Genomic DNA, 72089 nt, shown 5'->3' with positions numbered 1-72089 from the left:
CATGTAAACAGTGCGACACATGTTGATCAAGGGCCTAACAGGGATTATCCTAATCATTTCATCATTGACATGCAAATGGGAATTTTAAAGTTAAAAAATGAATAACAATTCACATTCAACATGTAAAGGTCTATTTATCAAACAGGCTTTATGTAGGTACTTAGACAAGCTGCTTTTCTCCTCAGACTACAAGAGAGAAGAAACAAAGCCCAACTCCTAGTGACCAAAGAATTGATAGGATACATCCAACTGAAAATACAAGGGATCTAGCACACAACTTCAACGATAGGATCAGTTTGTACTGTTTACAAATTAGTTTGGGGAGATGATCCCCCCCTTTCAACATGAATTGTGGTATCCAAACCGTTCCTCTTGATGTAACACCCATCAAGAAGCTCAAGAAAGCGGGATGCCGACTCTAACTCCCTATCAAAGAAATTCCTCCTGAAAACCGGTGACCAAACAAATACACTCCCCATAAGGGTAAGACATTCCCCCAAAAAAGCCTCTTTATCGGAAGCAACTCTATACAGATCTAGGAACAGATCCATTAGAGGCTTCTCAGCACACAACACATCATTCCAAAATTTTATCCTAACCTCCCGAATAGACCCTAAATCTAATGTTCAAGATTAAAGAATGAGCCATTTTCAAAATATCTAGCCACACTGTCAAACCTTGTTTCTTAAAGCAATCCTCTGATTCCCATAACCTCGGCAACCAACCATATTTACTCCCAATAACTCTAACCCACAATTGAGAGCGTTCATCGCCAAACCTTCATAACCATACACCCAACAGTGCATGATTAAATTCTTTAACTCTCCTAATGCCCAAACCACTATTTTTAATGGGAAGGCAAACTTTATTCCAACTCACTAACGGAATACCTTTTCTCTCATCATTTCCTCCATAAACCACTTTTATGTTACAATAAACTATTCAAAATCCATTTAAAACCAACTTCATACAAAGTCCTTACACTCCTAGAGAGTGAAAAATAAAAATATGTCGTGGTATCTTCTTCATTCTCTATGGCTCTGTTCACTTGTTTTCCCGGGAAAGGAAAAGAAAATGTTTCCAGGGAATCTGACGTGGCATTAGGAAAAGAAATCCAGGGAATCTGTGCAGGAAAAGGTTTCCCTGGACTGCTCCCTTGCGCAGGGAAAGGTTTCCAGGGAAACTGCTTGCCCTATTTTTTGCACTAGTTTTCCCGAGAACCGAAATCCGAGTGTTTTTGGTCGGCAATGAAATCCTGGGAGATAGGTGGGGAAAAAAAAGTCCTAGAAGTATCCTAGTAAAATAAAAATCCCATGTTTGGTTGACTGGATTATGGTGGGAAAAAAAAAACCTTTGTTTGGTTGCTTGAACTGTTGGGTAAAAAAAAATTCTTCTCAAGCTTATTTTTGGTTCCTGAGTTTATTTTTGTTCCTAGGGTTATTTTGGGATGGGATGAAAAGGCAATCATTACAAAAGTGGGATTAAAAAATTCACCACACAAGCAATCATTACAATAGTGGGATTAAAAAAAACCTAGTGCTAAAAGGCAACCAAACATGGGATGGGACCAAAATTTAACTAACTCTTCTTGGGACAAAAATTTAACTGGCAACCAAACGGAGCCAGGGGCGGGGGGTGGGGGGGGGATGGGCTTTTCCATGTCATTTTTTTACTTATTGTAGAAATTCCACATGTGTAATTCTATTTTCCCTGGAAAAAAAGTGAACACCAGAATTCTGCCTTGTCAAGAAAAAAGCATACAGTACATGAAAAAGGTACAAGGATTTAAAATGTAAATGTTAGATGCTTCTACAAGTACTCATCTCTACCACTACCACCCCCAACACGCACATACTACTACAAGTATGTGTCTTCGCAATTTTATCATTAACCCAAAAAAGAAAAAGAAAACTAAAACATACATGAATATGCACCTCAACCTTCACCCCCACCACACACACACAAGTACGAGTACAAGTCCCAACCTCCACCATCTTTTCACAAACCAAAATAAGAAAACAACCCACCCCGCCCCCCAGCATGCTACTATAAGCATGGTTTTAAATTTCAGTTTCGGTACCGGTTTAGGACCCCACAAAAATCAAAATTTCAACCGAAATTTTGAAATTTCGGCTGAAATCCTGCGAAACAAGCAAAATAATATTTTATTCAATACAAAATTTCGGTAAAATATTAAATTAAATAATAAAAAACGGGTTTTTGGGTGAAATTTCGGGAAAAAACGAAATTCCGACAAAAAATTCAAACGAAATAAAATACCATTTAGGGTTTATATGATTTCGGTGTCGGTCTCCACAGAAATTTCGGTCTGAAATTTCATATTTCGGTCAAAATTTAAAACCATGACTATAAGTCCCCACCTCCAATTTCACCCCAACATACACATACTACTACAATTATCCACTTCTGCCATCTTATCATTAACCAAAACAAGAAAACAAACACCAACACACACATGGACAGTGGAGGTTAAAAACACAGTGACCCCATGTTGTTTTGATGATCCAAAGCATTCATCTGATGGGCCCTGACATAGATAGGATGTGCCTAAAAAATCATCTCCATAGGATCATCCTAACCCTTTGATTTGTGGAGGTAAAAAATGGACAAGTTTAAAATCAACCTATGTAGCTGATTTTTTGGGCACACCCGATCTATGCCAGGGCCTGTCAAATGAATGTTTTGGATTATCCAAATAATGTGGGCACACTGTGTTTTTTGGTCGGCCGACTAGAGAAGTCGGCGGACTAGAGAAGCTTCTCTAGTTGGCCGACTAGAAAAACTTTCCTCTATATATATATATATATATATAATATATATATATATATATTATATATATATATATATATATATATATATATATATATATTATATATATATATATATATGGGCAAAGGTTTTCTGAGGTATCGCTCACCGTGAGCAGCCCTCTATAAAACACCACCTGCATGTTGTTTGACTCATCCTACCCATTCATTCTATAGGACCTCACATAGATAGGGTGTCCCTAAAAAACCACCTCCATACCATAATCCTAACCATTCGATTTAGAGGAGTTTAATTTGCAGCCATCCATTTTGAAACCTCCACTAATCATAACCATAACCATAACCCATAACCCTAACCATAACCCTAATCCTACCTATAACCTACAGAACCAATGGGTTGGATGAGTCAACCAACTATGGGGAATGGGGTATCTAGAGGGCTGCTCATGGTGAGCGATACCTCAGAAACCTTTTTCCCTATATATATATATATATATATATATATATATATATATATATATATATATATATATAGTTACTAAACCATTCTAAATGAACCAATAGACTCAAACTTATTTGGAACGTCTTAAAAGAGTGAATCAACTTAATTTGTTTCTCGCTCATCCTTTGAACAAGATTTGGATATAGGACTTCTTTGTACATCTTCTTTACATCTTATAACCCTCTTTGAAGGGATTTTGTTTTTCTTTCTTCAAAGATACAAAGATTTTATTGGGCGAGTGTAGGAGACTCGGAAAATCTTTGAATGATTAAGTTGGACCTGGACGAACCTAATTTCGTTTGAGACTGGTGGGTTTTCTGTAGACTCAGTCATGAGTTGGACCAAGACCTAGACGAACCTAATTAGCCCCGAATGGAAACCCTACACTCAAGATTTTATATACTTTGTTGACTCGGTCATTTTTGGACTCAACCTAGATAAAAGCTGGACCTGAACGAACCTAATTCCGCCCTCCAACTGGTAGTAGCACTCGGAAGCACAGCTTCAATACATTAGCTACAGAACAGGCTTGCTATCGTGATAGAGAGGTGAATGTACTAGCACAGTTGGCACCATTTTGTCGGATAGAAAACCAAACAGTCTGTCTACCTGCTTAGAAAAAGTCTCGCTAGAGGACTGAAAGGGCCTCATCACTTCAGAAATTTGGCGAGCTACCATTTATGACAACTCATGGGAATTCCTATCCATATGCTTCCTAAGGGTGGCTTCCACCTCCTGAAATGGCATAGGCGCGTCAGGGCTTCGTCCACATGAGAGAGACTCTCTGGTAGGCATAGCATTATTTAGATTTTCCTCTAGCAAAGGATTTTCCCAGTTAGAAGTCACTTTATCATGTGTATTAGCACTATTGGAAACATTAGAATCACTAGAATTCCGGGAAACACTGAGGCCCGTAGTTTTACGTCATGTATTGTGAGCCATTTAAATGCTATGCAATGCACCGTGTCCCACCGTCCGTGCCGAAAAGAGTGGTGGCGTTCGATCAGAATGGAGGGGCGCTCCTGCGCGGACGGTCAGTGTGACCATCTGATGTTGGTATGTGTGTGTGGAGCGTGTGAGAGTGTGTACTGGTTCCTCTGTACTTACATAGATGGAAAGGACTTTTTAGGTGTATTCGTGACGTCTAAACGTAGAGACTCTCAGGGTCAGCAGATCGTTGGACTCAAGCTAAACGACAAAAGGGACACAGACAGAACGCTAGTGTGAGGGATAGTTTAGTTAAAGAGATAGACTCACATAAGAAGATGAATTCATTGCTAACTTAATCTACTTGCTACAGTTACGAAAAGTAAAGGGTACAAGTGCTTAAAAGAAAAGATAAAATGCTAAAAACATGTTTGGATTTGGTTTCGGGACCTCTTCCATGGAGAAAACGTCTCCTTATATAGCTTTATTCTGGTAACCGTTCTTCATTACCCCACGTTCTCTTGGAGGGAACTTTTTTTGTAACTACCCATGATGGGTTCCTTATTCTCAGGTCCTCCATTTTCCAGGTGGTTGTCATCCACCTTCTCACCATTGGAAACTGTAATGCCACATCCTTGAATCAGTCAAACTGGATGTTCTCTTAGTAATTTGGTCCTGGCCATTTGACAGATTGGCTTTAAGTTTGAACACACACTAGAGGGGGTCTTCTAATAACAGTTCGTCTTTCTAGATTCCCATATAGGCACATTCCTCCACGCGCCCAATAAATGCCAACGTGGCATATACTTTGTTGACCCAACTACAAATGGTTAGTCAGGAAATTTTCTAAGCCCGTTTTTGTTTTGGATTTTGTGAATCGATTTTGAGTCCAAAACAGATCATTGGACTCAAAACTAAACGCAACTTGCATCAAATAATCAGTTCTGGAATCAAAATTGATTCTAAATATCTAAAACAAAGAGGGCCAAAAGCTTTGAGCGAGCCATGTTATTTAATCTAAAGACCTAATAAATAAACTGATGAAGTCAAGTCAATTGATGGCCTACACAATCCAAGTGACTAGTCCCAATCACCATACGTAAAGTGAGCAATGATTTTTCCTCCTCACAAAAGAAGTTGATGTAATGTGTAGTAATTAGGAGTCAAGAAATTAGGTGAGGCCACATTAGATAAAATGTAATTGGTAATCAATGCATCTTCATTTCTTTCCATATAAAGGCCAAGCGAGATAAAATGAAATTGGGAGACAAAAAAATTCGTCATCTTTGACTTTTTGTATGTTCTGGTCATTTTTGTATGCAAATCTCATCCTTTTCTTATATTTTAAGAACCACATCTTTTCTAAAAAATTAAAAGCTTTTTATTTTCAAAACCACTTTTATTTTTAAAACCTCGAACACCAATTACTACTTTTTGCCGTCGATGGGAGCCGATAAAGTTGCCCCCCTTCAACGATAAATTCGCCCCTTATGGGGCCTAACAAAATTATTTAGGTACGAATTTATCAGCCACCCCTAAAATCGATTTCCCTTTTAATATGATTCATTTCGCTTTCCATGTTCATTTGGATTATGAGAATCGATATAATCAGTTTTCGACTAAAAATCAATTCTAAAAACCCAAAACCAATAGGTCCTTAGCTAGTAAAACCAATGCTCTACAATCCGTGTGGACAGTCTGCTGATACGTATGCAAACTCTCGTTCACTAAAAATGGTTAGCAATGGAATATTCTAAACCCATTTTTGTTTTGGATTTTTAGAATTGATTTTTAGTCGAGACCAAGCCTTGGTGCAACGGTAAGGTTGCTCTATTTTGAACTGGTGGTCACAGGTTTGAGTGCCGGAAACATCCTCTTTTTCAAAGTAGGGCTGCGTTCATCTAGCACTCCCCAGGCCCTGCCCTTTTAGAATAGATTTTTAGTCCAAAACTGATAATAGGACTCAAAATAAAATGTAATTTCAGTCCAGTAATCGTTTTGAATGCAAAATTGATTCTAAATATCCAACAGCAACAGGGCTAAAAGCTCTGAGCTGTTATATAATCTATAGACCTGATAAATGAATGAATTGATGACGTCAAGTCAATTGATGACTCTGTCGCCCGTTCATGTGACAGGGCCAAACTTGCACCCCTAGTTATAACCCTCCAATTTGAAAGAATTGAGAAGTGTATATATTCAAGGCCACAAATTTGAGGGTTAGGATCATCCAGTAGGAGTGGTTTTTGATGCATGGCCTCAATTGTACTTCAGCCAATATTGAAATGCACATGTTAAAAGTTAAAACCCCTTTGATACAGCAGGGGTTTACTAACAAAAGAGGGTATGTATACCATTTCCTTTTTTAAAAGAAAATTGTTAGAAAGAGCGTGGTTCTTAGTCTTTAACCTAAAACCCACTTTTGAGCCCATATGCATCATGTGAATATGATTCGAACCATCTGTCCCATCCTCAACCACAGCCACATATACAGCCAAATGCCTCGACCAGAATAATAGTGAGGACCGGTGCTGAAAATATTGGATGGGAAAAGAATTTGATGACTTGAAATTTATCACTTCTTTGACCAACTGTAGTAATCTAAATGAGTTATTCATACAGAGAAATCATTTTGGTGGCCTATTTCCCAACTACATAACCAATGTCTCTACTCACCTTTATCCGTTGGCAATGGGAATCTCATCAACTTACATCATTTAAGTATATATTCAACCTTCATCGCAGGTTCGATTCCCGCTTCAATTGGGATGCTCCAGAACTTACAACAACTCTACTTGGGAAATAATAGTGTTGGAAAAGTAACTCAAATGTGAATTACCAAGTGGGGCCTACCCAAGTCCACCCAAAGCAAGAATATCTATTTTCTTTCTAAAGTAATCGAGTGAGAGTCCAGATTGTTTTGAGAGTTCTTTATTTGCTCTTATCCAAAGTTATAAAAGTTAGAGCTCAGTTAGCTTTAGGAAAATAAGAGTCATATAGAGTTACAATGGTAAAAGGAGACAGAAACTTGTGATATCCATGTACAATGGACTTCTATTTAAAAAATTGGTTCAGATAATGTGAAGTGTGAGAAATATAATGAAGTATTTTTTGTGTTCTCCTCTCCTCTTCTATACATGTGTATTTCTAGTTCATAAAAATTCAACATAGTGGTATCAGTGCAGAAGGTCTTGGGATTTTTTCAATCGAGTAGAGAGCAGAAAAGCCAGGGCAAATTCAAGAAAACACCAGTAAGGGTTCGGTAAGTTCGCAACATGGCAGGTAACACCAATTCTTCAAATTTTCAGCAAAGTGTTCCTTTATTTAAATGTGATAATTTCAATTTTGGTCAATTAAGATGAAGACATTATTTATGTCTTATGAATTACGGGAATTGGTGGAGAATGAGTATGAAAATTTTGCAGAACAGGAAAGATTGACCACGGCACAAAAGAACGAATTAAAGGAGAACAAAATAGAAAGATGCAAGGGCTCTTTTCCTCATCCAACAAGCCATCGATGAACCGATATTTCCAACGATTATGGCTGCAACTACATCAAAGGAAGAATGTGATTTGCTTAAAGAAGAATATCAAGGTACAACGAAGGTAATCTCTGTTAAGTTACAAACCCTTCGTCGTGATTTTGAAAATTTGATTATGAAAAATAATGAATTAATTCAATTGTTTTTCACAAAAGTTAGTTCTATTGTAAATTAAATAAAAACTTATGGAGAAAAATTAGATCATCAAAAAATTGTTAAAAAAGTGTTAAGGAGTCTTCCAAATAAATTTGATCATGTAGTTGCTGCCATAGAAGAGTCTAAGGATTTATCAAAATATTATATCAATGAATTAATGGGTCATTTGCAAGCACATGAGCAGAGATTGAATAGGACTGCAGAAAATCCACTAGAGCAAGCGTTTCAATCAAAAGTGGATTTCAAGAAAAGATCAGATGATTCAAATAAAGGTTTCCGAGGAGGTAGAGGCCGTGGGCATGGTGGATTCCATGGCAGATGAAGAGGTAGAGGCCAATTAAGTGATTATCAAAGAAATCAAAGTGGAGGTAACCATGAATCGACTTCATTATTTTGTTCCTTTTGCAAGAGATCAAATCATACTGATAAAGATTGTTGGTATAAGGATAGTGAAAATCAAAATAGAAATTTATCGCAATATTTTTATTGCAAAAAGTATGGCCATATTGAGAAAAAATTGTCATCAAAAAACTAGAGAACAAGCAAACTTTCATGAAGATAAAAGTAATGAAAAAGAAGATAACTTGTTTTTATCATGTCTTACTGCTAATGTTGAATTGAATGATAAAATATGGTAATTAGATAGTGGATGTAGTAACCACATGACCGGGAACAAGGATTATTTTCTCAAAATAGATGAAACTGTCAAACCACGAGTAAGGATGGGTGATAACAATCATGTTAATGCCCATGGAATTGGTTATATCGTAGTTTCTACAATGGTTGACAAGAAACAAATTCATGATGTTATGTACATTCCTAGGTTGGCTCAAAATATGCTTAGTTTGGACCAGTTGATAAAAAATGAGTACCGTGCTATCTTTGATGAAGGAGAATGTAAACTCTATAATAAGAAGAGAATGAAACTAGTGGTCTATATTAAGATGAAAGAAAACAAGATGTTTCCACTAGTGTTTTCAAAACTAATATTCAATGTTTTTAGTGCATGTGATGATGACTATGTTACGGCATAGGAGATATGGACATTTGAATTTTGGTGGATTATCTTTATTGCAAAAATTGAATATGACTATCGGTTTTCCTTCTTTGAAATATGATGAAAAAGTGTGTGAAGCTTGCATTTTGGGAAAACACCACCGTGAGCAATTTCCAAGTGGTAAGTCTTGGAGGGCATACAAGCTTTTAATGCTTGTACATGCCGATATATGTGGCCTTATGCAAACCTTATCCTTGAGCGGAAATAAATACTTTATTATATTTGTTGATGATTACACAAGGAAGACATGTGTTTATTTTCTGAAACAAAAAGATGAGGCGTTCTCTATCTTCAAATAGTTCAAGGCACTTGTTGAAAACCAAAATGGTCATTATATTATTACTCTTCTTACAGACTGTGGTTGGTGAATTTATTTTCAAAGAATTTTAGGATTTCTGCAATGATAGTGGAATAAAAAGACAGTTGACAGCGAGCTATACCCCACGGCAGAATTGAGTCATAGAGTGAAAAAATAGAACCTTTGTTGACTCGGCAAGGAGCATGCTAAAAGATAAGAGGTTGCCTAATGATTATTGGGCTGAAGTAGTGGCCACGGTGGTCTACCTATGCAATCACGCTCCTACAAAAGCAGTTTAAGGAAAAACTCTATATGAGGCTTGGCGTGGAAGAAAACCCAATTTGAGTCATTTTAAAAATTTTAGTTCTATAGCCTATGCTTTTGTTCCTTTTGAAAAAAAGACAAAAGTTAGATGATAAAAGTAGAAAGTGTATTTTTATTGGCTATAGTGTGGAGACAAAAAGGTACAGACTTTATGATCCTATTTCCAAAAAATTGATCATAAGTCATGATGTTATTTTTAAAATTGATCATAAGTCATGATGTTATTTTTAATGACAAAGATGTTTGGAATTGAAAAAATGGTGTAGAAGCCACCATGTGTTCTAAATAAAAACACATCAAGTGAGACACCTTCTCTTGAGATTTGCTTACCAAATCCTTTTGAGTCACCAAGTCCTTTTAGTGATTCCACTCCCATGAGAATGAGAACTCTTGCTTATATTTATGATTCATGTGAGTTTGCCTGTTTTGCAATTGAGCCTTTTAGTTTTGTTGATGCAGTGAAAAAGAAAGAATGGTGTGATGCAATGAAGGAAGAGATTGATGTAATTACGAACAACAATACTTGGACATTGGTGGATTTGCCTCCAAACAAAGAAGCAATTAGACTTAAGTGGATTTACAACTTCAAGTTTAATGCCGACGGTTCTCTCCAAAGACACGAAGCTTGGTTAGTTGCAAAGGGTTATGCCCAAAAGCCAGGTATTGATTTCTTTGATATATTTGTACATGTTGCTAGAATGGATACTATGAGCACTACTTTGGCTTAAGCTGCTCAAAAGAATTGGCAAGTTTTTCAGCTTGATGTCAAATCAACATTTCTAAATTGTGAACTTGAGGAAGAAGTGTATGTGGATCAACATCAAGGTTTTGAAATCAAAAGCATAGAGTATAAAGTGTACAAATTGAAGAAGGCACTCTATGGGCTTAAACAAGCGCCACGAGCATGGTATAGTAAAATTGACAGGTATTTTCTTGAAAGCTTATTTCAAAAGAGTGCTAGTGAACCAACACTTTATGTTAAAATTCATGGTGATGATATCCTAGTTGTTTGTTTATATGTGGATGATATGATATACACTGGGAGTTCTCTTGATATTATTAAGGAATTTAAAGAGAGCATGTTGAAAATTTTTGAAATGTCAGATTTTGGTCTATTGCATTATTTTCTTGGAATTGGAGTCAATCAAGGATCTAATGAGATTTTCATATGTAAGAAAAATATGCTTTAGATTTATTGAAAAAATTTGGAATGGCAAATTATGCACCTGCAAAAACACCTATGAATACTAATGAGAGACTTAATTTACAAGATGGAGTTGAAAAAGCAGATGAGAAGAATTTTAGAAGCATTGTTGGTGGTTCAATTTATCTAATTCATACAAGGCCAGATATTATGTTTGCAGTTAGAATTATTTCCAGGTTTATGCACAGTCCAAGCAAGTATCATTTTGGGGCAGCAAAGAGAATTATGAGATACATCCAAGGCAAAGTCAATTTTGGTATTGTGTACTCAAAAGTCACTAACAATAAACTGATTTGTTTTTCTGATAGGGATTGGGCAAGTTTCATTGATGATCGAAAAAGCACAACGAGCTACTGTTTTAGCCTTGGATCGGGTGTCATAGCATGGGCATCGAAGAAGCAACTCACTACGGCTCTCTCAAGCATGGAAGCCGAGTATATTGCTGCTACAACTACATCTTGTCAAGCAATTTGGCTACAAAGGATTTTGCGTGATTTGAAGGAGGAACAAACAGGGCCTACATGGATGTTTTGTGACAATAAATCCACAATTGCCTTGACAAAGAATCCAATTCACCAAGAGAGGACGAAGCACATTGAGATACGTCATCAATTCATTCGAGAAGTTACTACGAAAGAAGAAGTTGAACTAAAGCATTGCAACACTGAAGATCAAGTGGCGGATATTTTTACCAAAGCTTTGCCGGAAGATAAGTACAAGAAATTTCATCATATGATGGGAGTACAATGATTCACCTAGTTTGAATTAAGGGAGCGTGTTGGAAACGTAACTCAAACGGTGAATTACCGAGTGGGGCCTACCCAAGTCCACCTAAAGCAAGAATATCTATTTTCTTTCTAAATTAATCGAGTGAGAGTCCATATTGTTTTGAGAGTCCTTTATTTGTTTTTATCCAAAGTTATAAAAGTTAGAGCTCAATTAGCTTTAGGAAAATAAGAGTCATATAGAGTTAGAATGGTAAAAGGAAACAGAAACTTGTGATACCCACGTACAGTGGTCTTCTATTTAAAAAATTGGTTCGGATATTGTGAAGTGTGAGAAATATAATAAAGTATTTTTTGTTCTCCTCTCCTCTTCTATACATGTGTGAGAAATATAATAAAGTATTTTTTGTTTCCTCCTCTCCTATTCTATACATGTGTATTTCTAGTTCATAAAAATTCAACAAATAGTTTGTCAAGGAAAATCCCATACAATATTGGAAATATTATTCAATTGAGCGACCTCAATTTAGAATATAACAACCTGCAAGGAAGCATACCTCTGACTCTTGCAAATTGTACAAAACTTTTAAAATTGAGCCTTTTCCGAAATAACCTTAGTGGCACGATACCAAAACAAATTATTGGCCTTTCTTCGCTACCAATACGATTCGATTTGTCTCAAAAAAAATTTACTGGCTCCCTCCCATCAGAAGTGGGTAACTTGAAAATTCTAGAGCTATTGGATGTTTCTGGGAACAAATTGTCAGGTGATATTCCACGCACTCTTGCAAATTGTAAGAGCATGCGAGAACTTTATATGCGGGGTAACTCCTTCCAATGAGATGTTTTGTCAGTTTTTACTACATTAACATCCATTGAAGCCTTTGATCTTTCGTATAATAACTTCTCAGGGAAGATTCCAAAATATCTAGAGGGGTTTCAGTTTCTACAGTATCTAAACTTGCCTTTCAATAATTTTGAGGGTGAAGCACCAAAACGGGTCTTTGGAATGCCAGTGCAATTTCAGTCCTGGGAAATAATAATCTTTCTGGTGATATGGGAAAGTTTCTATTTACATTGGGAGTTATTTTTTATATATTTAGCTATTTCATTTCTAGGGAAGTGCGCCCTTGCGGAATAAAGTGCAAAGGGCGACCCCATTGGTCCACTTCAATTTGACACCACCGGAATTACAAGTTCTCCCAGTTACATTTTTTTCCCTTTAATAGGCATTAATTACGGGATTCTAATTGCGTTTTTCACAATACAATTAAAGCTAACATATCGCTTTAGCAACCTCCCATTAGTTACAGGTTCTAATTTAGCCATCTCGTCATCTCTCTCTGCAGATTTTGAGTAACTAGAAAAAAGACGAGCAATGTGGGTATGACTAGATAAAAAAGCAGTTCAAGTGCGTATGAAAAAAACTGAAAGTTACATGACTGGATTAGTATAAAGAAAAAGTAATCTAGTTAGAGTATCGGTAGCTTACCTTGTTTTTACTCTATACAAAGTTGCAACTACAGCATTGTTTTTCTTGGTTACTTATGCTAATAATTTGCTTAACTTGAGAGATCACTTTGGCCCCATTTTTGTTTTCGATTTTGAGAATTGATTTTGCGGTCAAAACTGATTATTAGGCGCAAATATCAACCACAAATGGTTGATCTACCTTTAATTGATCTGAACCTTTCATTTGATTGCCCTTGCTTTGGATCTCCTATGACCCAAAATCATGCATTTATAATGTCCAATAATGTGAACTGTTGTTGAATGTGAAACGGCTGCTATTATGTAGTTTTGACCGTTCATTCAATGGCCATAAGAGAACAAGTGAGAGAGAGAGAGAGATGGCTAAATTAATGGGAGATTGGTAAAACGATATGTATTGTGAAAAAAAGCAATTAGAATCCCGTAATTAATGCCTATTAAAGGGCAAAAAAAGTAACTGGTAGAACTTGTAATCCCGGTGGTGTCAAATTGAGGTGGACCAATGGGATCGCCCTGTGCACTTTATTCCGCAAGGGCGCCTGTGAGTAGGGCTGCAACTCGAGCCGGGTTTTACCCGACCCGCATCGACCCGACCCGAAAATAGCCTGGGTCGGGTTCAGGTTTCATGGGTTTCGGGTCGAGCCGGGTTCAGCATTCAAAAGCCCGCATGAATCTCGGGTCGAGCCGGGTTTGAAGGTGCCCGACCCGACCCGACCCGAGTTACATAAGTTCTAGTATGTACATTTTTTTCTATTGTTAGTTAAAAGTTAAAGGGATAATTACATTTACACCCCCTCTAGTTTCTGACACATCCACTTCCACCCCTATAGTTTAAAACGTGACAAATACACCCTTGTAGTTTCAATTTGTTTAAGGTAGGCCCCCTCAGCTGAAGGTTCGTCCATAGATTGAAGGGTTAGGATGATCCAATGGAGCTGATTTTTTGGGCACACCCTATCTATGTCAGGACCCATCAAATGAACGCTTTGGATCATCCAAACAATGTGGGCCCACATTATTTGGATGATTTTTTGGTAGTGTTTGGATTCGGGTAGGGGCCTACATTATTTGGATGATCCAAAGCGTTCATTTGATGGGTCCTGACATAGATATGGTGTGTCCAAAAAATCAGCTCCATCGGATCATCCTAACCCTTCAATCTATGGACGAACCTTCAGCTGAGGGGGCAAACCTTAAACAAATTGAAACTACAGGGGTGTATTTGTCACGTTTTAAACTATAGGGGTGGAAGTGGATGTGTCAGAAACTAGAGGGAGTGTAAATGTAATTATCCCAAAGTTAAAAGTGAAAACCCACGCACCCACTGTTACTGTATGTGAGTGTAATTTCTGCTTCTATGAGTTGAGTTGATTCAAGTGTTTGATTCAGCATTGTTTGATTGTAATTACAACATTGTTTGATTACAGCATTGTTTGATTCAAGTGTGATGTGAGTGTAATTACATCATTGTTTGATTCAAGTGTAATGTGAGTGTAATTTCTGCTTCTATGAGTTGAGTTGCCTTGCCAAACAAGAATTTTCCTTAAAAATTTGCGTCAACGTGAAAAAACCCGACCCGACCCGACCCGAGATTTATCATGGGTAGGGCCGGGTTTGGGAATCGTCGGTTTGCCGAAAAAAAACCCGACCCGACCCGACCCGAGATATTTCTCGAGTAGGGTTGGGTTCTCCAAAACCCGACCCGCCCGACCCGAGTTGCAGCCCTACCTGTGAGTCTAGACTTCCTCTTCTTTTCTTTTCCAATTTTGTATCTAGCTTTAGTTGTTTGGATAGCTAGCCATTCCTATTTGGTAGCTATCTCTTAGGGGCCGTTTGGATACACGGAGTTTAGAATCCAGGTTTTTAGTTTGAAAACAATGTAAAAGAGGGTTCATGATAAGGCTGCTGCATGCTATCTTGGCAGCATTTCTTGGATTTTAAGTGAGAAATTCGGGTTTAAGTATGAACTGTTTTAGGAGTTTACAGTGTGTGTGCCATGAGTTTACAAAATAAGTAGATCTTGATAATAATTCCTGATAATTTTGTTTTTGAAAATCTTATTTTATAAATACTTTGATATGGGGCACATTCCATCAAAATAATTAGGTCTATCTATTTGTTTTGGGTATGAGTAGAATTTGATTTAAAATTATTTCAAGGCCAAGCGAGAGATTGTTAGTTGTGTGACGTTTAAAATCTCTTCATTCCTATTTGCTGTTGTGGTTTGATATTATCTTTAATTTCTTATCATTTTATCTTATCCCACTAGATAAGAACAAACAACAAATACAGAAATTTTGTTCCTATCTTCATTTTACATGTCTAATGAGAGAGATTTAGAGTGAACCTAAATTATAAACGGAGGATCACCCTTGGCATTGTCACTGTGATTTCTTACTATCTCCCATTGGATTTTCCATTTTGGCCAAGGTGTATGACCTTCCTCAAGGTGAGTTTTAATTTTATTTATTTATTTATCTTTTATATTATTTTAAATTCAATATGTTTATTATATTCGCATGGAGAGAGAGAGAGAGAGAGAGAGAGAGAGAGATTAGGCCCTTTTTGGATTGCAAAAAAAAAAAAAAAAAAAACTTTCAAAGGAAATTTTTTTCTCAGGCAATTTTTTTCTTCAGGAAATATTTTGGAGAGGAATTATGAGTCAAGAAATTTATTTGTAGGTGTGGCTTTTGTGGACCCCCTCAAGGGGGACAAAAACCAAATCGTAGACATGGAAAATAGGAGGCCAAATTCCACATAACAGGACAAAGACGATGCCCTACAAGAATCGCCATACAGTTCACTTGGACGAAATTTTTTGAAATGGAATTAGGAGTTCACAAATTTATTTGTAAGGTGTGGCTTTCGTGGACCCCTTCGAAGGGGAAAAAACCAAATTGTAGACTTCGTAGTTTTGGAGTGGAATTATGATTACAAAAGTTTCTTTGTAAGGTGAGTCTTTTGTGAACCACTTCAAAGCGGAAACAAAAATCAAATGGTAGGTAGACATGGAAATTAGGAGTAAAAAAGATAAAATGAAATTGGCAGTAAATGCACCATCATTTCTTTCTATATAAAGGTGTAGTGAGATGAAATAAAATTGGGAGACAAGAAGAAATCTTGTATTTGTTCAGCATCAGAAGAGCTTCAATGAGGATGGAGCTACCAGGTATGAGTCTTAGTGTGCTTTGGTCATTTATCTTCTCTGTAAATCTCTTCTTTGCCATGAATGTAGTACATTCGAATTCTGTAACCACCACCACCTTACTTGGAAACGAAACCGATCGAATGGCTCTGCTATCTTTTAAGGATTGTATAAGGAATGATTCTCTTGGAGCCTTATCATCATGGAACCATACTCTCCATTTCTGCCAGTGGAATGGAATCACGTGCGGTCGGAGGCATCAAAGGGTCACTGTATTGGACCTTAGAGGGCAGAACTTGGTGGGTACTCTATCTCCTGCCATATTTAACCTCACCTTCATTAGGGAAATCCACCTCCAAGAAAACAGCTTCAATGGCCAAATATCCCAAGATATTGGCCGTCTATTTAGACTGCAACATCTTATTATGGAGCATAATTCCTTGGGAGGGGAAATTCCATCCAATCTCACCCACTGTAGGGACCTCAGAGTCATCCATTTGGGTTACAATGAGTTAACAGGGAAAATTCCCATCCAACTTAGCACTCTACCGAAGCTATTCTTGTTGTTTCTTTATGGTAATAATCTTACAGGGAGCATTCCACCTCAACTAGGGAACGTTTCATCTCTCAACCATCTCTCTTTATTTCAAAATAGTTTGGTGGGACACATCCCAGATGACCTGGCCCGAATTAATAGCTTGAAACGGATCATCCTTTCTTCAAATTTATTATATGGTACGGTTCCTTCCTCTTTTTACAATAATCTCTCGTTTCTTGTGACCATTGCCGTGACAAATAACCAGTTACACGGAACCCTTCCACCCAATATAGGATTCTCTCTTCCTAAACTCCAATATCTACTTTTATCAAGCAATCAATTTACCGGACACATTCCAAATTCTTTATCCAATGTTTCAAGTCTTGTATGGCTTGAAATGAGTGATAACCAGTTTAGCGGACCAGTGCCTGGAAATATTGGATGGGGAAAGAATCTACTCATCATACTTAGCTTCAGCTATAATTACCTAGGCCTTGGTAGAGCTGATGACTTGAAATTTATCACTTCTTTGACTAACTGTAGTAATCTAAATTGGTTGGACATACAGAGAAATCATTTTGTTGGCCTATTTCCCAACTCCATAGCCAATCTCTCAATTCACCTTTCTTCGTTGTCAATAGGACAAAACCAAATTTCTGGTAACATCCCTAGTCAGATCGGGAATCTCATCAACTTACAAAGTTTGGCTATACATTCAACCTTCATCACGGGTTCTATTCCCACTTCAATTGGGATGCTCCAGAACTTACAAGAACTCTACTTGGGAAATAATAGTTTGTCCGGGAAAATCCCATACAATATTGGAAATATTACTCAATTGACCGACCTCGATTTAGGAAATAACAACCTGCAAGGAAGCATACCTCTATCTCTTGCAAACTGTACAAAACTTTTACGTTTGCGCCTTTCTCGAAATAACCTTACAGGTACGATACCAAAACAAATTATTGGCCTTTCTTCGCTATCAATGGAACTCTCTTTGTCTCAAAATTTTTTTACTGGCTCCCTCCCATCAGAAGTGGGTACCTTGAAAATTCTAGAGGGATTGGATGTTTCTCAGAACAAATTGTCAGGTGAAATCCCAAGCACTCTTGCAAATTGTAAGAGCATGCGAGAACTTTATATGCAGGGTAACTCCTTCCAAGGAGATGTTTCGTCAGTTTTTACTACATTAACATCCATTGAAGTCCTTGATCTTTCATACAATAACTTCTCAGGGAAGATTCCAAAATATCTAGAGGGGTTTCAGTTTCTACAATATCTAAACTTGTCTTTCAATAATTTTGAGGGTGAAGTTCCAAAACAAGGTGTCTTTGGAAATGCCAGTGCAATTTCAGTCGTGGGAAACGATAATCTTTGTGGTGGTATCCCAGAATTAAAGTTGCAAACATGCCCAGTGCTAGCTAATGACAGACGAGGAAAAGCCCATGTTTCTAGAGTAATCATCCTAGTAGTAAGTGCGGTTGTATGTTTGATTTTGTTATTGTGTGTCCCTACTTCGCTTTACTGGATAAGAAAGTCAAGGAAGAAACCATCTTCCCTATCTTCTCTGGAGGGCCGGCATTTAAAGGTTTCTTATGCAGAGCTCTTTAAAGCAACAGATGGGTTCTCTTCAGTCAATTTGATAGGCACGGGAAGTTATGGATCAGTATATAAGGGAATCCTCAGTCGCATTGAAAATGTTGTTGCTGTCAAAGTACTCAACCTTTACTTAAGGGGAGCTTCAAAGAGTTTCATAGCTGAATGCAACGCATTGAGAAACATTCGTCATCGAAATCTTGTGAAGATCTTAACTTCTTGTTCAAGCATCGATTTTGGAGGTAATGATTTCAAAGCTCTCGTGCTTGAGTTCATGCCAAATGGGAGTCTAGAGAAGTGGTTGCATTCAAAATTAGATGGGCAACAACAATTAGGAAGTTTAAACTTCATTAAGAGATTAAACATATCAATTGACATAGCTTCTGCGCTGGATTATCTTCACCATCATTGCCATACACCGATTGTTCATTGTGATCTAAAGCCAGGCAACATTTTGTTGGATGAAGACATGAATGCTCATGTGGGTGATTTTGGGTTAGCCAAGTTTTATCCAAGAATCGTTCAGAGCTCATCTGAAGATCAAAGCAGCACAACTGGATTAAAGGGAACTATTGGGTACATTGCTCCAGGTAATAATTTTATCAATTTTCGTCATCCAGTCTATTCTCAGTGAGTTTTATAAAATATTTCTCAATTATTAGGTATATAATGTAGCGCAACAAAGGCTAAATTAGCATCTTGAACGAAAAAAATTACTTGATACCATTTCTATATTTATTGATAGAGTATATAGGAATGTTATTTTACATCAAGTGGTCTCGTACATGTCACCCGAATAATACCCGGCCTTTTTAGTACCTATGACCATGAGTTCTTTCTGCAAAATAGTTGTGTAGAAAATGCTAATCATGTAAATGGTTAAAAAGTTATAATTTGGGAAAAATTCGGAGAAGCAATTATTCAATTATTCAATAAAATCTCTAATATTATTAGAAAATAATGAGAAAATTTGTAAATAAATTTCCAAAAAAACCCATGACTAATGTTTCTCAACAAAAAATAACCCTAAGATTTGGGTAATTACTAATATCACTAATTATCTAAAATACTTTTTAACATATCGTACCCTTTGTAAAGCATAGCCTATTCTTTTAGATGAGCATGTATTAGAACGTGGCATCTCCATAGAGTTACATTTAGTATGAACTAATATGTGTTACATAAAATAATAGCATATTCATATTATAAAATGATTGATTATAAGTTTAATTTTTATTGCCTTCTATTTTTTGGGTCTTTAGTGTGGCTAATGAAAAAGCTTATGTTGATACCTCATTTTGTGTGTCATACGACCTACTGCGACCTAACACTCCAATGATGAATCAAATCTTGCTTCTTAGATGAGCTAGAGCAGTAAAACATCCCGAAGACCCATGAGAGAAAATATAGTCCAATGAAAGAAGCAAAAGTACCATGAAAAGTGCCTTTTTTTCAAAATTATCCAACTTTTCAAATAGGACCAAAATGCCCTGGAGTTGACCAATCTAACGAGCCCCTGTTCGATTGGATCCCACTACCGCTAGTCATCATTGCCACAGCCTGACACCATGTGTGCAACCCCTTTGCCATTTCAAAGATTGGGTGAACCATTTGCCAAGATTTTCTAGAGCTAGACGATCGGCAACCACACTTGAACAGACGTATAACACTCTGAGGAGTGTGACAATGCCGAACGTTTAGCAACCACTCATCCACGAATGTATAGCACCCTTTCTCCTCTTGCATCTATAGATTTTGTGGTTACTGCATTTGTAAATTTTGTGGTTACTGCATTAATTGTGGAGATTTTGGACTTAATAAGATTATTGGAGACAAGGATTGAGCATCATAGGAGGTCGGCTAATAAGGCGACAGTTATTCTAGCAAAGGAAGGAGTCCTTAGGGAGTCCATGTTAGTCGTGTCACCGGTTATCTCACCTATCTAACAGGCTTGGTAATGGCCCTGTGGACCACTTTTATGTATCATGTGTGGGACATCTTGTCCCCACCCAATACTTTTGACTATTAATGCAATGTCAAATTTCAAAAAAAAACATAGAGTTAGGTAGTTTTTTTCATTCCACTGTTCGGGACGAAGCGTGGGGGTCAAGTAGCCATTTTCTGGCATAGCCACTTTCTAGCATCGGCCTCACAAGGATTTCCAGATTAATGACTGCCTCCAAAGATCCCATTGCGCATCACAAGTTCACTCCACGCCATCTGCTAAAGGTGCACACACTTCCCTATAGATGTCAGTGGATGATGGTTCCCACACTCAAAACCCTTGCTTTCTTTCTAATAAATAGTTGTTTCTATTAATCCCTAGTCAAACATGTCAACTTTTGGTGATTTTTTTCAAAGAAAAGTGGTATGAAAGAAAGATGATTTAGGTTCTCCAAAAGAGCTTGAGCACATGACAAGCGACACTTTCCTAGTCTGCGTGGATGGTTCTATACAGAGTCATGTCCTGGACTTAGGGCCCATAATTCCTCTTTGGTGATCCTAGGGTAATAAGTGGTACATTACCTCATTCCTTCTAGGATCGTAAGAATCCGGTGTGTGTGTGTGTGTGTGTGTGTGTGTGTGTGTGTGTGTGTGTGTGTGTGTGTGTGTGTCTAATCCAAGGAATGAATTTTTGACAATCCTCGATTGGAAAAGAAAAGAGGTATGGCAAATCTAGAACCAGGAATGCGGAGGCTAGGGCAAGGCAAGACTAGCATGTGGGCAAATCCGAGGAATGATTATTGTTTAACCAGCTATCAAAGGTTGTTACAATTCCAAACAAAACTCTAAGTAGCAAATTAAAAAGTGTAAAACAATGTGAGTCTTCCTCATAATGAAAACATGGTCATGAGAATAATTGAAGCCTTTTGGTAATTATCCTAAATTCCTTTTGCCAATTATCCTAAATTTAAGGTGTATGATAAATGTCAAGGAGGTTTCTAATAATTCCTAATAATAAATACGAGACTTTTGGATTAATGTTGTGACTGAAATAGTGTTTCCCTTGGAAAGGAAGGTAAAATGATGCCATTTCCCTTTTCGAGACACGTTTGGTTGGCGTGCACTATTCATCCTAATTCCTTGTGTTTAATGGATTTTTCAACAATTGCCTTTTAAGTTGCCTCTCCCAAGCAAGGTTTTAAATTTTGACCGAAATCCAAAATTTTGGGTTTCGGCCGAGAATGAAATCGAAATTGGTTGAAATCGAAACGTTACAGAATTTCGATCGAAATTTCATTTTCCCTGAAATTTCGAGCCAAAATTTAAGGGATATCTCCAAAAATTCCTTTTTTATTTATTATTTAATATTATCCCAAAATTTCAGCCAAAATTACCTAAATTTCAGCGGACATTTCGATAATTTTGATGAAATTTTCTATGGGATAAAATATTACCTAAATGGATTTCGATAGATTTAGAACAAAATTTCGGCTGAAATTTTGGTTTCGGTGAGGACCAAAACGAATTCCGAAACCGAAATTTAAAACCTTGCTCCCAAGTCAACATGAAAGTGAAATTAAAGATTTGACATTTACAACTATTTTGTTTGTACTTAGAAAATGACATCATTTTAATTTCCTTCTACTTCTACTTATTTTTTACCTTATAAGTTTAATTTGATCCACTTTTGTAGTGCTTTTGATTGTGCAATCATTGATACTTTGTTGGTTTCAGACTTTCAGATGAAGAAATCATGTTGAGAAATTATCATGGTCCAAAATTGACTAGCGGTTTTCAGTAATACATAGTGGAATGCTATTCATAACTTACATGACTTGATTGGCCAAAACCCATGTTGTACCCGTCTGGGACACGTACTTTTCAAATTACAGGAATCTTTACGACAGTTCTATATCTCTTTTATCTCTTTTCTGTTTTTTTGGATGCTACTGCCACAATTTATAATTATCACACATTTTGAATTTTACCCATCTTATTAGTAATTTTCTTAAAAAAGAAATAAAACATTATATCTGCTTAACTTATTAAAATTTAAATATTTTACGGGTTAAAATAATATTATTATGTAAAAAATTAAAATTTGATAATTAATTAAAATATTTTGGCGAATCTACAAAGCATTCTTTTGAGGTTTACTGAATTCGACACTATATCTCCATGCCAGATTCTGACACTCGTACCTATACTTGTGCAATGTAGGACATAACTTCTATATTTTCTTTCATCATGCTAAATCGTTTCTTATGTGTTTCTCTAAAAATTCTAGACTCTTTCCATGCAACTTAGGTTTCTAAATGTGAAGAGATCATTCAATTATCTATCATCTCTTTGATAAAATTTCCACCTTTTTTTTCAAAATCAAACCTTATATTTATTTTTAGTTTCTAACTGGTATCTTATATCCTTTATTACATCAAAAATTGTAAAAGATGTGTGGAATTGCAGAATATGGCGCAGGTGGTCATGTGTCCACAGCCGGAGATGTGTATAGCTATGGGATTCTTTTATTGGAGATATTCACTGGAAAGCACCCCACAGATGACATGTTTAAGGATGGCCTGAGTCTTCACAAATTTGTCCAGTTGTCTTTGCCTGATCGAGTGATGGAGATTCTAGATCCATTAATTCTTTTAGAAGATGATGAAGAAAGAGCTAAAAATATTATTGAGAATTACAATGATAAGATACGTCGTTTGCAGGAGTGTTTGGTATCTTTAGTGAGGATTGGAGTGGTGTGTTCTGCAGAATCTCCGAGAGAACGAATGGAGATGGGAGATGTTGTAAAGGAAATGTGTTCTATTAGAAACATATATCTTGGTGCTGGGATCCACAGAGAATGATGAAATTCACTGCCACATCCGCTTTTGTTTCCCATTGGACAAAAGATTACTATCTTACATGCGGTTTCTTCTATGTGTTTGTAAGTTAATGTTATATTATATATGATTTGGTTAGTGGTGCCACATGCAGGTAGTGCTTTTTTCTCATATCTATATTTTATCCAACTATTAATACAAAATTATTATCAAATCTTGAGTGTGAAGGTTTCCATTACAATACATTGATCGTTCCATCATGAATTACAAATAACATCACAAAGGATCTTTTGATCATATGGGAGATTTATGGAAGATGATTACCAGGCCATTAATTAAATCAAGGTAGCTTTGAAGAACCATGTTGGAAATTAAAGATAAGTTTGTTGAAGAAGACTTTATTCTTCATTCTCCTTTTTTCTCCTTTCATTTGAATTTGTATGTGATGAATGTGTTTCTTCACATTCAGTCATGGAGAAACCCTCTCTCCAAGTTTGTGTGGAGTGAGATAGGCCTATTTTGATGAGAAACACTCTATCCATTATTTTCTCCTTTTTATTCTCCTCTGAATCTTTTAGGTTGTGTTTTCCTTTCTCTTTGATTTTTCCTTCCTTTAGGTGGCCCCCTGATTTTTTCTGTTATTGAAGTCATCATGCACAAACCAATTAATCCTGAGGAATAAAGGGGGTTTTATATTACTCGGCGATGAGTAATATAAAACTAGTTTTAGGAAGAATAAAGCCTAGAACTACTGTCCTAAAAGATCGGTGAAGAATACCTTGTTTTAGGAAGGGTGAATGATACGACACCACCTTCTAGTCTACTCTAATCACATGAAAATAAGAAGAAAAAAATTTCCAATCCAATCCATTGAGGGTGATTCATTGAGATTTGAGGTTGGTGGGTTCTCTGTCAAACAGTAAGAGAAGTAAAAACAAAAAGTAGGTAACAAAAGACAAAAGCCATTTATAGTTTTTTTTTGCCTCACTCTCCCACTTCCATTTCCATTTTCATGATAGTGTTTTGACAAAAACAAAAGCTCTTCAATTGGAGTTTGACACTATTTTTTTAGGTGTGTTTCTATATTCAAATCCTTATCAGGAATCCTAAGGAACTTACCTCCTTAAGCCAGAAAACACTTCCTTCCATGCCTTCCATTTCTTTGTGGTTGAGCTTTTTTAATTTATTTTTTAGTCCAATTTTTAGCTTTGGACTCAAAATCCAAAACATAAATGGGCTTAGAAAATTCCATGATTAACCATTTGTAGTGAACGAGAGTTTGCATACGTGTCAAAAAACAGGCCACACGGAGTCTGGCTATTGAGTTACTAGTTGAGTCTCTCTTCGTTTTGGATTTTGAGAATCAGTTTTTAGTAAAAGCAATTCTCAAAATCCAAAACGGACAGGAGCTGATGATGCCGAAACCTGACCCTTGATCCAAGGGTTAGTAGAGCTCCAATCTGTGATATCCAACGCTCACAGAAAAATTGTTGGAAGCCACTCTGACGCTCAAGTAAGAAATCGGTACCACAGTTAAAGCCAAATAACGGGACAACCCCCCCCCCCCCCCCCCCCCCACACACACACACACACAAAGAGAATGATAGATCAAAAAAAGTAGGGCACACCTTTGGCATTCCGGCCGCTGAGGTAAGATACTCACCCAAGTGCGCATGTACATCCTTGCCTATGCTCCGCCCAGTTCTCCTTTCTCTTGCTGCCTCAGTCTGGCTTCAGTGTTGAAGGGTCCCTCCGGAATTCTGACTCCGGGTGGCCCTTAACCTTTTGTCCATAGATGCAGGTCACAAGTCGAGCCAACCCACCGTGCAAAGCTCAACAAGAGGCAGGACCCCTTCGTCTGGATCGCTCACATCCGAATATTGATTCGAGCAGCATCACTCATTATTCGCAAACACCATATAATAATTTCACGGCAATGAGATTGAAAAGTGGGTCTCCCCTATAGTCCCACTTTCCACCTAGATCAAGCAGTAAAATTATTCACCCACTCCAAGATCTCATCTCCCTATTTGTATTGTTAACAGCACAAACCCTATAAGGAAGGCAATATAAAATCAACTTAAGTAGTTAATCCAGATATTATACTAGAAACTTGGTACGATTTATTTAGTTTTAAGGATTGAGTGTATAAGACCAAACTTCCATATAAAATATGGGGTTCCTATTTTTGTAGATTGAGGCTGGTTAGAAGGAGCTTTTGGAAAAGATAGATGAATCATTTGGCCATAGGATTTGCAATACCTTGGTAAATCTCAACATCGGGACTTTTAACATTGGATGAAAAAAGATGGCACCTCTTCATTTGTAACTTGTATTTGATGAAGTAATGGTTTAACGAATTATGGATAAGAAATAAATATTAACCCTCGTATAGATTGCAAGAAAAACATTTCTGACTGAAATTTTTTCTTCAGAATATTCTTTCTTTCTATGATTTAAAGGGGAAGTGATATGATTAACGTGTAGTTAAAATTTTAAAGGGAACTCATCTTTTCACGTGTCAAAAAAATTAGGAAGTTAAAAGAAATATTTTTCCTTTCCAAACATTTCCAAAAAATTCTTGCAAAATAAAAAGGGCCTTAGAGAGGCTGTGCCCTAAAGATCGGATGATCCTAACCCTCTAAATGGAAACCTCAACATACCAGAGGGCTAGGATCATCCTATGGAGAAGAAATTTAGGGGGTATGGTGCCTATTTATGGCAGCTACCCACAAATGAATGGTTTAGATCATCCAAGTACTGGGTCCCACTCTCATTTTTTATGCACTTGTGTACATACACATAGAACCCATACAATAACTCCCCTCTTCACTTCAGGTGCCTCTGGATGTACAGCCAAAATGCAATATTTTGGGCAGGGAAGAAAGCAGAGGACCCTTCAAGTTGCAGCAATTAGCTATTCATTTCTCTTGATGGTAATTTGGGGTCAAAATGGGCCCCTCTTACAAAACTATAAAGTCCACAGTAACATGGAAAGAGAAACTAAGCTCAAACCAGCTAAACCAAAAGTACATACAACTAAAAATGCATGGAGCTCAAAAAGCTACAGACCATTCTTGAGACATTTTACTCAACTGGGGAAGAATAATCAATATCTCTACATATATGTACAACCTCTAAACTGCGCCGGCAAGGGCACGACACCACCGGAGGGGGGTCTTACTTGGCCGGAGAACGTAACCAGAGACATCCTCTCTTTACAACAAAAGTCCCCCCTGAAAATTCTCCCAACATCTCAAGATTGAAACCAATGCCAATGATACAAAACATGTAAAACCTTGTTGAGACTTAGAGAGAGCCACTTTCACCTTAGCCAAATGGTAAGATGCAAAATCAGCTGTCATCATCCACATTCCCAATGTAAGTGAGATCTGCTTTTCTAACTCTCACTGCCCCTTTCAGGAAGTTAGAAGCCTTAAGATTGGAATGGTCACCTCCAACTCCCACACTGTTATTACCTGAAGCAGGCCCGGACCCTGTGCCATCTTCCAACAGCATGCATGGGTCAATTTCCATGTCGGCGTCATGCAGCACTAATGACTTGGATTTCCCAGGGATGGTGCTGGCGGATCGGGCAGAAGAAACTGAACTTCTTTGGGAAAGGTTTGAATTTCCCTGCTGGAATCCAGGAGCTGGGATGGTAGCTTGTAGAGAAGTAAGAGCTGTGGCAGGCACTGTTGGTGGCTGACAGGAGACAGAGAAGGGAAGGGAAGGGAAGGGGGAAGAATTGGCATTGCGGCTTGGAGACGCCGCCGGATTGCAGGGGGCAATTCCATCCGGTCCAGCTCGGTCTGCACAGGTAAAAGATATAAAGTTTTTTTTTTTCATCAAGTGTAGATGTACATTGATAATGTAATGCATATCATCTATGTTATGTGAATTCTTCTGAATGGGCGAAGAATCCGTGTACACATCTCGGATTCCAACACTTTAGGATTCACGGATCCTTCTAGCTCTCTTTTCAATGTTTTTTTTATCTCTGAATACTGCTACCACAACCTCACAACTACTGTATGTTATAAGTTTTATCCATCCTAATAGTAAGTTTTTTATATTTTTATATGGAAAAGAAAACATTATATTCACTCAAACTGCTTAAAATTTTAATACATTAGTTATTACAATATAAAATTTCATAATTAATTAAAGTTATTTTGGCGAATCCAATCTTTCTTTTTGAGGTTGGAATCCGACACTCCATACCTGTGTTGGATTCAGACACTCGCATAGCATCTGATAAATTGGACGATCATTGCATTGGTCATCGCTGCTATCTGATCATATGATCAAACAGTGGAGGAGGTATGAGCTTCAGCACCCACTTGTGGTGCGGAGAAATGCTTGGTGGGTCCTATAAATCCGTAGCAGATAATGATCAACTAAATGGGACACCAGAACCAAGAGCGGAAGGAGCATACTCAGCTCTCTTGGTTGGCACGGGGAAGAAACATCTATGGCTTACAAATTTAGTGTGAGAGCAATACTACGATTTCTTGGAAGGAGCACCCTCAGCACAGGGAATGGGAACATATATTATCGAGTCATTACTGGGATCCACTGCACCAACTAAGGGGCCGAAGACCCTCAGCGCATTCATTTTGTGGTGTTTGTGTGTGCTTGTCTGAGAGAGAGAGAGAGAGAGAGAGAGAGATGGGGGGAGCGATTACAGAAATATAACTGGAACTAACCTGCAAATTTTCTGCTGCCTCACGATCAAACACACAGAAATCCCGAGAAGATTTGCCGGTTGACTTGGAAGAAGACTTGTGCTTCAGCCAACTTGGCTTGCAACAACTTAACAAGAGTTAGTAGAGCTGATGATGCCGAAATCTGATCCCTTGATCCAAGAGTTAGTAGAGCTCCAATCTGTGATATCCGACTCTCATAGAAAAATTGTTAGGGTCCCAGAGCTTTCTCTCCAGGAAGCCACTCTGACGCTTAAGTCAGAAATCAGTACCTCAGTTAAAGCCAAATGACGGGACAACCCCCCCCCCCCCAACACACACACACACACACACACACACACACACACACACACAAAGAGAATGAGAGATCGAAAAAAATGGGGCACACCTTTGGCATTCTGACCGCTGAGGTAAGATACTCACCCAAGTGCGCATGTACATCCTTGCCTATGCTCCTCCCAGTTCTCCTTTCTCTTGGTGCTTCAGTCTGGCTTGAGTGTTGAAGGGTCCCTTTGGAATTCTGACTTCGGGTGGCTCTTAAACTTTTGTCTGTAGATGCAGGTCACAGGTCGAGCCAACCCACAGTGCAAAGCTCAACAAGAGGCAGGACCCCTTCGTGGATCGTTCACATCCGAGTACATATTCGAGCAGCATCGCTCTATTCGCAAACACCATATAATAATTTCGCGGCAATGAGATTGAAAAGTTGGTCTCCTATAGTCCCACTTTCCACCTAGATCAAGCAGTAAAATTATTCACCCACTCCAAGATCTCATCTCCCTATTTGTGCTGTTAACAGCACAAACCCTATAAGGAAGGTAATATAAAATCAACTTAAGTAGTTAATCCAGATATTATACTAGAAACTTGGTACGATTTGATTAGTTTTAAGGACTGAGTGTATAAAACCAAACTTCCATATAAAATATGGCCTTCCTTATTTTTGTAGATTGAGGCTGGTTAGAAGAAGCTTTTGGAAAACAATGATGAATCATCGTGTAGATATCTTACAACAAAGTAACTGATAATCAAAGCAAAGCACAAATTATTTGGCCATAGGATTTGCAATATCTTGGTAAATCTCAACATCGGAATTTTTAACATTGGATGAAAAAAGATGGCACCCCTTCACTTGTAGCTTGTATAGTTGCATTTGATGAAGTAATGGTTTAACGAATTATGGATCAGAAATAAATATTAAATTTGCACGGATTCTTCTGAATGAGTGAACTACCTATGTCAGACATGTGTCGGATTCCAATACTTCAAACTTCTAAATTTCTTTGATCATTTTCTCCTTAATACTACTACCACACCTTAGTTACTGCATGTTTTACGTTTTATGCATGTTAATAGTTATTTTTTTAAGTAGAAATAAATATTAAATTTGCTTAGCCTATTAAAATTTTCAATATATTACTATTTATAATCGTGTTATTTTGTAAAATAAATTAAATATTGAGAATTGATTAAAATATTTGGCATGAGTCTGAGAAAATCAAATGTGGCATTAGTCTGAATTTAACGAATTTTAACATATTACAATTTTTTAAACAAATAAAAAAAAAAACATATTACAATTGTCAGCAGATTTTGTCTTCATTCATGAGGTGGCTGTGCCGATCGGATGACCCTAACCCTTTAAATGGAAACCTCAACATATCGGAGGGCTAGGATCATCCTATGAAGAAGAAATTTAGGGTATGGTGCCTATTTATGGCAGCTACCCACAAATGAATGGTTTAGATCATCCAAGTACTGGGTCCCACTGTCATTTTGTATGCACTTGTGTACATACACATAGAACCCATCCAATAACTCCCCTCTCCACTTCAGATGCCTCTGGATGTACAGCCAAAATGCAATATTTTGGGCAGGGAAGAGAGCAGAGGACCCTTCAAGTTGCAACAATTAACTATTCATTTCTCGTGATGGTAATTTGGGGTCAAAATGGGCCCCTCTTACAAAACTATAAAGTTCCCAGTAACATGGAAAGAGAAACTAAGCTCAAACCTGCTAAACCAAAAGTACATACAACTAAAAATGCATGGAGCTCAAAAAGCTACAGACCATTCTTGAGACATTTTACTCAACTGGGGAAGAATAATCAAATATCTTTACATATATGTACAACCTCTAAACTGCGCTGGCAAGGGTACGACACCACCAGAGGGGGTCTTACTTGGCCGGAGAACGTAACCAGAGACATCCTCTCTTTACAACAAAGTCCCCCCCTGAAAATTCTCCCAACATCTGAAGATTGAAACCAATGCCAATGATACAAAACATGTATACAAAACACTTCAACGAGCAACAATTCTTAAAAACTCAAATGGTTATAGTTGGAAACCTTATGCTGAAATTTTTCCCTTTTTAATGCATTTACCCCACTTAACTTGAGGTTTGGGCAATAAAGTTTGGTCAATAACAAGCGGGCAAACCCGAGGATCGATCTTGGCATGAATGGAAACCTTATGTGGAAATTTGTCCCTTTTTAATGAATTTACTCCACTTAACTTGAGGTTTGGGCAATAAGGTGGGGGCCAATCCGACGATTGATCTTGGCATGAATGGATTCTCCATTGCCCGAAGAACAACATCTAGACACATGAGCCTCTCTCTCTCTCTGACTGAGCTCAAGGGGTATGTGGAGGTATTTGGCAGTACGTGACTGATCTCAAGGTTACGGATTTAGAGCCCACATTCAATTTTGGGCTGCAAAAGTTTTACGACTTGACGGGGTTTCTACCTGTAATTGGTTCTGGTTTGTTCCATATGAACCTTTTTTGGGGCTTCTTACAGGCAAAGAGGGGAATGGGATATGCAACCATAACATGATTGGGAGTCCTAGAAATGGTTGTATTCATCATTAATAGTCGGCCTGCCTTGTATGCCTTTCCATTCTTGGAGACGGTGGTTAATGCTTACAAATGAGGAATTAAACCTAGCTTTGACTGTGATATTATGAAGGGTTGGAAGACCAATAAGGGGTATTCATGAAAACTATAATGTTCGGTTTCTTATGTAAGCAAATAATATTTTCCATTATAATAGAAAATTTAGAGTTAGATAAATTAATTGTTAACAACACAAGCCCCTTAGGAAAGGCTATATAAAATCAGATTGTGTAAGTAGCTAATCTAGATATTATACTAGTAACATGGTTTGATTTAATTAATGTTAAGGTCTTGAGTTTACCATTCAAAAAAAAAATGTTAAGGTCTTGAGCGTATAAAACCAACTTCCATTCAAAATATCTACTTCCTTAGTTGTGTACAATGAGGTTGGTTAGAAGAAACTTTGTAAAACATAGATGAATCATCGTGTAGATATCTTACAAGTTACAACAAAGTAACTGATAATCAAAGCAAAACACAAACGATTTGTCCATAGAATTAGCGATCTCTTTGGTTGTCAAAAATACTTGTAGAGCGGTGGGCAAGCCACCGATATTTATCTTGGCAAATCTCAACATCACAACTTTTAATATTGAATGAAAAAGGTGGCAATGCTTCTTTTGTCACTTTTATTTGATGAAGTAATGTTGAAACGGATTATGTATCATCACATAGTCATCTTGTTCTGACTGGCATTGATCCTCCTGAAATGTCATGTTACACGGGTTCCATCTATAAATGTCATGTTACACGGGTTCTTTTGAATGAGCAAACTACTCGTGTCGAGCATGTGTTAGATTCCAATACTTCAAGATTCATTGCTACACTTCGTTATCTCGCTTATCAATACTTAATAGTTAATACTACTACCACAACTTCTCAATTACTACATGTTTTGAGTTTTATGCGTCTTAATGGTAAGTCTTATCTCGTTTATCAATATTTTCTTAATACTACTACCACAACTTTACAATTACCATATGTTTTGAGTTTTATGCATCCTAATGGTAATTTTTCTAAGTAGGAATAAAATATTATATATACTTATCCTATTAAAATTTCAATATACTACTTGTTATAATCATATTATTTGGTAAAAAATTAAAATTGAGAATTGATTAAAATATGTTGGTGAATCCACGTTTCTTTCTTTTTGAGATTTGCCTAAACTGACATTGGATAGGCATGTCGGATTCCAACACTTGTACGCGTACTAATGCATCATAATTGAAATGTCTCCAAAGTTCTTTATGAAATGTCCCCGATATTATTTCTGAAATTTCCTTGAGTTAAATCCGGTGACGTTCAAGTTGATCAATTAGATTCTCACATGTGTAATCGGCCTTGGCGTTTTCGATCACCCAGTATTAAGTTGATCGGCCCTATCAAAGTCCGTACCCAACTGAAAACATTCTTTTTCCGTCAATGGGTTTTAAGACTTGTTGGCACCCAAGCAACCAAACATGTCGCACACTCGCACTCGCACACAAGATTTGGTTATTTATTTATTTAGAAATGATTTACTTATTCCAAAATTTTGGTTTATACTTGCGCAGCTGTGCTCATGTCTACAAGGACTGACACTTTGATTCCCGTGTCTAATGTTTGAAGTTTTAGCATACTCTAATGCTTATATTCGGGTAGGTTGAACATGTTACAATTTTAACTTCTGTTGTCACGAGCAATGCAAATTCACACAATTAGTTTTGTAGAAAGGTTAATCTACAATGGTGACCATAAAATCTTTTGCGTTTTTCTCTTTACACTAAACAACTTTAAAGTCGAGCGTTTTCGATTGTAGTGATTCACACAAGCATGTAGTGTTTGGGATTTCAAATTTTATCCTACCTAGTAAAAAAACGAGACAACCTGTATTTTCAAAACTGATAAAAATATGCCATACTCCCTCCTTAAAGGACATCTTCATACTCTCCATTGGTTCTGTCCATACCTTTATTTGGTGGAGAGAGAGAGAGAGAGAGAGAGAGTTCACAATATTATCTTGGATGTTTAGATTACAAGACTCAATCTTCTATTTTTTTAATCTTAAATTTATGAGGCTTCTTCTTCTATTCTTGGCAGGGTTATGCAAGTGGAATAACCTTCAAACACAACAACCTCAATGGCGACAATTTTGAATCTATCAAAATGGGAGAATTTATCACTATTGAATAATAAATGAGGAGGCCATTTTGGGATCTCAACAGGTAAAAATTGCGTTGTATATATATATATATATATATATATATATATTTTTTTTTTTTTTTTTTTTATTTTTTTTTTGTAAAGAATATGTTTTTAATGTATTTTTAGATAGTGGAGGAACTCTAATTGCGATCGCCACATTATCCATTTCGGGTACTCAAATCTTCAGTTGTATACAAAGGTTAGACATCATTACCATAAAATCTTCTGCTTATTTTTGCTAATGCAAGACTAGTTTAAGGTTTAGCATTTGCTAGTAGTCATTCACACAAGCATGTAGTCTTTAGGATCTCAAAATTTATCTTAGCTAACAAAAAAAGGTGACGACATGGATTTTAAAAATCATATCCCACCTTTGAAAATCTTTTTCTCAGGTCATTTGGGGTTTCGTTGCTCATGGGAATCAGTTCCTTCTAGATCCGTTGGGGTTTTGAGGTTTCAATTGTCTATGGTTTGTTCAAATGAGGGATTTTTGCATTCTTTGTGATATTTAGGGTACCTACGAATCTCATTCCAATTTCTTTGATGCAAAAACACCATCTTATCAAATATCAGCGCGATTCGTATCGTAGTTTATTTGACAGCGTCAGCGACAGTCCAGAGTTCTCCATTTCTAGTTGATTCATAATTTGTTGGACAATTTCAAATATTTTAAATAGAAAAGTCAAAGATGCTTTTGCTTTGTGTTTAAAATTTGGAGGGAAGATTCAAATTAAAGTTCTCCCCCTCTTTCTTTGAAAACTAGAATCAACTGTATGAATGAGGACTTGAACCCAAGACCTTGATGTGTGTGCGAATGTTGTACTCTCTAAACCAAGGCAAAATAAATAGTCCCACATAGGAGCTTGAGAGAAATTTTCTCATCCATATAAGATGGAGAGTTGGAGAAAGGCTTGAGCCTTCAAGGGGCTTTAGAAATTGTTGGGTCTTGGGCTTTTAGAAGAGCACAAGCCCATGTGTAAAAAACACGCGCGCGCGAACGCCTGGCCATTATTTTTATTGCAAAAAACCGTTTTGATTTTTACCCTTTGGTTTTGATATGGACACACCACCTTAATTGCAAAGAACCGTTTAAGGAGAAAAAACGTTACTGGCCTTTAAGGGTGTGTTTTAATGGTGGCTCTCCCCAACAGACACTTTCAGGTCTATAAAAGGGGACGAGACAAATTGTTTTGTACACAGACGTTTTTGCACATTCTGAAATTTATAACTCAAGGCTTTCTCTTCTGTTCTTCTTCCTCCTTCGTTCCGTTCATTCTGAGCACAGTTTCGTTGGTGATTATGGGTGGACCAGTCAGCGAGTGCACGTGGACTGGGGCCAATTTCGGCTGTTTATCTTGGAGCGTCGGTTCGCAAATCCCGGTTGCACCGGTAGGGGGCGGATACGATTCTTAAGGAGAGTGACCAGTGGCACGACTCAGCCTTATTCTTTTCAATCTGATTTCCAAAGGGTTTTCAACCAAACAGATAAGTTCTATTTTATTTCTGGTTTCCAAACAGAAAGAGTTTTTCCGTTTCAAGTTGCAGATTTTTTGGGTTTGAATAAACCATAGATCAGATCCATTATCTAAGTTTTCCAACATAATTATTTTCTAATTTTAGGGATTCAATACTATTTTCGTGTAACCATTAAAAAAAAAACCATTTTAATATAATTATTAACTTTATTTTAGCAAATTTGTTTATGTATTGATGCTTTCCTGTTTACAATTTGTTATGTAGGGATTTTTTGCTTGTGTTGTTGTGCAATAAATTAAGATGGAAATGTAATGAATTTATATGGGTACTTATTTGATGTATCTGGGTTATTTTTTCAAGTTGTAAATGGTTTGGACTTGAGAAATTTGTCATGTTTCATTTTTTAAAATGGTCTGGCTTACCAAAATGTTTAATATTTAGCTACTTTTATTGTAATTTGCTTCATTGCTCCCTTTGGGCCATGATGTTTCTCCTTTTCAATGTATGTTGCATGTTAGATAGCATACATTTGATGCATCTTCACCTCACATTTAAAATGAACCATCTAGATTGGATTGTCAAATTATGAAATCTGTTTGTAGTTTCTTGTGACCATTGTTACTGACTAGAAACCATCATGCCTCGCATTCTGTAAACATAAGTTTAACTGTTGCAACTGACCTTCAGTGAGTTATTGTATATTGAAGTATCTGAAAGAAGTTTTACTAATAGTCTAATAGACATTAGGTGAGTGTTCATTTTGTCTGGAATAAGGATTTTGATAGGAACACTCCAAGGTATAATGAGTTGACGCCCTCGAGAAGGAATCCGAGGAGTTGATCGGATTCTCTGTCAAGCCACGTTCAGTTCGTCTGACCTAGCCACACTGCATACTATTAAGTATTAACTAACGAACGTTGATCTTCATAAGCAAATCCAAAAGATGAATTAGAAGATTGGCAAGATGATGAAGGGGAAGAGCACGGCGGATGAGCTACAGTTCAAAACCAAGTCGCCATTCACCGAGGAGATTTTGAGGACACAACTCCCCCAAGGATTCAAGATTCCCCAGATCGACCAATAAGATGGTACCTCAGACGCCTTGACAATCTTAAAACTTTCAAGGTGGTGATGCTCCTGCATAGCGACCCAAACATGGTCATGTGTCGCACCTTCGCAGCCACACTGAAAACGGTTGCCTGAGTCTTCTAATCAAAGCTCTGAGCTGGCTCTATCAGCTCAGCCGGTAGTTCCTGGCCCACTTCGTCAACAGCTAACGTCGCTACAAGACCTCGGCCACCCTGATCGCAGTAGAGTAGAAAAAAGGGCAAGCCCCTAAGAGAGTGCATAACCCGCTTCAATTGTTAGGCACTGGACGTACAAGACCTGGACCAATCTGTAGCAATGACCGCAGTGATGAACGATGTGAAGGCCTCCAGATTCAACTTCTCCCTTGCCAAGAGGCCGCCCAAGACTTTGGCCGAGCTGCTGGCCTGAGCCAAAAAAGTATTTTTCACATAGAAGAGGCTACAAATCCTAGCCTGTCCTGTGTTTTCCTCTTATAAATCTCTCCCTTTCGACTAACACTAGTACACTACTATGCGTTACAAACCCTAACTCCGCTCCGTATAGGTAATTAGATCTGCGTTTTGGAAGCACTTACTTCGTGTTTTCGTTAGATTTCTTTTCTTATCTGCTTTCTTAGGGTTTTGCTTCTTGAAAATTTCGTTTTCCCCTTTTAGTTCTACTTCTCTTTACTTTGTTCTAAATCATACCTATTCATCGCTTTTGTTTTTTATCTTTCACCGATTTATGATTTTTCACATCTAGCCTTACATCTTTTCTGATAAGATGACTTGTCTTCTTTGATATTTTTGATCTAGCTTGTTGAGATTAGAGGCTAAGGCCATTGCTTATTGAAATACTCTTTTTTTTACCTTTATTTTTGTTTCGTTTTATTATGTTCTAAAGAATATCTAATCCTCCTTCTGTCTGTGTTTTTTTATTGATCTATGAATAGTAAAGAATATCTAATCCTCCTTCGTTTTATTTTTGATCTAGCTTGTTTTTTTTTTTTGATGGGTTTTGATCTAGCTTGTTGATATTAGAGGCTAAGGCCGTCTAAGTGTTTTTATTGTTCATACAGTGATGACGGACTGATCCATGTCATTTCTTTCAATGTTGACTTCCGCTCATATACAAGACTACGACGGCCTGAATTGCCGGCCAACTCCTCTTAGAGACAAGGGGGAGTAGATAGGTAAGCTTTTGCTACCATCCTTTTTCTTCATAATATTAATAAAAAAGAGACTAGGGTCGGAACTCCTTTCTTTGTTTTTTGATTATATACTTATACATGGCTGTACTTCACTTTATCTTTTATTTTTGGATGGAGTATATGGATTTCTTCATTTGCTACACTTCGTTATCTCTCGCTTATCAATACTTTACTTAATACCATGGTTTTAAATTTCCACCGAAACAGACACGAAATGACCGAAATATTTCCATTTCCATCCCCACCGAAACCGAAACCGAAATGACCCAAATGCATAAACCAAAATTGTAAGTGTAATAGTTGTATACTGTATTAGTATGTATTATATAATTATATTTATATGAAGTGAATGCAAAATGTTTTGCATTATTTATAAATATTTATATGAATTACATGTGAAATTTGGCTGGTACTAAATTGTTTGACATGCGCAACAGTGCATGTCATTAGGTGTTTGATGTTTTTAAACCATTATAGATGGTTGTCATGCTTATATGAAGTGTGTATTTGGGCTAATTCTAGCCTTCTCAGAAGTTTAATCTTTAAATTCTACCATTTGCATATGTTTTCATACGTTTCCTTGATTTTACAGGATTTCCTCTGAAATTTCCAACCGAAAATGAAACATTTCCATTTTCGTGGGGTCCGAAATTGAAACCGAAACCGAAACCGAAATTTAGAACCTTGCTTAAAACTACTACCACAACTTCGCAATTACTACATGTTTTGAGTTTTATGCGTCCTAATGGCGAGTCTTATCTCGTTTGTCAATATTTTCTTAATACTAACCACAACTTTACAATTGCTGCATGTTTTGAGTTTTATGCATCCTAATGGTAAGTTGTTTAAGTATAAAATATTATATATACTTAGCCTATTAAAATTTCAATGTATTACTTGTTATAATCATATTATTTGGTAAAAAAAATAAAATTGAGAATTGATTAAAATATGTTGGTGAATCCACGAATCTTTCTTTTTGAGGTTTGCATAAACCGAGACTGGATAGGCGTGTCTTTCCTTTTGAGGTTTGCATAAACCGACACTGGATAGGCGTGTCGGATTCAAACACTTGTACCGTACTAATGCACCATAATTGAAATGTCTCCAAAGTTCTGTAAAATGTCCCCAATATTATTTCTGAAATTTCCCTGAGTTAAATCCGTCGACGTTCAAGTTGATCAATTAGATGCTCACATGTGTAATCGGCCTTGGCGTTTTCGATCACCCAGTATTAAGTTGATCGGCTCTATCAAAGTTTGAACCCAACTGAAATCATTTTTTTTTCGTCAATTGGTTTCAAAACTTGCTGGCACCGAAGCAACCAAACATGTGGCACATGAGATTTGGTTATTTATTTAGAAATGATTTACTTATTACAAAATTTTGGTTTATATTTGCGCAGTTGCGCTCATGTCTACAAAGAGTGACACTTTGATTCCCGTGTCTAATGTTTGGAGTTTTAGCATACTCTAATGCTTATATTTGAGTAGGTTGATCATGTTACAATTTTAACTTTTGTTGTCACGAGCAATGCAAATTCACACTATTAGTTCTGTAGAAAGGTTAAGCTACGATGTTGACCATAAAATCTTTTGCGTTTTTCTGTTAACACTAAACAACTTTAAATTCGAGCCTTTTCGATTATAGTGATTCACACAAGCATGCAGATTTTATTATCTTGATTAAATTCGAGTCTTTTCGATTGTAGTGATTCACGCAAGCAGATTTTATCCTACCTAGTAAAAAAAGAGACAACTTGGATTTTCAAAAATGATAAAAATATGCCATCCTCCTTCCTTAAAGGACATCTCCATACTCTCCATTTGTTCAGTCCATACCTTTATTTGAGAGAGAGAGAGAGAGAGAGTTCACAATATTATCTTGGATGTTTAGATTATGAGACTCAAATCTTCTATTTTGGTGAGCTTAAATTTATTAGACTTATTCTTCTATTCTTTGTAGGGTTATGCAAGTTGAACACCCTTCAAACACAACAACCTCAATGGAGACAATTTTGTTGGAGGATTTATCATTATTGAATAATAAATGAGGAGGCCATTTTGGGATCTCAACAGGTAAAAATTGCGTTGTATATTTATTCGTAAATAATATATTTCTAATGTATTTTTAGATAGTGGAGGAACTCTAATTGCGATCACCACATTATCCATTTTGGGTACTCAAATCTTCAGTTGTATAGAAAGGTTAGGCATCATTACCATAAAATCTTCTACTAATTTTTGCTAATGCTAGACTAGTTTAAAGTTTAGCATTTGCCATAGTAGTCCTTCACACAAGCATGTAGTCTTTAGGATCTCAAAATTTATCTTAACTAACAAAAAAAAGAGGCAACATGGATTTTAAAAATCATATCCTACCTTTGAAGATCTCTTCTTAGTCTCCATTTGTTGAATTCGTACTTGGCAGAGAGAGTTCACAATATTGTCTTGGATGTTTAGATTGTGAAATTGTTAATTTTCTTTTCTTTGAAGGCTTGGCCTATCTTCAACACTTCTTTTTTTTGATGGGTAAGCTGGGGCTAGGCAAGACCCCTACCAGATATATTAAAAAGGAGAAAATACAAAGATAATAGAGGCCACAGACGACAGCAAGCAAAGGGAAACACTACGAAAACAAGCAAAACAAGGCAAAGGACCAGAAACAAAGGGCTATAGCCCCACTCCACCCAACAAGAACAACAATAAGAGGCTACCCCTACCGCACAGCAGAGGAGGAACCTCTTCCAATCAAGTTACTTCCTAGCATATATGACTTCATCTCTATCTTCATTCATGGTCTGCAACAGCTTCTAAGGGAAGAGGAATGGGGGAATACTATCGCTTTTATGGAAGAAATCATGCTTGGAAAGAATATCAGCTGTGGAATTTCCTTCCCTCCAAATGCGGGAGATCCTCCATCTACTGAAACTACTTAGACTGACCAACATTTGCTTAAGCGCATTTACCTTATGCCATGGAGGCTCACTCTTGCCTTTCATGATTTCCACCGCGAAAGAGGAATCTGACCCAATCCATAAGAACTTTATCCCCATATTGCAGGCTGTCGATATTCCAAAGCTTATAGCCCGAAGCTCAAGTTCAGAGATCTCTTCAGTGGGCATATTCAGAGAGAAAGCTGAAACCAAACCACCATACCGTCTGCGTCTCTAATGATACCCCCAATGCTTCCATGTTGTTTGTACACGGGAAGCATCAGCGTTAAGCTTGAATTTAGATAGGCGTGGCTTGATCCATGTACAGAATTTCAGACTGGTCGAGATGTGGGATTGAGCTTGTAGCCAAAGTTTAAAGCCACCCTTTGGTTTCTCTCATCTTCCCTGTCTTTTGCATTTGAATGCTGCATTTTGGACTTCACAATCGCAGGGATTTCTTTCAGTATTTTGGTCTTATGACAACTTTTCTTTTCGAAAATTCTAGTGTTATGTTCTTGCCAAATCCGTTAGATTGTTGCACTAAAGCACAACATTTGCCAAATCCAATCTTCGACACTTATATTTGGACAATAGCGGTCCCAATGACAATGATTTTCCCTCTTGTCTGTGGAATCTATCAAAGTTGGAGATGTTATCATTACCAAATAATAACCCGGTAGTTCATTTCGAGATCTCAAGTACGAGAAACATGCACCTTATATAACAATTGACAAAGAAGGGTTTTCTAATGTATTTTTAAATAGTGTATGAACCTTGGAAAAATATTTTTGACAAATTTTTCCCTAGAATATAACTTTGCCAAGGTCTGGCACACTTTTTTGAAGTGAAAGGTTATTTTGGGTAAAAGTTGCCTTGAATAAAAAACCAACAAAAAAATATGAATTGATGGTTGATTTTTTCCTTGTAAAAAATTTCCTTATTTATCGGGTGTTAAGGTTTTTTCGCATTCTCTCTCTCCCTCCCTCGACTATCCCTCTCTTACCATTGCTCGTGCTCGCTCTTGCTCTCTGCCTTTCATACTCCCTCGACCTCCTTTCATATTTCGCCGTTTCTCTCTCATTATCCTTTCTTTCCAATATTGGAGCCATGATAGAGGCCCTCATCGTAGAGACTTCAAAGATTTGGGGGGTCATATATCTGTTAGGATTTTGAGGTTTCAAATGGCTATGGTTTGTTCTTACAAGTGTGACATTTGGGGTACCTATGGATCTCGTTTCAATTCCTTTGATGCAAAAATGTTGATCTTACCAAATATCAGCTCGATTCATATCGGAGTTGGCATTTGACAATGACAGTCCAGACTTCTCCATTTCTAGTTGATTTATAATGATTCTCTAATTTTAGGGATTCCATACCAATTTTAATATAATTATTAACTTTATTTTGGCAAATTTGTTCATGTCTTGATGCTTTCCTATTTAAAATTTGTTATGTAGGGATCTTTTGCTCGTGCTGTTGTGAAATAAATAAAGATGGAAATGTAATGAATTTATATAGGTACTTATTTGATGTATTTGGTTCATTTTTTCATGTTGTAAATGGTTTGGACTTTGGATGCAGATCTTAGTGGGAAGATAAAAAGCTGTATGAGAAGGGCCGAATAGGATTCAATGAACGAGAGTGGTGGAAATGTTGGAGGAGGAAAGGCATGCATTTCTGGATGATTTTGATGAAATGTCGAAAATGGGCCCCTGGGAATTGACTTTGAGGAAGATGTGGGGAAGACGAAGGAGATGCTTCTAGATATTGAGAAGCGTGATGCGATGGAGAAGGGGAAGGCGCTGGCCAAGGGGAGTAGAGAGCTAAAGGCTCTCAAGAAGTAAGGGTTTTTTTCTATTCGATGTTTTTTATCTTTGAGGTCTCTGATTTTCTGAAGGTTTGTCAAGGTTTTTGTATCTTGTTTTCTTGGTGGATGAAAGGGGATGCTGTTTATCGTTTGGTGATGGTAGAAGGGTAGAAGGGTACATGAGATTTTCTGAGTGTGCTTGAGGGACCTTGGTCCTTTGCCGCTCGAGGATTTTTCCTAGGGTAGAAGGGTACATGAAATGTTTTTTTATGGAATGTTTTTATTTGCTGGTGGAGTTGGCAAACGGGTGTATATTTTGTATGCTCTTTGGGCATAAGAACCTGTTCTATGCCATTCATATGTTAAGTCAGGGGGATAGAAATTATCATGGGCTGTTTCTGTGGATGGTTATGATGGTGGTTATTTTAGATGGGCGTGGGTGTAGATGAATTTTTTTTTTTGTTTTCTTTGGTCCAGATGTATGTTCCTGGATTCTCATGCTATGTAAACCTAGTAGGACTACTTGTCCCCGATGTAACTTTCATTGTATGATATATAAGTCATCTTTCAAAAAAAAAATGGTTTGGACTTTGGGAATTTGTCCTGTTTCATTTTGAAAATGGTCTGGTTTACCAAAACGTTTAATATTTAGCTACTTTTATTGCAATTTGCTTCATTGCTCTCTTTGGGCGATGAGGTATCTCTTTTTTAATGTATGTTGCATGTTAGATAGCATACATTTGAATATTTGATGCATCTTCACCTCACATTTAAAGTGAACAATCTAGATTGGATTGTTGAATTATGAAATCTGTTTCTAGTTTCTTGTGACCATTGTTATTGACTAGAAACCATCATGCCTCGCATTCTGTAAACATATGTACTTCTAAAGTGTTGCAACTGACCTCCAGTGAGTTATTGTATATTGATGTATCTGAAAGAAGTTTTACTAATAGTCTAATAGACATTAGGTGGGTGTTCATTTTGTCTGGAATAAGGATTTTGATGGGAACACTCCAAGGTATATCGTTTTTTGGAACCTTACTTCTGGACCTCATGGTAGAGGCATTGTTTGGGTGTGCATCTCTAATAGATTTCTTATATGGTGCCAGGCTGTCAAGTCCCGTGTGGGCAGTACTGCCCTTGATATTTGATCCAACAGCAGTGCACTTTTTAAGAGGCTGCTGTTGGATCAAATATCAAGGCGGTACTTTTGTCGTGCCTCCCACACGAGACTTGACGGTCGGGCACCATATAATTTCTCCTCTAATTAGGCATCATGTGTTCTTGATTTTAGCATTTGTAATGCCACTGTTAATCACTGCAGCCTCTTTTGAAGCAAATGACAATGTTAAGACCACCCAACTAGTACAATCTTGGGCCTGCAAATCCAAAAGGCATACGAATCCTTTACACTAACACTCCCAACTATCCAGACCAAGATACAAAACAAAGAACACAAACAGGAACACAAACACACACACACACACACACACACACACACACACACACACACACACAAGACAACATAGGCTTGTGTCTATATACTTTCTGACATACCTCAGGCGCAATTTCTTCCATTTATTACACAATTTACGTTTTGTCGCTGCTCCAGATTCTTTTACTGAATTTATGTCAATTCATGCTCCAAATTCTTTTACTGAATTTATGTCAGAATTGACATTATCTACCTGTTATTAGAAAATGAAGAAATTAGGAAATGAATAGAGAAAAGAAGAAATTAGAATTAAAAGAGCAAAAGCAAAACAAGGACTTGAATCCAACATAAGAGTACATAGTGAGTCCTACCTCTATATACACACGATAAAAAAAATCTTTTCTCATATAGTCTCATCATCCAAACCAGTTTCAGTGAATCTGGACAAATTTTCATCGATCAAACACATGGATGCCCATGCATATTAGATATCTACATATGCATATGTATATGTCTTGTTCAGCTCTGGAGAGTTCGATACTGTATAATTATGAAGGAAATCCCGACGGATATAAGATATCTACATATGCATTTACTCTTACGTATATGCATTTCCATCTTTATTTTCAGTGTTGAACTCTACATAAGCATTTCCATCTTTATTTTCAGTATCAAACTCTACACAAGCATTTCCATCTTTATTTTCTTGTCCATGTATATAAGATATCTACATATGCATTAACTCTTACATATATGTCTTGTTCAGCTTTGGAGAGTTTGATGCTGTATAATTATGAGGGAAGTCCCGACGGGCAGTGTCGGAGTGTGCCAACATAATTGGCGCATTAGGGATTGCGGGTTGAGTTTTAACTAGTAGGACTCCGTGAATTGCGCCTGCATGCAAAATAAAAATACCGCTCAAGGGAACTTGTGAATAGCACAATGCAAAGTAAATAGATAATATTACCATAACAATGCTAAATTGAAACCATTGTGTCATCTTGTATCTAAATCTAAACAATACTAACCATTCAAAAAAAAAATATTAACAATGCTATTACATATCAATGATCAGTATAATTTTTGAATTGATTAGTTAATGTGTTTAAAAGAGGCCTCAACATCCTCATTTACTTTTTTTTGTAGATTTGTAGTGAGCTTGTGTTTTTATTTCTAGTGAGATGTTTATTTTCTGTTCATCCTCATTTGTATTTAGGGTTAGTTTGTTTGACGCACTTGCCTCGGAATCCTGCACTATTTTTTGTCAAACAATGTTAATTTTGCATTTCTCTTCGTTTTTTAATTTTATTAAGTCTGCGGAATCCCTATCGGGTGATGTGGCAGGTGATTTCCATTGCTAAGGTTTTTGTCTCTGGGGCATGGGTTTTGGGTAATTGCTATCCAAAATCCATCTTATTGTGACCAACATCTCCATACTGCTCTCTCCCCTCTCCCCTCTCCCCTCTCTCCTTGCCTCCTCACCTTTTTCGCAACCATCACTCTTCTGCGAGGCATCACACCAGCAAGTATCTCTCTCCTCTCTCTCTCTCTCTCAATCTATTTTGCTTATTTTCTTCTTGTTTTTTGGGGGTGATTACTATTTTGGTTGACATATAACCTATTTTCATTTTTTTCTTGCCTTTTGTTTGCTACCGTGATCTTTCTTTGCTTTTTTGTTTTTCTCGATTCTCGTATTTTTCTTGAAGTCAAACCTATTTTTGTTTTTTGTTGCTATTTTTCCCTTGTTCTTTTCTTTTCTGGTTTTTTGTGTTTCTTGAATTCAAACCTATTTTTGCTTTCTGCTGTTTTTTCTATTTTTTTTGCTTTTTTGCTATGATATTTATTTCTTAAACTATTGAAACTAAAACTTGTAGATATCCGTGTACCCCGATGTGAAGATGAAGAACTAGGAAGCAGAATCTAGAGTTTTGGTCTTTTGGTCATGTTGGTTGGTTGATCTGTACGCATGGAACATGATTGAAATGAAGAAGGTCGTCGCCCTTGAGATCCCCCTCAACCTCCTTACCAATGTTACGCATGGAATCAAAGTTTTAGGACAGAAGGGGTTTCGAGTACCAGCTTAAAGCCAAACATCAGCATCACAAATTCATCTGTGAGCAATGCCACTGTCTTTCCTGAAATATCAACATTGTTGGATCTATATTTTATGGCAAAATATATGATGAGTGATATTGACACATGCATGCCCTTATTTTCTTTTTGATTCTTATGGATTAGGTATGATGAGTGATATTGAAACCTATGTTTATAGACCATGTAGGCAATGCAAGGTCCTCCTAAACAAGAAGTTTGAGATTTTGTCTTCAACTTAGAAGGGTTGATAGTAGAGGAGAGATGCAATGCATTTGCTAATCTTGTGAATATCGATGTGGAACACTTCAATATGATTAAAGAGCTTAATGATTGAGAGAAGCGGAAATGGATCCAACTTCTAAGCCGACGTCCACCAGCCTACCTATCTGGTGTGGCTTCTTTTTGGCAAAATCACATAAAAAGTCCTAACCAATCAACATGCATATTTCTGATATTGATGAATGTTTTGTTCTTCATTTGTTAATATATAGATCAATTGACTTTCTTTACATGTGATGTGCTTTCTTCATTGAATGTTGGAAGAATTTGGAACTCTGAGCAGGTTCACTGAGCCTAGCCTGCACTTGTTAAGCTTGGCATATTAATTGCCTCTTGACCGAAGCGCCAACCCCCTCCCTTCCCCTCATACTCTAAAAAATGCAATATCTATAATATGAATGTGTCATCATCAATAAACGTAAAATACTCCCTGTATACAAGAATCTGTCTAGATATGTCAATGTATGATTGAGTATTCTCTCAATTTCATTGCAGTACTTGGATACAAAAAGGCATAGTTTAGCACATTGCACTACTTTCTTAAGGGTTATTGTTTGTTGTATGAATGTTTCCCAATTGCATTTATTTTTTTGCTATACATGTTTCCTAGTTGCACATTGCAGTACTTTCTTAGATCCAAATGGGGTCCATGCTTCTTTGCCAAGAGATTTCAAAGTCCAACCCATTTTCTTGGTTGCCTAAGGATCCCATTATAGAGCTCCACATCACACATGGGAATTTGGCTCCAAGTCTCTCAGCTTTTGAATGACCCAACTGGTGTTGGATGCCACGAGGCAATCGATCAGATCCTCTTTCAAGTTAGTGGAGTTGTGAACTTGTGATTAGCAGTCTTTATAGGACATGTAATCTGTGTTTAGGAATAACTACTTTGGTGTTTTCCCTGTATTTGTAGTTTTAGCTTCTCATGATCAACACTAAACAAGGTGGATGCTATGTCATTTTGCCATATTGAATACTAGATGGAATCCCTCTTTCAATGCATGTGGCCTTGTAACTATGATATCAGAACACACCTCTTAGATGAATGAAAATCGTCATCAGCCTCAAAACTTGATACAACCATGTTGTTCACGGATTGGAAAGGGTTCCTGAGCATAGTTAACTGATAATGGTATAAAAACTCAAATGAGAAATCAGTTTCCTATCTAAATATAGTCATTGAACCTGCTAGTTCAGGTCCTGTGATTTAATTGTCAGCAGAATCCAGACATTTCTTAAGTACTTTTTGGTTAACAAATGGATAAAGATAGTTATATACCTTTCTGTTAAATTGGACGAATGGGCATGCGAAGACTCTGTATTCCAATTTCTTAGACTTAATCATGCTTCCATTTAAAATATCGACTTCCTTAGTTTTTGTAGATTGAGGCTGGTTAGAAGCTGCTTTGGAAAACATAGATGAATCATCGTGCAGATATCTTACAACAAACTGATAATCAAAGATAAAAAAGCTAAGTCGAATCAAAGATAAAAGCTCTTCCTTCTAGGATTGATCCAGTGCCCTTACCACCAAGCCACATCTTTAACCCAAAGCCCAAGAGTGTTGTACATAGATTTACGGACCAAAAGACTCCTTCTATAGAGGTTTGGAATCAAAACTAGCTTTTATACACTTCTAACAGGAAGAATGGACGAACCACGTCATTCACTAGACGTTTGAAACTGGCCATTAGGCACAGTCGCTTGGACGATCGATGTCATCCAAAAGAATTAAGGAGCATGGATTCATCTTCTCGGGTGAGCTTTTATTTTTAATTTCCAATCCTCGCAGTGGCGTTGTTTTTTCTTGTTTAATTAGTTAATCGAATGCTCTGTCGATCTTGAGAGTCATTTTCATTCAGCGTGCATCGGCGATATCGTTTGCATTCTGCATGGATCAGCATTTCCTGTGACTCGTTGACATTCTACATGTATTGACGTGTCGTTCACATTCTACGTGTGTTGACATCCGACATCCCAAAATTTGGCGCCATGTCGTACTGGAAAAAGTCCCTTTCACTTGTGTAAAGGCATTAGAGCCCAAGGAAGAAGTGAAATTCCCCTCTTCTTTGCCTAAATCCAATATTCTACCCCTTAAATTGAAGGCATTAGAGCCCAATTCTTGCGCATCCTCCACACACTAATGAGCTCACCACCCGAGTCATGCTGACCGGTCACACTGGAAATTCTCGACCGAAGCCAACACATAGGCAAAATATAATCAGTAGTACGGTATTGCAGACCCCTGTTAAAGACTTGGGTCCTGTTCGTTTTGGATTTTGAGAATTGATTTTGTTAAAGACCCCTGGCACTCTTTTTTTGAAGTAAAGGTTATTTCGGGTAAAAGTTGCCTTGAAAATAACCCAACGAAAAAATATGAATTCCTGGCCAATTTTTTCCCTATAAAAATTTTCCTCATTTATCGAGTGTTGAGGTTTTTTTCGCATTCTCTATCCTGCCCTCCCCGCTCTCCATCTTTCATGCTCCCTCCTCCTTTCCCATCTCTCTGTTTCTCTCTCATTATCATTTTCTTTCCAATATTGGAGCCATGATAGAGGCCCTCATGCCAGAGACTTCAGAAATTTGGGGGCTCATATATCTTTATTTTTTTCTCTTTCATTTTCTTTTTCCCATCTTTTTTTGGTAGGTAAGCTGAGATCATACCTGCGACCTCAAGGTTGAGAAAGAAGGTCTCAACAATTGAGATATTGGCCCAATCCCAATCTTTTCCCCTTCTTTGTTCTAGATTCTGGAGTTTTGATGAGTTTTCCTTTGTCAAATCTTTTTCTCAGGTCATTTGGGGTTTTGTTGCTCATGGGAATCAGTTCTTTCTAGATCCATTGGGGTTTTGAGGTTTCAATTGGCTATGGTTTGTTCAAACGAGGGATATTTTGAATTGTTTGCGATATTTAGGGTACCTATGAATCTCGTTTCAATTTCTTTGATGCAAAAACACCATCTTATCAAATATCAGCACGATTCACATGTTTCTCTTTTTAAATGTATGTTGCATGTTAGATAGCATACATTTGAAGCATCTTCACCTCACATTTAAAATGAACTATCTAGATTGGATTGTCAAATTATGAAATCTGTTTGTAGTTTCTTGTGACCATTGTTACTGACTAGAAACCATCATGCCTCGCATTCTGTAAACATAAGTTAAAGCATTGCAACTGACCTTCAGTGAGTTATTGTATATTGAAGTATCTGAAAGAAGTTTTACTAATAGTCTAAAAGACATTAGGTGGGTGTTCATTTTGTCTGGAATAAGGACTTTGATTGGAACACTCCAAGGTATATCTTTGTTTCGGAACCTTACTTATGGACCTCATGGTAGAGGCATTGTTTGGGTGTACATCTCTAATTAGGGTTCTTATATGGTGCCAGGCTGTCAAGTCCCGTGTGGGCGGTACCGCCCCTGATATTTGATCCAACAGCAGCGCACTTTTTAAGAGGTTGCTGTTGGATCAAATATCAAGGGCGGTACTTTTGTCGTACCGGCCCACAGGACTTGATGGTCGGGCACCATATAATTTCTCCTCTAATTAAGCATTATGTGTTCTTAATTTTAGCATTTGTAATGCCACTATTAATCACTGCAGCCTCTGTTGAAACAAATGACGATGTTGAGACCACTCAACTAGTACAATCTTGGGCCTGCAAATCCAAAAGGCATACGAATCCTTTACTCTAACACTCCCAAACTATCCAGACCAAGATACAAAACAAAGAACACAAACAGGAACACACACACACACACACACACACACACACAAGACAACATAGGCTTGTGTCTATATACTTTCAAACATACCTCTGGCACAATTTCTTCCATTTATTACACAATTTACGTTGTGTCGCTGCTCCAGATTCTTTTACTGAATTTATGTCAATTCATGCTCGAAATTCTTTTACTGCATTTATGTCAGAATTGACATTATCTACCTGTTATTAGAAAATGAAGAAGCTAGGAAATGAATAGAAAAAAGAACAAATTAGAATTAAAAGAGCAAAAGCAAAACAAGAACTTCAATCCAACATAAGAGTACAGAGTGAATCCTACCTCTATATACACTCGATAAAAAAAATCTCTTCTCATATAGTCTCATCATCCAAACCAGTTTCAGTGAATCTGGACAAATTTCCATCGATCAAACACATGGATGTCCATGCATATAAGATATCTACATATGCATTACGTATATGTCTTGTTCAGCTCTGGAGAGTTTGATACTGTATAATTATGAGGGAAATCCCGACGGATATAAGATATCTACATATGCATTTTACATATATGAATTTCCACCTTTATTTTCAGTATCGAACTTTACATAAGCATTTCCATCTTTATTTTCAGTATCAAACTCTACATAAGCATTTCCCTCTTTATTATCTTTATTTTCAGTATCAAACTCTACACAAGCATTTCCATCTTTATTTTCTTGTCCATGCATATAAGATATCTACATATGCATTAACTCTTACATATATGTCTTGTTCATCTTTGGAGAGTTTGATGCTGTATAATTATGAGGGCCCGACGGGCAGTGTCGGAGTGTGCCAACATAATTGGTGCATTAGGGATTGCAGGTTGAGTTTTAACTAGTAGGACTACATGAATTGCGCTTGCATGCAAAATAAAAATACCGCTCAAGGGAACTTGTGAATGGCACAATGCAAAGTAAATAGATAATATTACCATAACAATGCTAAATTGAAACCATTGCGTCATCTTATATCTAAATCTAAACAATACTAACCATTCAAAAAAAAAATTATTAACAATGCTATTAGATATCAATGATCAATATAATTTTAGAATTGATTAGTTAATGTGTTTTAAAGAGGCCTCAACATCCTCATTTACTTTTTTGTAGATTTGCAGTGAGCTAGTGATTTTATTACTAAAGAGATGTTTATTTTCTTTTCATCCTTATTTGTATTTAGGGTTAGTTTGTTTGACGCACTTGCCTCGGAATCCTGCACTATTTTTTGTCAAAGGGCGTTAATTTTGCATTTCTCTTCATTTTTTAATTTTACTAAGCCTGTGCGGAATCCCTATCAGGTGATGTGGCAGGTGATTTCCATTGCTAAGGTTTTTGTCTCTGGGGCATAGCTTTTGGGTAATTTCTATCCAAAATCCATCTTATTGTGACCAACTCTTTCTCCTCTCCCCTCTCCCCTCTCCCCTCTCCCTTCTCTCCTTGTCTCCTCACCTTGTTCGCAACCATCACTCTTCTGTGAGGCATCACACCAGCGAGTATCTCTCTCTCTCTCTCTGTACTTATCTCTCTCGTCTCTCTCTTCTCTCTCTATCTGTATCTCCCTCTCTCTCTCTCTCAATCTATTTTGCTTATTTTCTTCTTGTTTTTAGGGGTGATTACTATTTTAGTTGACATCTAACCTATTATCATTTTTTCTTGCCTTTTGTTTGCTACCGTGATCTTTCTTTGCTTTTTTGTTTTTCTCGATTCTGCTTTTTTTCCCGGTTTTTTGTTTTTCTTGAAGTCAAACCTATTTTGGTTTTTTGTGTTTCTTGAAATCAAACCTATTTTTGCTTTCTGCTGTTTTTCCTATTTTTTTGCTTTTTTGCTATGATATTTATTTCTTAAACTATTCAAACTAAAACTTGTAGATCTCCCTGTACCCCGATGTGAAGACGAAGAACTAAGAAGCTGAATCTAGGGTTTTGGTCTTTTGGTAATGTTGGTTGATCTGTACACATGGGACACGATGGAAATGAAGCCAAACATCAGCATCACGAATTCATCTCTGAGCAATGCCACTGTCTTTACTGAAATATCAACATCGTTGGATCAATATTATACGGCAAAATATATGGTGAGTGATATTGACACATGCATGCCTTTATTTTCTTTTTGATTCTTATGGATTAGGTATGATGAGTGATATTGAAACCTATGTTTATAGACCATTCAGGCAATGCAAGGTCCTCCTAAACAAGAAGTTTGAGATTTTGTCTCCAACTTAGAAGGGTTGACAGTAGAGGAGAGATGCGATGCATTTGCTAATCTTGTGAATATCGATGTGGAACTCTTCAATATGATTAAAGAGCTTAATGACAGAGAGAAGCGGAAATGGATCCAACTTCTAACCCACCAGCCTACCTATCTGGTATGGCTTCTTTTTGGCAAAATCACATAAAAAGTCCTAACCAATCAACATGCATAGTTCTGAAACTGATGAATGTTTTGTTCTTCATCTGTTTAATTTATAGATCAATTGACTTTTCTTTACATGTGATGTGCTTTCTTCATTGAACGTTGGAAGAATTTGGAACTCTGAGCAGGTTCACTGAGCCTAGCCTACACTTCTTAAGCTTGGCATATTAATTGCCTCTTGACAGAAGCTCCAACCCCCCTCCCTTCCCCTCATACTCTAAAAATGCAATATCTATAATATGAATGTGTCATCATCAATAAATGTAAAATACTCCCTGTATACAAGAATCTGTCTAGATATGTCAATGTATGACTGAGTATTCTCTCAATTTCATTGCATTACTTGGATACAAAAAGGCATAGTTTAGCACATTGCACTACTTTCTTAAGGGTTATTGTTTGTTGTATAAATGTTTCCCAATTGCATTTATTTTTTGCTATAAATGTTTCCTAGTTGCACATTGCAGTACTTTCTTAGATCCAAATGGGGTCCATGCTTCTGTAGCAAGTGATTTCAAAGTCCAACCCATCTTCTTGGTTGCCTAAGTAAGCAGTTGAACCCTCATAAGGATCCCATTATAGAGCTCCACACCACACATGGGAATTTGGCTCCAAGTCCCTCAGCTTTTGAATGACCCAACTGGTGTTGGATGCCACGAGGCAATTGATCAGACCCTCTTTCAAGTTAGTGGAGTTGTGAACTTGTGATTAGCAGTCTTTATAGGACATGTAATCTGTGTTTAGGAATAACTACTTTGGTGTTTTCTCTGTATTTGTAGTTTTAGCTTCTCATGATCAACACTAAACAAGGTGGATGCTATATCATTTTGCCATATTAAATACTAGATGGAATCCCTCTTTGAATGCATGTGGCCTTGTAACTCTATGATACCAGAACACACCTCTTAGATGAATGAAAATCGTCGTCAGCCTCTAAACTTGATACAACCATTTTGTTCACGGATTGGAAAGGGTTCCTGAGCATAATTAACTGATAATGGTATAAAAATTCAAATGAGAAATCAGTTTCCTATCTCAATATAGCCATTGACCCTGCTAGTTCAGCTCCCGTGATTTAATTGTCAGCAGAATCCATCCATTTCTATATGTACTTTTTGGTTAACATATGGATAAAGATAGTTATATTCCTTTCTGTTAAATTGGATCGGGCATGTGAAGACTCTGTATTCTAATTTCTGAGACTTAATCTTGCTTCCATATTTGATGAAGATGTAAAAGTTCAAAGAAAGAAAATGTTTTTCATTAACATTAAAAATAAAGGGGTTTTCCCCATCATTTGTTGGGTTTGTTACTAATCTAATCTCTCTCCATTATCTCCATTTCTTTGACAGGCAGAAGTTGTTCAACCCTCCTTTCCAGTTTCCACTGGGAAAGACTCAACATCAGGGACTCTTATAAATAACTGGAGCATGGTAATGGAGATGCACCGAGTCATGGTCGTTTTTGTACATGATAACTACTTTTAGATCAACCAGTTTGTTATATACTTTTAGATCAGATTAAAGTCTGTCCACAATTCGTGTTAAAAGGGGGGGAGCATTATCCTACAGAGGGGTGAAAAAATCACATTCCCAAACTAATTTGAAAAACAGCTGGTTATAATAGCTGGGCTTTGTTTCTTCTCTCTTGTAGCATGAGTTGAAAAACAGCTGGTCTAAGTACCTACATCAAGCCTGTTTGACAAATGGACCTTTACGTGCTGAATGTGAACTGCTATTCAATTTTTAACTTTAAAATGTCCATTTGCAAGTCAATTAACTGTTATTCATTGAAATTTGCGTAGTCTTTTTGTGCCCAATTGTCGTGCAATGCAAAAATAGCCCTTGTGCTGGATTAGAAGTTAAATATCATGTATCACACTTGACTTTCTACTATATACTAAGGTCCTCTTTGTTTTAGATTTTGAGAACCGATTGTGACTCCCACTTTCTACATAGATCAAGCACTAAAATTATTCACCAACTCCAAGATCTCTTATCCCTGTTTGTACTGTTAACAGCACAAACCCCATAAGGAAGGCAATATGAAATCAACTTAAGTAGTTAATCCAGATATTATACTAGAAACTTGGTAAGATTTAATTAGCTTTAAGGACTCGAGCGTATAAAACCGACCTTCATTTAAAATATTGACTTCCTTATTTTTGTAGAGGCTGGTTAGAAGAAGCTTTGGAAAATCAAAGATGAATCATCGTGCAGATATCTTACAACAAAGTAACTGATAATCAAAGATAAAAATGCCAAGCCGAATCAAAGATAAAAGCTCTTCCTTCTAGGATTGATCCAGTGCCCTTACCACCAAGCCCAGGGTATACAAATACGATCCTATCTAATTCCCTCAATTACTTAGACAATTAAGCCCAAGAGTGTTGTGCAGACATTTACGGACCAAAAGACTCCTTTTATAGAGGTTTGGAATCAAAACTAGCTTTTATACACTTCTAACAGGCAGAATGGATGAACCACGGTCATCCATTAGACGTTTGAAACTGGCCATTTGGCACAGTCGCTTGGACGATTGACCGTCCCTGTGCGCTGTCATCCGAAAGAATTAAGGAACATGGATTCATCTTCTCAGGTGAGTTTTTATTTTTAATTCCCAATCCTCGCACTGGCGTTGTTTCTTCTTGTTTAATTAGTTAATCCTTTTCACCTGTGTAAAGGCATTAGATCCCAATGAAGAAGTGAAATTGCCCTGTTCTGAATCCCATATTCGACCCCTTAAATTGAATTTTAAAAAGTCTTCTTAGCTTGGCATGCCCGCACATCCTCCACACACACATGAGCTCACCACACTAGTCATGCTGACCGGTCACACTGGAAATTCTCGACCGAAGCCAACACATTGGCAAAACGAGGGGTATCTATCTATAGTAGTACAATATTGCACTACCCCTGTTAAAGACTTTGGTCCTGCTCGTTTTGGATTTTGAGAATTGAATTTGAGCTCAAAATATAATCAGTTTTTGGACTAAAAACTGATTCTCAAAATCCAAAAGAACAGGGACTTAACTAGTAACTCCAATGCCTAGACTCCTTGCCTTGTGACCCGTTTTCTGACACGTATGCAAGCTGTTGTTCACTACAAATGGTTAGTCATGGAATTCTCTAAGCCCGTTTATGTTTTGGATTTTGAGTCCAAAACTGAACATTGGACTAAAAATTAACACAATTTGAATCCAATAATCAGATTTGGACTCAATTTATTCTAAAGATCCAAAACCTACCGGGCCAAAGGCTTGGCGCGAGCAAAATTAATATAATCTAAAGACCTAATAATCGAGAGAACAAATGATTTTCAAAAAGAAAGAGGATGTAATGTGTCATAATTGTCAACTAATGGATTCTCACGAATGAGAAATTTTTTGGACTGGCATTAAGAGTCCAAAAATTTCATTGAAAGTTGTGCCTTTCGTGGACACCCTTGAAGGGAAAAAAAAACCAAATCGTAGACTTTGAAATTTGGAGTCCAAGTTCCATAACATGAGTTACACGATCAAGAGCAAAATTACTCTAGTCAAGAAAAAAAAAGAGTTTTGGGAGGGAGATATGTAAATTCTACTGTTCTTAATAGTATGTAGGGAATTTAGTTTGAATAACTTCATGTAAAAGAAAAAGTCAAGAAAAAAAAAAAACAAACGTTAGATAAAATGAAATTGGAAGTAAATGCATCAATCTTTTTAAAAAAAAAGTAAATGCATCAATCATTTCTTTCCATATTTACATTGTGATATCTTAATATGAGCCATAATTCCTTGGGAGGGGAAATTCCATCCAAGCTCACAAATACTAAAAGACAAGAAACATGAATGTCTTGTATCAAAACATGGTTGTGTTGAAATCATTTCCCTAGATAAAATGTAGTTGTTAGTAAATGCATCATCTTCACTTTTATTGCACTCCAGTTTCATCACCTTTTGATTCAAATGTAAAACTATATCTTAACACTAGTAGGTCTATTTCTCAATTAAAGTATGCTAGTGTCATAGGTAGTTTAATGTATGCTATGACATGCACTAGACCTGATATTGCATTCTCAGTAGACTAAGTAGGTTTACTAGTAATCCTAGTTATATACATTGGAATGCTATAAATAGGATACTGAACTATCTAAAAGGCACTATAGACTATGGGTTGAACTATAGTGGGTATCCTCTGGCATTACAATGATATACAGATGCCATTTGGTTAACTTAGCATGATGATCATTCATCAACGAGTGGATGGATATTCACTCTTGGTGATGGAGCTCTCTCCTGGGCTTCTAAGAAGCAGACTTGCATAACTACTTCCACTATGGAAGCAGAGTTTATTGAATTGGCCTCTTGTTGTAAAGAGGTGGAGTGGCTAATAAATTTGCTGTTAGAAATTCCTATTTAGCCTATACATATGCCATCGATATATGTGTATTGTGATAGTCAGCCTAAACCTATGCTATCAATATATGTGCATTGTGATAGTCAGCCTAAACCTATGCTATCAATATATGTGCATTGTGATAGTCAGGCCACACTATCAAGGGACATATAACCATGTGTACAATGAAAAGTCCAGGCATGTTAGACTTACGCAGAGTGTTATCAGACAGTTACTGATGGAGTAGTAACTATAGATTATGTGAGATCAAGCCTGAACTTGGCTGATCCATTAACAAAAGATTTTGCAAGAGATATGGTGTTTAAGACATCAATAGGGATGGGTCTAAAGCCAGTAATATATGACTACCAATGATGGAAACTCGACTCAACGCTTGAAGAGACATAAAGTCTTGAGTTCAATGAGCCCAAATACATCATATGGAGTGGTTGCAAGCACTATATAAATAACATCCCAAGGTAAAGTGCTTGGTACTTGTAATGAGTAACGGAGTAGGTTGAGTAGTGGGCTCTTAATAGGCTTATAACAAAATTGTTAGGGTGCTGTAGTTACAGGGGCACTCTTAAGCCTACCTATGTGAGTGTGGAGGTGGTGCCGCCTTCTATGAGACTTGGCTAGTCTCTAGAGCATCATGAAACCGAGATACAAACACAATGCCAGTTCACGTGTTGGCTGATTAGAATCACCTGAGGAAATGAATTTCTTATGTGTGAAACGTATCTAGTTGGCTATATAGAATCGCTAGTTTAAAGACACGTGTACAATGCCGTTCTTGTCAACTTTGATATGTTCTCAGTAAGTGAAGGTTCAAATCGTAAGATACCTTTAATGATGCATGAGAGTTCCAAGTATAATGAGATAATACCTTTGATTTTGAAAATGGTGGGGGATTGTTAGTGTAATTTTCAAAACAAAGTGGATTTTTAAAGTATTTTGTAGACAAAGTGCTTTTGTTTTGCAAAAGTGTGTCTTTTTGAAAAGAGAGAAAAATAGCTTTTGAAAGATAGTCCCACATCGGATTAGAAAAATGTTGGAGAAGGGTTTAAATAGCTTTTCCCACTTCTCTCTTTTGTTTTAATACACTATGGGCTTTAGCCATTGGGTGGACCCGCGGGACAGAAAAGACACCAGTAGCTCTATAAAAAGAGCAGAAACATACCATTGCAAAGGGAATTCGAAATACACTTGCAGGACTTGAAATTTGATAAATTCAAAAGCCACAAACTCTCTTCGAAAGCCTTTCAAATTGTTGTTTACGATTTTTCTTCCAGAAACAAAATCTAGTTTACTGTTTTCCGCAAAAACAGTAACTAGGGTGTCAAATACTTGTTTATTCTAAAGGTGATTCTTGGGCTTGTTTCTGCTTAGTGCAAAGCGTCAACAAACATATCGGTGTAGACATCGGGCTTCATTGTATCTTGGAGGCAAATTCGTGGTACCCCTTGCACACTTACTGGTGGGGGCAAATATTGTCTTAAGAAAAGCGACATCGCACCTTGAAGCATCCATCTCTATTATTCTATTTCCCGCCATCTCCACAGCATTATTTCCAACAATTTCTTACGTGTTTTCTTTACTTGTTCTCCTCTGATACAAATCTGGCAAATCCAAGCAACAATGAACAAAGAATGCGAAGAGAATATAGGTTCAACCCACACAGGTACACCATAAAGATGTTTACACTATGCTAATGGACGGAGTTCAAATATGAATTGTGGTAGGAGTTTACAGTATGTGTGGCATGAGTTCACAGAATAAGTTGATATTGATAATAATTCCTGAGAATTTTGTTTTTGAAAATCTTATTTTATAAATACTTTGATATGGGGAATAAGCCATCAAAATAATTAGGTCTATCTATTTGTTTTGGGTATGAGTGGAATTTGAATTAAAAATATTTTAAGGCCAAGGGAGAGATTGTTAGTTGTGAGACCTTTAAAATCTCTTCATTCCTATTGGCTGTTGTTGTTTGATATTATCTTTAATTTCTTATCATTTTATCTTATCCCACTTGATAAGAGCGAACAACAAATAAAGAAATTTTGTTCGTATCTTCATTTTACATGTCTAATGAGAGAGATTTGGAGTGAACCTAAATTATAAACGGAGGATCATCCCTTGGCATTGTCATTGTGATTTCTTACTATCAGCCCATTGGATTTTCCATTTTGGCCAAGGTGTATGACCTTCCTCAAGGTGAGTTTTAATTTTATTTATTTATTTATCTTTTATATTATTTTAAATTCAATATGTTTATCATATTCGCATGTGGAGAGAGAGAGAGAGAGAGAGAGAGAGATTAGGTCCTTTTTGGATTGCAAAAAAAAAAAAAAAAGTTTAGAGGAAATTTTTTCTTAGGCAAATTTTTTCTTCAGGAAATATTTTGGAGAGGAATTAGGAGTCAAGAAATGTATTTGTAGGTGTGGCTTTCGTGGACCCCCTCAAGGGGGGGAAAAACCAAATCGTAGACTTGGAAATTAGGAGGCCAAATTCTACATAGGACAAAGACGATGCTCAACAAGGCCAAATTCTACATAGGCCAAATCAGGAGGCCAAATTCTACATAGGCCAAATTCACTTGAAAGAAATTTTAGAATGGAATTATGATAACAAAAATTTCTTTGTTAGGTGAGCCTTTTGTGGACCACTTCGAAGGGAAAAAAAATCAAATAGTAGACTTGGAAATTAGGAGTCCAAATTCCACAAGATCAAAATTACTCAGCAGAAGAAAGACAGATAAAATTAAATTAGCAGTAAATGCACCATCATTTCTTTCTATATAAAGGTCTAGTGAGATGAAATAAAATTGGGAGACAAGAAAAAATCTTGTATTTGCTCAGCAGAAGAAGAGCTTAATTGAGGATGGAGCTTCCAGGTATGAGTCTTAGTGTGCTTTGGTCATTTATCTTCTCTGTAAATCTCTTCCTTTCCATGAATGTAGCACATTCGAATTCTGCAACCTTCACCACCCTACTAGGAAACGAAACTGATCGAATGGCTCTGCTCTCCTTCGAGGATGGTATAATGAGTGATCCTCTTGGAGCCTTATCATGATGGAACCATATTCTCCATTTCTGCCAGTGGAATGGAGTCACGTGCGGTCAGAGGCATCAAAGGGTCACTGTATTGAACCTTAGTGGGCAGAACTTGGTGGGTTCTCTATCTCCTGCCATATCCAACCTCACCTTCCTCAGGGAAATCCACCTCCAAGAAAACAACTTCAATGGCCAAATATCTCAAGATATCGGCTGTCTAATTAGACTGCAACATCTTAATACAAGCCATAATTCCTTTGGAGGAGAAATTCCAGCCAATCTAACCAACTGTAAGAACCTCCGAGTCATCCATTTGGGTAACAATGAGTTGGTAGGGAAAATCCCCGTCCAACTTAGCACTCTACCGAAGCTATCCTGGTTGTTTCTTGTTCATAATAATCTTACAGGGAGCATTCCACCTCAACTAGGGAACGTTTCATCTCTCATCTATCTCGATTTAAATGAAAATAGTTTGGTGGGACACATCCCAGATGACCTGGCCCGAATTAATAACTTGAAATTGATCATCCTTTCTTCAAATTTATTATCCGGTACGGTTCCTTCCTCTTTTTATAATAATCTCTCGTTTCTTGTGGCCTTTGAGGTGACAAATAACCAGTTACACGGAACCCTTCCACCCAACATAGGATTCTCTCTTCCTAATCTCCAATATCTACTTTTAGGAGGCAATCAATTTACCGGTCACATTCCAATTTCATTATCCAATGTTTCAAGTCTTGAATGGCTTGGAATGGGTGATAACCAGTTTAGCGGACCCGTGCCTAAAAATATTGGATGGGCAAAGAATCTACTCAGATGTGACTTGAGCTATAATTACCTAGGCCTTGGTAGAGCTGACGACTTGAAATTTATCGCTTCTTTGACCAACTGTAGTAACCTAAATATGTTGTTCATACAAAGAAATCATTTTTTTGGCCTATTTCCCAATTCCTTAGCCAATCTCTCAACTCACCTTTATTGGTTGGCAATAGGAGAAAACCAAATTTCTGGCAACATCCCTAATCAGATCGGGAATCTCATCAACTTACAAAATTTGGGTATATATGATACCTTCATCACGGGTTCTATACCCACTTCAATTGGGAGGCTCCAGAACTTACAAGAACTCTACTTGGGAAATAACAGTTTGTCTGGGAAAATCCCATACAATATTGGAAATATTACTCAATTGACCCACCTCGATTTAATATATAACAACCTGCAAGGAAGCATGCCTCTATCTCTTGCAAATTGTACAAAACTTTTAAGGTTGTGCCTTTCTCGAAATAACCTTACAGGTACGATACCAGAACAAATTATTGGCCTTTCTTCGCTATCAATGGAACTCTCTTTGTCTCAAAATTTTTTGACGGGCTCACTCCCATCAGAAGTGGGTAACTTGAAAATTCTAGAGATATTGGATGTTTCTCAGAACAAATTGTCAGGTGAAATCCCAAGCACTCTTGCAGATTATAAGAGCATGCGACAACTTTATATGCATGGTAACACCTTCCGAGGAGATGTTTCGTCAGTTTTTACTACATTAACATCCATTGAATTCCTTGATCTTTCATACAATAACTTCTCAGGGAAGATTCCAAAATATCTAGAGGGGTTTAAGTTTCTACAGTATCTAAACTTGTCTTTCAATAATTTTGAGGGTGAAGTACCAAAACGAGGGGTCTTTGGAAATGCTAGTGCAATTTCAGTCATGGGAAATGATAATCTTTGTGGTGGTATCCCAGAATTAAAGTTGCCTGCATGCCCAGTGCTAGCTAATGACAGACGAGGAAAAGCCCATGTTTCTAGAGTAATCATCCTAGTAGTAAGTGCAGTTGTATGTTTGATTTTCTTATTGTGTGTCCCTGCTTCTCTTTACTGGATAAGAAAGTCAAGGAAGAAACCATCTTCCCTATCTTCTATGGAGGGCCGGCATTTAAGGGTTTCTTATGCAGAGCTCCTTAAAGCAACAGATGGGTTCTCTTCAGCCAATTTGATAGGCACGGGAAGTTATGGATCAGTGTATAAGGGAATCCTCAGTCACATTGAAAATGTTGTTGCTGTCAAAGTACTCAACCTTCACTTAATGGGAGCTTCAAAGAGTTTCATAGCTGAATACAACGCATTGAGAAAGATTCGTCATCGAAATCTTGTGAAGATTTTAACTTCTTGTTCAAGCATCGATTTTGGAGGTAATGATTTCAAAGCTCTCGTACTTGAGTTCATGCCAAATGGGAGTCTAGAGAAGTGGTTGCATTCAAAATTAGATGGGCAACATCAATTAGGAAGTTTAAACTTCATTAAGAGATTAAACATAGCAATTGACATAGCTTCTGCGCTGGATTATCTTCACCATCATTGCCATACACCGATTGTTCATTGTGATCTAAAGCCAAGCAACATTTTTTTGGATGAAGACATGAATGCTCATGTGGGTGATTTTGAGTTAGCCAAGTTTTATCCAAGAATCATTCAGAGCTCATCTGAAGATCTTAGCAGCACAACTGGATTAAAGGGAACTATTGGGTACATTGCTCCAGGTAATAATTTTATCAATTTTTGTCATCTAGTCTATTCTCAATGAGTTTTATAAAATATTTCTCACTTATTAGGTACATAATTTAGTGCAACAAAAGCTAAATTAGCAACTTGAACAAAAAAAAATTACTTGATAGCATTTTTATATTTATTGATAGAGTATATAGGAATGTTATTTTACATCAAGTGGTCTCTTACATGTCACCCGAATACCTTTTTAGTACATATGACCATGAGTTCTTTATGCAAAATAGTTGTGTAGAACAATGTGAGTCTTCCTCATAATGAAAACATGGTCATGAGAATAATTGAAGCCTTTTGGTAATTATCTTGAATTCCTTTTGCCAATTATCCAAAATTTAAGGTGTTTGATAAATATAAGTCAAGGAGGTTTCTAATAATTCCAAATAATAAATACGAGACTTTTGGATTAATGTTGTGACTGAAATAGTGTTTCCCTTGAAAAGGAAAGTAAAATGATGCCATTTCCCATTTCGAGACAGGTTTGGTTGGCGTGCACTATTCATTCTACTTTTTGATGGATTTTTCAACAGTTGCCTTTTAACTTGCCTCTCCCAAGAAAGGTTTTAAATTTCGACCGGAATCCAGCTTTCGGTCGAAAATGAAATCGAAATTGGTTGAAATCGAAACATAACAAAATTTCAATCGAAATTCCATTTTCCATAAAATTTCAGGCCGAAATTTAAGGGATATATCCAAAAAAATCCTTTATTTATTTATTATTTAATTTTATCCAGAAATTTCAGCCGAAATTACCGAAATTTAGTCGAAATTTCGGCGGAAATTTAGTCGAAATTTCGGCGGAAATTTCGGTAATTTCGACAAAATTTTCTACGGGATAAGATATTACCTAAATGGATTCCGATAGATTTCCAACGAAATTTCACGCATTCCGAACCGAAATTTAAAACCTTGCTCCCAAGTCAACATGAAAGTGAAATTAAAGATTTGACATTTACAACTATTTTGTTTGTACTTAGAAAATGACATCATTTCACTTGCCTTCTACTTCTACTTACTTTTTGCCTTATAAGTAGTATGAAGTTTAATTTGATCCACTTTTGTAGTGCTTTTGCATGTGTAATCACTGATACTTTGTTGGTTTCAGATGAAGGAATCATGTTGAGAAATTACAATGGTCCAAAATTGACTAGTGGTTTTGAGTAATACATAGTGGAATGCTATTCATAACTTACATGACTTGATTGGCCAAAACCCATGTTATATGGATTCTTCTAAATGGGTGAAGTATCCGTGTGGGACACGTACGTCTTTAAGACAGTTCTAGATCTCTTTTATCTCTTTTCTGATTTTTTTTGGATGCTACTGCCACAACTATATAATTATCACACATTTTGAATTTTACCCTTCCTATTAGTAATTTTCTTAAAAAAGAAATAAAACATTATATCTGCTTAACTTATTACAATTTAAGTATGTTATTGGTTAAAATAATATTATTATGTAAAAAATTAAAATTTGACAATTGATTAAAATATTTTGAGAATCTACGAACCATTCTTTCTGAGTTTTACTGAATTCGAGACTATATCCATGTCAGATTCTGACATTTGTACCTATACTAATGCAACATATGACATAACTTCTATATTTTCTTCATAGTGCTAAATCGTTTCTTATGTGTTTCTCTAAAAATTCTTGACTCTTTCCATGCAACTTAGGTTTCTAAATGTGGAGAGATCATTCAATTATCTATCATCTCTTTGATAAAATTTCCACCTTTTAATTCAAAATCAAACCTCATATTTATTTTTAGTTTCTAACCGGTATCTTATATCCTTTATTAAATCAAAAATTGTAAAATATATGTGGAATTGTAGAATATGGGGCAGGTGGTCATGTGTCCACAGCCGGAGATGTGTATAGCTATGGGATTCTTTTATTGGAGATATTCACTGGAAAGCGCCCCACAGATGACATGTTTAAGGATGGCCTAAGTCTTCACAAATTTGTCTAGATGTCTTTGCCTGATCGAGTGATGGAGATTCTAGATCCATTAATACTTTTAGAAGATGCTGAAGAAAGAGCTACAAATATTGCTGAGAATTACAATGATAAGATACGTCGTTTGCAGGAGTGTTTGGTATCTTTAGTGAGGATTGGAGTGGTGTGTTCTGTAGAATCTCCGAGAGAACGAATGGAGATGGTAGACGTTGTAAAGGAAATGTGTTCTATTAGAAACATATATCTTGGTGCTGGGATCCACAGAGAATGATGAAATTCGCTGCTATATCCGCTTTTGTTTCCCATTGGACTAAGATTACTATCTTACATGTAGTTTCTTCTATGTGTTTGGAAGTTAATGTTATATTATATGTGATTTGGTTAGTGGTGCCACTTGCAGGTAGTGCTTTTTTCTCATATCTATATTTTATCCAACTATTAATACAAAATTATTATCAAATCATGAGTGTGAAGGTTTCCATTACAATACATTGATCATTCCATCATGAATTACAAATAAAATTAAAAAGATTCTTTTGATCATATGGGAGATTTATGGAAGATGATTACTAGGCCATGAATTAAATCAAGGTAGCTTTGAAGAACCATGTTGGAAATTAAAGATAGGTTTGTTGAAGAAGGCTTTATTCTTCATTCTCCCTTTTTCTCCTTTCATTTGAATTTGTATGTGATGAATGTGTTTCTTCACATTCAGTCTTGGAAAAACCCTCTCTCCAAGTTTGTGTGGAGTGAGATAGGCCTATTTTGATGAGAAACACCCTCTCCTTTATTTTCTACTTTTTATTCTCCTTTGAATCTTTTAGGTTTTGTTTTCCATTCTCTTTGATTTTTCCTTCCTTTAGGTGACCCCCTGATTTTTTCCGTTATTGAACTCATCATGCACAAACCAATTAATCCTGAGGAATACAGGGCGATTTATATTACTCCGCGATGCGTAATATAAAACCAGTTTTAGGACGAATAAAGCCTAGAACTATTGTCCTAAAAGATCGGTGAAGAATACCCTATTTTAGGAAGGGTGATTGATAAAGCACCACCTTCTAGTCTACTCTAATCACATGAAAATAAGAAAAAAGTTTTCCAATCCAATCCATTGAGGGGTGATTCATTGAGATTTGAGGTTTCAGATTTGAGATTTAAGGCTGGTGGGTTCTCTGTCAAACAATAAGAGAAGTAAAAACAAAAAGTAGGTAACAAAAGATAAAAGCCATTTATAGTTTGTTTTGCCTCACTCTCACTCTCCCACTTTCATTTCCATTTTCATGATAGTGTGTTGACGAAAACAAAAGCACTTCAATTGGAGTTTAAAACCATCTCCAGCTGACACTATTTTTTAGGCGTGATTCTATATTCAAATCCATATCAGGAATCCTAAGGAACTTAATTAACTCCTTAAGCCAGAAGCTACTTCCTTCCATGCCTTCCATTTCTTTGAGGATGAGCTTTTTTAATTTATTTGTATCAGTTGCCTGTTGACTTTTTATGTGAAAAAAGTCTTTTTGTAATTCAAACTTACAATGGGGTGTTTTTAGTCATTATATGTATTCTTTTGGGCATCCCTCCAAAAAGACTAAAGTCATGAGAAAACTTTAGTCCTAGATGGTAAGTGTGAGAGGATGAGAGTGGCCATATATATACTTTCACTCTCTTAGCCTTGTGAATGAGCAAGAGGTCATGGGATCCTACGCGCACGGATCGCCCACTTGGGTCCGGTGGGCTTTTGATCTTAGCACACACGTGCGCCGCCCGGCCCGGCGCGGCTCGGCCGGCCGCGCGCGTGGACGTAAGGCTTTTCTTTTTCTATTATTTATTTTTTCCTTTTAACGGTCAAGAATTTATTTATTTTTGTTTTAACTCTTTTTTACCGTTTGAGATTCCTTAATCGTGGTTTAGTGACCGTTTGGAAAACGTATCTCACGCACTAAAAGAGTGCGACGTTTCACCCTAATGTGTCGATTACCTTTCTATAAAATCGGTTTTAGAGAAAGAGAAAGATATCTTTGACGGATTCTTCTTCTGCTCTTTCTCTTCTCTGGTTTTCTCTCTGGTTTTCTGCTCAAAGCTTTTGGCAAATATAAGCGAGTTCTTAGGCATCCGGGCTGCGTGAGTGCACACCCCTGGAGCGAGAGTTGTTGTATCCTGGAGGCATACGCCGAGACGCCGATCTGCACCGTTGATTCGTCATAGTGGGGGCGAGATTTGCCTTAAGGACAGCGAAGATTCTTCGTGCCTCAACTCGATAAGTGATCTAACGATTTCTTTTTTTTTCTTTACAGATTATTATTGCAGAAAATAGTATTATTGATCTCTGTCTTCAAGTTGTGAGGTTAATTTGTTATAAGGTATTCTCGAATCCTAAATTACAGATTTGCACATCAATTTTCTAACATTGCCATCCTCAAAAGCATGTTTGCATCCTAGGGAAGCATTGCAATGGAAGAGGCCAAACCAACTTTTTCTTTTTTCCGTGTGATTAATTGCAGCCCTATTTTGCTAGCATTACTCCCTTCTATTTGTCTCTTCCTAAGTAATGAAAAAGGGCCCATTTATCATTTCCTTTTTTAAAAAAAAAATTTCTTATCTTTTTATGTATTCTTATCCCACTTGGTAAAACAAAAAATAAAGAAATTTTGTTTGTATCTTCATTCGACATGTCTAATGAGAGAGATTTAGAGTGAACCTAAATTATAAACAGAGGATCACCCATTGGCATTGTCATTGTGATTTCTCAAGATCCGCCCATTGGAATTTCCATTTTGGCCAAGGTGTATGACCTCCTCAAGGTCAGCTTTAATTTTATTTATTTATTTATCTTTTATATTATTTTAAACTCAATATTTTTATCATATTCGCATGAGAGAGAGAGAGAGAGCTTAAGGTCCTTTTTAGATTGCAAAAAAAAAAAAAAAGGCGTAAATTTTAAATGTTAGATACGAAAGATCTAAGCTTAGTTATTTATTAAGCTTAACACTACCTTGCACTCAAGAGTTTTCAACTCATATTGTTACCAATTGTTGATGGAAGGGCTAACTTGCACAAAGCCCAGGCAGAGAGAACTGTATCAGCCTGCCTAATTTTGGATAAACCTGAGATTCAACAAAGCAATATATATTATTTTATGTCATGTTACAACTATCTCAATCATCGAGGTGGAACACATGTAAACTGATAATCTATGATATTGGTCAAAGAAAAGAGTAGAACGGTCATTAATTGCACAAAACTCACATTAATTTAACAACCGTATTTGCTTGAACATGAAACAAAAATGGTCAATTGCTTGCTAAGAAATGATATCAGCACTACCATGTTTTGATATTTCCACTAAAGCATCTTGTCTTTTAATATTAATTTAAAGAGCTGTCAAGAGGTTATTACAGTTCCCACAAGATAATTAAAAAGAAAAGACAAGCTGAGGAAGTGCAACTATTAAAACATGGTTGTGCAGATATCATTTCCCTTGCTAAAATGTGACAAAAATGTGACAGGCGGTCCTTACCACTGGCAAATGTAAAAACCATCAGCGATTATTTTAAGCTAATTTGCGGCAGTCAATAATGATAAGAAACGAATGAATGCTCTCTTCAATTGTTGTGCCCGACCGTCAAAGTAACAATTTTTGATCTGGTCAAAACACCTAGGTGGTTTGCCACCTAGCCCGTGTAAATCTCACGGTCAGGCATCAAATAAAAACTCTCAATTGAGAGTTCTTTGTTGTATATTATCTTCACGTACAAGTCTTACATGTTGTGAGTATTTAAAAAGGGAAATTCTATCTAAGTAATCACTAGTGACATGTCTCTTGGATAACTACGACAGTTACACGTGGGATAAGGATAAATCCATCCACCATTGTTAGCAAAACTTCGTTTTAAACGGCATTTTATTGGTGTGCTGTTTAAGACTTTTACAACGAACAAAACTCCATTTTTTTAGGCAAATGTTTTAAACACATTTTAAACGCGTTTTAAACGTTTTAAACACATTTTTGGGCCAACTTTCCAATTTTACCCCACCATACTTTGTGAATGACAAAATTCTAAACACATTTTCTTGTGTTTCCGTTTTTCTACTACGTTGTTTTTGAACCAATGCCGTATAAAACTCGAATTTTTGGCTTCCTGTTTTTTTGCTGAATCACATTTTGCTAACTATGATACTGACTATTTTCTTGTGTTTCCGTTTTTCTACTACTTTTTTTTGAACCAATGCCGTATAAAACTCAAATTTTAGGCTTCCTGTTTTTTTGTCATTACCTCCAAAGTCCATGCTTGAACAAGAAGTTAAGATCTTCACAAGATTTTGATGACGAATGTTTCTCAATGCGTTGCATTCAGCTGTGAAACTCTGTGAAGCTCCCCTTAACTCAAGGTTGAGTACTTTGACAGCAACAACATTTTCAATGCGCCCAAGGATTTCCTTGTACACTGATCCATAACTTCCTATGCCTATCAAATTATCTGAAGAGAACCCATTTGTTGCTTTAAGGAGCTCTGCGTAAGAAACCTTTAAATGCCGACCCTCCATAGAAGATAAGGAAGATGGTTTCTTACTTGACTTTCTTATCCAGTAAAGAAAAGCAAGGACACACAATAAGAAAATCAAACATACAACTGCACTTATTACTAGGATAATTCCTCTAGAAACATGCGCTTTTCCTTGTCCATCATTAGCTAGGATAGGGCATGTAGGCAACTTTAATTTTGGGATACCACCAAAGAGATTATCGTTTCCCACTACTGAAATTGCACTGACATTTCCAAAGACCCCTTGTTTTGGTACTTCACCCTCAAAATTATTAAAAGACAAGTTTAGATACCGTAGAAACTGAAACCCCTCTAGATATTTTGGAATCATCCCTGAGAAGTTATTGTATGAAGGATCAAGGCCTTCAATGGCTGTTAATGTAGTAAAAATATACAAAACATCTCCTCGGAAGGAGTTACCCTGTATTAAAACTCCTCGCATGCTCTTACAATTTGCAAGAGTGCTTGGGATTTCACCTGACAATTTGTTCCAAGAAACATCCAATATGTCTAGATGTTTCAGGTTACCCACTTTTGATGGGAGGGAGCTTCTCAAAAATTTTGAGACAAGCTTATTTCTACTAGTGAAGAAAGGCCAGTAACTTGATTTGGAATAGTCCCACCAAAGTTATTTCGAGAAAGGCTCAATGAAAAATGTTTTGTACAGTTTGCAAGAGTTGGAGGTATGATTCCTTCTAGTTTATTTTCTGCTAAATAGAGTGTAATCAGTTGAGTAAGATTGCCAATGGTGGATGGGATTTCTACATACAATTTATTATTTTCCAAGACGAGTTGTTGTAAGTTCTTGAGAATCCCAATTGAAGCAGGAATAGTACCAGTGATGAAGGTTTCATATATATCCAAATTTTGTAAGTTGATAAGATTCCCAATCTCACTAGGGATGTTTCCAACAAATTGGTTTCCTCCAATTGCCAACCATCCTTAGCTATTGTTCAAAGGATTGGGGAGTCGCCTTCTTATTATAGTATCATCTTTCTGTATTCAATATACTGGTAGGGGTCCGTCTAACCCCAGCTTACCAATAAATAAATAAAAGATGGATCGAGAGATTGGCTATGGAGTTGGGCAATATGCCACCAAAAAGATTTCTCCCTATCCACAAAGTATTTAGATTACTACAGTTGGTCAAAGAAGTAATAAATTTCGAGTCATTAGTTGACAATTATGACACAATACATCCTCTTTCTTTCTAAAGAGGGAAAACCACATCAATTCTTCATTTATTAGGTCTTTAGAACCGCTAGGTTTTGGATTTTTAGAATAAATTTTCAATCCAAAACTGATTACCGGAGTCAAATTGTGTTTATGTTGTTAGTCCAATGTTCAGCTTTGGACTAAAAATCCAAAACATAAACAGACTTAGAGAATTCGATGACTAACCATTTGTAGTGAACGAGAACTTACGTGTCAGAAAACAGGTCACAAGGTGTCTCGGCATTGGAGTTACTAGTTAAGTCCCTGTTCGTTTTGGATTTTGAAAATCAGTTTTTAGTAAAAAAAACTGATTATATTTTGGACTAAAAATCAATCCTCAAAATCCAAATTCTTCCACAGGGGTCCACGCATGCACTGACGCACCAACATCTCCACCCAGAGGAGGAGAGATAAAAAAAAATGAACCCTGAACCCACTGAAAGAATTGGAAACAACCTGAACCCAACCCAATTTACTTGGGTTCGGTCGGGTTGCGCTTCTGCTAAATAATGAATTGGAAACAACCTGAACCCAACCCAATTTAAGGTAAAAGCTCAACCCGAATTCCCAAAAATCGATCCGAGTTGAACCCCTATTTTTTACTACCAAAGTGATCGCAAATGCTATGGCCAAATCGTTTGTGCTTTGATTTGATTAACTACTTAGGTTGATTTTATATTGCCTTCCTTATGGGGTTTGTGCTGTTAACAGGACAAATAGGGAGAAGAGATCTTGGAGTGGGTGAATAATTTTACTGCTTGATCTAGGTAGAAAGTGGGAGTCACAATCGATTCTCAAAATCTAAAACAGGGCCTTAGTACATATTAGAAAGTCAAGTGTGAGTTTTTGTATTGCACGGCCATTGGGCACAAAAGACTAGGCAAATTTCAATGGAAACCATAGATGCTCAAAAAAAAAAGAAAAAGGACGGCTGCAAGTGTAATTTTTGGAAATATACAAGAGTCTTATCCAAAATGCTACTATTATGCATAACCTGCAAATTACAGAGCAATATATGGTTTGGCTTTGAACAATTAACATACATGTAAATAGTACGACACATTTTTTTTATTATTTTTTTTTTTTTAACCTGGAACAGATTGCGGCCCCGGGGAGGACCTCAAAATAATATATAGAAATTGCAAAAGTACAGAAAGAGGGCTAATCGACTCGCCTCTAAATCAGAAACCAAAAAAAAAAAAAAACATTCCCTAAAAACCGCCCACCACCTAAGTCATCCTCGACCGGAGATTAGGAAGACCTAAAGCATCACATCTTGCAGCCCCACGGGCCGTGGTTGGCATTTCTGACCAGCCTTGATAAAATCGGTTCGATTTGGTAATAACTGCTTCATTTGCGAGAGCGTCCGCAACTTTATTGCCTTCTCTGAATTGGTGTTGATGGGAGAGGCAAAGTTGATCCATGAGTAACATCATCTCCATCCAGAAAGAGGAGATGGACCACGGGTAGCTTTCTTTCTTTGAAATGAGATCCATCAACACCTTGCTATCAGATTCTACAAAGAGGTTCACTATTCCGAAAGCTTTGCATAGCCTAAGACCGTCCAAGAGCGCCTTTGCTTCTGCCACCATGTTGGTGGATGACCCATAGAAATAGGCGAAGGCAAAGATAACTTTTACTTTAGAGTCGCGCAAGACTCCGCCGCCTCCTGATTCTCCCGGGTTTTCCTTTGACGCCCCGTCGATGTTAAGCTTAAAAAGACCACACACAGGTCTTTCCCACCAAATCCAGATTTCCCTGCTAATTTTTTGATTCCGAACGTCAATCTTCAAATCCTCTAAAGCAAGCCGGTCCAGCATGCTGATTTCTTTCGAGAATTTTTGGCTAGTTCTCACTGCTCTTAAATCACTCACAACTTTCTCTATAACCCAGTTTATATTGCTGATCTTGCCTTCCATTCTTCTCAAACAGCGTTCCTTCCATATGTGCCAAGGGATAAGCAGGGCTGACATACCCAGGAGAAAACCTGTTTGAGATTTCCTTAAGCGACCAATGGCCATCCAATCTTTAATTCGGCTTCTCACTGGCTGCAGGGGGAGCAGTTGTACCGCCCAAAGACGAGCAAAAAAACTCCATATACTGCTTGCTAACTCACCATTCCCTAGGAGGTGGTTTACAGTTTCTTCTTTGGAGGAGGGGCAGTAGTTGCACTTTGAAGCTATCTGAATCTGCAAATCTTTAATTCTGTTATCTGTCGGGATTGCATTTTTGAAGAGTTTCCAAGCAAAACAGCCCACCTTTGTGGGAATGTGGTCCCATATTCCATGCGACCAGTCTACGTTTTCCCCTCGGCTTCTGCTTACTTCCCAAGCTGATTTGGTGCTGAATTTACCTGAAGGCATTTTAGACCAGATTAATTTGTCTTCAACTTGGTTGATAGCAAGGTGAATGCTGTCCAGAATGGCTTGCCATCCGTCAGGTAAGAATTGCAATATTTGTTCCTTGACCCATCCTCCTTCACTGTTGATCAAATCACTGATTTTGCAATTCAAATTCATGTCTTCTGCTCTAATCGTATATTCCACAATTGGCTTTTTCCCTATCCAAACATCTGTCCAGAAAAACACATCTCCTTTCCCAATAGACCACATCGCATTTTCCTGCCACAAGCATTTTGTGGCCAGGATGTCTCTCCATTGTTTTGACGATGTTGCATTTGGCTCCACATAGTTGAGGTACTGACCCCTACAGTACGTAGATCTCAAGAAAGAGCTCCATAACCCTTGATTTTGATGGAGCCTATGGAGAGCCTTCATACGGAACACCACGCACAAATCAACCATTGCTTTTGTACCTGAACCCCCTTCATCTTTGGGCTTGCATATTTGCTTCCATGCGACCCAGTGGTTCCTTGCCCCATAATCTGATTTACCCCACCAGAAGTTTGCCATTAAGCTGTCAATGCGTTGAAGGACTTTCTTGGGGGGGCTCATAGCTGAGAGAATGTAGATGGGCATGCTAGCTAGAACATGGTTGATTAGAACTAGC

The 72089-nt window shown here is 37.0% G+C and overlaps 1 protein-coding gene, 2 long non-coding RNA genes and 1 pseudogene across 3 annotated transcripts; all 4 read left to right on the top strand.

The window, feature by feature from the left end:
- The first annotated feature begins 10807 nt into the window (after positions 1–10807).
- On the top strand, positions 10808–11551 carry LOC143858980 (secreted RxLR effector protein 161 pseudogene; annotated as a pseudogene).
- Positions 11552–16015: 4464 nt separating this feature from the next.
- Positions 16016–23251, top strand: LOC143859182 (uncharacterized). Its single transcript, XM_077369871.1, has 2 exons — positions 16016–18889; positions 22710–23251. The coding sequence occupies exons 1-2, from the start codon at positions 16168–16170 to the stop codon at positions 23102–23104; spliced, it is 3117 nt and encodes a 1038-aa protein (XP_077225986.1). The 5' UTR covers positions 16016–16167; the 3' UTR covers positions 23105–23251.
- Positions 23252–35937: 12686 nt separating this feature from the next.
- Positions 35938–52987, top strand: LOC143859324 (uncharacterized). The gene is made up of 6 exons (XR_013239230.1): positions 35938–35978; positions 41141–41399; positions 44679–45287; positions 50816–51021; positions 51112–51315; positions 52715–52987. It is a non-coding gene; the product is annotated as an uncharacterized LOC143859324 (long non-coding RNA).
- Positions 52988–60888: 7901 nt separating this feature from the next.
- On the top strand, positions 60889–63778 carry LOC143859321 (uncharacterized). Its single transcript, XR_013239229.1, has 2 exons — positions 60889–61334; positions 63195–63778. It is a non-coding gene; the product is annotated as an uncharacterized LOC143859321 (long non-coding RNA).
- The last annotated feature ends 8311 nt before the right edge of the window (positions 63779–72089 follow it).

Source organism: Tasmannia lanceolata, unplaced genomic scaffold (assembly GCF_043159265.1).
Source record: "Tasmannia lanceolata isolate RefF3 unplaced genomic scaffold, GAP_Taslan_0.1 ptg000029l, whole genome shotgun sequence".
Taxonomy (NCBI): domain Eukaryota; kingdom Viridiplantae; phylum Streptophyta; class Magnoliopsida; order Canellales; family Winteraceae; genus Tasmannia; species Tasmannia lanceolata.
The sequence above is the reverse complement of the archived record's forward strand: the minus strand, read 5'-3'. Positions and strand labels throughout refer to the sequence as shown.

Coding starts and splice junctions, on each gene's coding strand:
- LOC143859182 (XM_077369871.1), top strand. CDS start 16,168: ATGAGGATGGAGCTACCAGGTATGAGTCTTAGTGTGCTTTGGTCATTT. Junction 18,890..22,709: donor TATTGGGTACATTGCTCCAG/GTAATAATTTTA, acceptor GTGGAATTGCAG/AATATGGCGCAGGTGGTCAT.